The following is a 72,089-nucleotide window of genomic DNA, read 5'->3' on the forward strand; positions in this document are numbered from 1 at the left end:
TATGGTATATATATAAGTTGAAAAGTCATCAGTTTTTAAGCTGTTGATTTTGGTAAAATCTTATGATTTCAAATTGTCCAAAAGTTCTATGGAATTTTTAGTATCCACATCTGAATAACACCACTTGTTGAATATATTGTTGCAAAGTACGTTCCTCCTTCACTACTGTTAATAAATTAGCGAGGAGTAAAGAAAGATGCTTGGTAGAACATTTACTGGAACCCGCTAAGTATCTTTGTTTGTTCTTTGTTTCTTCATTCTTATGAAGTTTCAGAATCCACTATATATATGGTAGTTCAAATTCATTTTGGTTCATTTGGATATTAAAAATATTCAAAACTGACATATGATTTTGAAGAATTTCTTTCTTATAAAGGGAAGTATGGGTGTAAGTTGGATTATCACTTATAGAATTAAATCCAAGTTCTTCTAAAATACAATTTATATAATGAAACTTACAAACGAAGACAATGCATGAAATTAAAAGGATTTCTACAGAAAAAAAAGATCCGAGAAGGTCCAAAGGGCTATATATGCACAGGACAGGCAATATGCAATTTATGAGAAGTTACCTTTGACATTTTGAAATTTTCTCGGAATATTTTTATAGCTGCACATTTTAAAGAACTTCGGATATGTAGTTTTTATTCTGTACGTCCGTTCGTCTGTTACAGTATCTTCATCTTTAGCGTACATTTTGCCTACATTTTAAGCAGTAGTAATGCAAATGAATTTGTCATCTTTTGAAATATGATAGATGGTATCTTTTAGCTGTGTTACGAAGTTTCAAAATTTTAATTATCACTCAATTGAAGATGAAAGACTTTCTTTACATTTTCCCCTAACTCTTCTGGTATATTAAGCAATGGTCAATTCCTCTGTTTGGAATACGATGTATCCTGCAGATGTGCATTAAGGTTTTATAATTTTTATTTTCATTCCTAAGACCAGTTGTATAGATTGCAATTATGTTTTATAATTTTTATTCTCACCTATATGTAGGACCAATTGTGATGTTCTGGAGGTCTGTGTTTGCTCTGCTCTGATGTTCTGGAGGTCTGTGTTTGCTCTGCTCTGATGTTCTGGAGGTCTGTGTCTGCTCTGCTCTGATGTTCTGGAGGTCTGTGTTTGCTCTGCTTCTGTTTTGCACATTTTAAGATGTAGCCTTATGTTTCATCTAGATCTTCTTTTGGAATATTGTTTTTATTGTCTTGTAGATGTGCAATAAATACAAGTAAGATTTGGGATTTTTTTTTTCATCGTGGGAGTCAATTCGGTCAACGACCTTTCCCCAACAGAAATCTGGCTTTAAGTATTCCTCTTACATTTAAGGAGAAGTTAAAAATCTTTTGAAATATGATTGATGGAATCCCGTAGATGCAAAATGTTTCGGTATTTTTATTTTTTTCTTGGAGACCAATAACACCTCCCAAAAACAACGTTTTTTTTCTATTTAGAGAAAAACATGTTCCTAAATTATTCTTATTTATACATAGTAGTCATATCATCTTTTGGAATATGACTGGCGGATTTCTGTACATATTCTTTAAATGTGAAATAAGGTTTTAGAATTTTTATATTCACAGAGGAGCCCAGGTAGGGGCCAAAATACATTATCCTTATATAATGTAACTTTTCTAACATTTTATGCAAGAGCCAAATCAAGTTTAGGAATAAGATTTGTGGTGTTCAAAGGATATGAAATAAGTTAGTGGATTTCTTTCCCTATTTAAAGAGGTTCGGTCCTGAGATTTTGAGCAATTTTTATTCTGGACCATCATTTCTATAATTTTTAAGGCTTAAAATATCAGGATTCAACCTCGTTAAAATGCAAATTAGTGATGATATATTTAAATCTTTCCCACCATACCTTTTTTTCAAAACCAAAATGGAAATAAATTGATAAGCAACTCTTACAGAGTTATCTGCCATTTAAAATGTCTTTCAAATGCTTGATAACTAAAAGAAGTACAATAATTTATAATATTTACAAAGTCCAATGCAGGTAATATATACAATCGATCACAATAAAAATCACAACAATAAGGTATTAAATAATCAAAGAAATGTGCAATGCAAATGACATAAATAAAAGAATGAATTTGTTTGTTGAAAATCTTTATGTACAATATGTCTATATATTGCGTATCAAGAGCCGACGGATGCGGAAATGCTGTTTTGTTTTCCGTTGTACATAGTTAAAAAATACCACAAGAGTCTTCACTTCATCTTCAATAAATACAATTCCTCTACGAACGATTTTAAACCCCAGCTCTCCTGCCATTTCCCGAAGGCATCTCTCTCGTCTATTTTCTTTATATCTGTTTGGGACCCTGACAGAACAAAAGCACAGTTCATAATAATTTAATTCTGGTTGTAACGCTGTATTTGATTGGATAAAAAATTTACTTTATATTGTATAAAATGGGTTGCCTACGTCACAATGACTTACGTCAAAAACGTATCAATCCGCCTGACGTTACATTCAAATTTGTACAAATTGAAGTCATTTTGTTAGAACAATCATCTTTTTTTCTCACATCAAATGAATGAAAATTAAATTATAAGCAATGAATTTAATAGCTACCCATTTTATACGGTATAAACTGGGTTGGAACAGTTTACGCTTTTTTATAAACCGCTTCGCGGTTTATAAAGCGTAATCTGCCCCAACCCAGTTTATACCGTATAAAATGGGTAGCTATTAAATTCATTCCTTAAATAATAAATAAAATACTATATATCTATAAGGAGAATCGTAAAGAAAGTAAAAGTATATATTCCATTATAACTAGCGATACGACTTTAAGATATTCAATATACATGTACTTTTAATTTTAACTCGATGTCAATGATCAGTTGAATTTTCGCAGATTTATATGGTATTGATTTAGTTATTGTTTTACGGCAGTTGGGAGTATTTCGACCATATTTTGGGGGTCCTTTTGAAAGTATGTATTTAAAGTTAAGACTATTTTAAATATATAATTAATTACATAGAAATCCTTTCAAACAGACGATCTAAAACCACGTGAATTTGAAATCGCTTTAAGATCCAAGAGTTTAAACAAAAAAATCTTACCAAAAGCCTTTTTCAGATCATCTTCATTACAATCAAATGGAGGTCCTGAAAAATAAACAATGCGTTAATGAATGGTTTTGAATATATAAACATTTCATTTAAAATCCAGGAACATTACATACCTCCAAATACTGTATTATCGACCAGAAAGGAGTCCATTAAGTAAACTGTGTCGCGGTGCATCATGGGTGTGATAATGTTGCTATACCTAAGTTAAGAAAAATGATAAATTTTAAACAGAAATTTATCATCACGAATAAGAGTCCAAATGAATTAACATTTGGACCGTTAGATGTAAAAACAAGTAAAGAGGTCGTTGATCTTACTGTTTTCTTTGACTGACTGGAATAGCCACGAAACTCCCTCTGTCCCAAATGCAATCAAACTGACCCAGAATTTTACTGCAAACAATTATTTGAATTCATAAGAATATTTCATATTTATTAAAGTTTTTTTTGTTGAGAAAGAGGTAAAAGCTCGTCAACGACACGTGTATCCATATAATAATTATACATGTACATGTATATGTACAAAGAAAATAAATTATTATATGACTGCATAAATGTAACCCTTAAAAGCATAATGTGCATTATTTTAACATTGTAAGATTTTTGTATGTTTTGAGAGAACAAAGACTTTAGCATACATATATGACTAAATATTCGAAATTGAACTTATATTACCTGGAAATTTTGAAGAAATCGCAGCAGTATATGGATATTTTTCTGTTATCTGTGGCCTGAAAAGTAAATAATAGGTTCATTATGTTTGATTAATCATTTTTCCCTTTATTTTCCCAAATAATGTTTAAGTCTTTTAATGAAAATTTTGTCGAAGAAAATTATTTAATTAACCAAAATTGTTTGAATTCTGTATGTTGAAAATATATGTACATTAAAATGCACATTTCCTTTCAGGTTTGCAGGTATAAAATATTCTTTTCTATTTCCCATTGCAATTGACACCTTAATTTTAAATATATTTATATAAGAATCAAACGAGAAAAAATTTCAATAGAGTAAATGATAGGAAAAATTGTATTTAAAGAAAATTAATAGCCTTTTAAAATATACGACTGCAATAAATCTATTGAAATCTTTTTTCTTGTCATCTGTCGGTAAAATATGACAACGGACACCGCACAGAATATCTGTTAATGTATTAAAGGTTAGAAATAATATTAAGGAAGATGATAAATGGGGAATTTCGGAAAAATCGAAATTCGATCAACTCCCCCTTTCTTTCTGTAAATAAGAATTTAAGTACGTAGATATCTAACATTGGAAGAATACTGACATTTATAATTCATCAAGTAACCCAATGTTCGCAATCATTCTCCCGCCTCTATCAGACATTCACGTAGAAACACTTCGTAACGGTGATATAGCAAAAACACACAGAGAGAAAAGTATGTCATGGTTCTAAGAAACTAAGATTTGGAAAGAAATTTATACGGACATTTACAGTGCTTTATGTGATATCACACTCTATGCAAAAGTCTGAAAACACAATTTGTTTCCAAATTTCACTTTGAATTTTACTGCAAACACTTTGAATTTTGTATTTACTAAAATATAATCAAGTGAAGCAATGAGTCGCCTCCTACCACATGGATGAGGAAAACAGAGAAATTCCTAACACATATTTTGATTTAAACAATGTCGTCTTTTTAAAGAGGAACGAACAATTTCAACTATGGGGTATAGAAAATTCATGGGTTTTACCCAATATTTACTTTAAATATCTACTCCATCTCAACAGATACTACAGTAATGAATAAATAATAACATTAATGTTTAATACATGCCTCTTCAATATTGACTCAGGATTTTCAAATGGGAGAACTACTCAATAGTAGGTCTCCTACCGTGACCTTGCTGAACTTCTCAACAGCCAATAAAGCAGAGCAGCCCCCTGTGAACATCTTTAATATATTGAATTATGCCTGGTTGGGGGTCGACCTTCTTCAGGCTTGTAATTCGCAAATGTCACGACATTGTAAAAGCGCATAGGTGTGAGAACACCACTGTAAGATAGCAGTAAGGGGGAATAACAAAATTTAACTATTATTTTCTTTATAAATGTATACCGGTAGTTTGCAGCATATTACTGTATGAAATATATGAGCTGTCGAGATAACGCACAGTATACAAGCTCAAAAGTCCATTAAACAATATGAAATAGGAGCAGAGCAAACACGGACCTCAAAAACATCAGAGGTGAGATCAGGTGCCATGGAGGATTGAGCATCCCCTGCCGACTGGTCACAACCGCCATGTGTTCTTTGTCATGATCGGAAAATAACGGAAAAATCCTTTGACAATTCAGTGCGAAAATAATAACATAACAATTAGTAAAACTATGAACAATGTCAGTCAGCATTTGGCTTGATGATAAATCATATTTGCTGACAAGGTCATTGTTTCGACCATAGAACTTAAAGAAATGATGACTTTAAACGAGACTGCTAGCGCTGATCTTGTTTCATCAACTTATTGGTCAATAATTTATCTAGTTTTAGAAATAGTTATTACATAGAGCTTGCTCTTGCGTATCGAATCAACTGAGGGATATAAACTCCGTGTGCAGGTGATGAAGGTATATTGCTGCATAAGCTTTTGCAAGCTATAGTTGTCACCAACAACTGAAATATAAACCCCGTATGCAGGTAATGAAGGTATATTGAAAGTCATCACGTTTACAGTAGCATAAGGCTTGGCTGTTAGATTACCATTAATGTCTTTTTCAAGTAAATATTGCAAATATGAGAAAATTGGTACCAATGGGAATTTCAATAGATTGTTGGAAGACCTGGTCTCCAAAAATCATAGACATGTACATATAGTCAACCAGAAATGGAGCATCTTTTTTAATGTAAACTTCAGAGTACTTTTGTGTACAGTCAGAATGTTTTTAACAAAATTATTTTGCAAATGACCAATGACAAGGTAAGTTTATTTATGAGTTCCATTTTTATTGAAAAAGCAGCTGTCAATGATATAAAAAAAAGTCTGAACTTTAATCTATCGTGGGGAATGATTGTATATAAAGTTGGAAAGTTGCAAGTTTTTATGCTGTTAATATTGATAAAATTATGTTGTTTCAAATTTTCCAAAAGTTTCTCGGAATTCTTAAGTATCTCCATCTAATTTACATCACTTTTTGAATGTATTGTTGTACAGTACTCCTGATGCTTCCCCTTCACTACTGTTAATATTTTAGTGAGGAGTAAAGAAAGAAGCTTTGTAGAATATTTAATGGAACCCACTATGTATCTTTGTTTGTAAAGATTTTTATATTTTGGAATCCAATATAGATATGGCTATTCAATTTCATGAATAAGATACTGATTTTTCTAACTTTTTATATTACTTCCAACGAAATTGTATTCTATTTGGTATTGTTCCATTTTCCTTATTTTTCTTCTTCAACCAAATTTTATCCTAACACTTTCCAGATTGCTTAAACAGCCTTAAAGTTACTTCACAGTAGTAATAACTACAAAAATCCATTTCTATATATATAAAAAATATTTAATTCAAAATGTCTACTCCTCCACCCTGGTGACAAACAAAAACCTATAATTCTTCATATTTATTTTTTCTACTTTAAAGGATTGGGCCCATTCCTCACATCGCAAACCTAATTTTTGTAAAAATGAAATGGAATTTGTTTGACCAACTGAATCCATTTATCATAAAAACAATATTTACCTACAAATTCCTATTTTTGTCCCCTAGCTCTCTACATTAGATTATTTTTCTCTAGAGGCATTTTTAAACTGTATAAAAGTTTGGTGTATACGAGTCTTCCCAAGTCTTAGTGATAAAATTTTTAAAGATAGTTGCCCATGCCATGGAAATAATTTAAAAAAAAAATGCACAGATAATATTTCAAACATTTAATAAAGACCCTTGGATATCAATTTGGGATTTTAGAAAAATAAAATTTTGCAGCACTTGGGTCTTCAGTATAGATTTGGTTGTAATAGATGAAGTTTTTTCTTTTTCCTTTTTTTTTGTCATTCTTATCTCTTATTAACAGGTCGAATCGATCTATACATAGATGTACATAACTACTGAAAATGGATAAAGGAATTATTAAATATGAAAAACTTAAATTAATAAAAATGTTGTACATTTTTACATTATAAGGAACAGCTCCAGCCTTATAAATTAATTCAACAGTGAAGAATCGAGTTAGTCCGTTTCAATCGGTGCTTTAGTCTATAATGTATTTCATCGGATTTTGAATTAAGATTTATAAATATTGTCTTGATCTTTGCCGCCTTTGGTAACATAAACCCGTCTTTGAACTAAAAAGTGCTCTGTCATTTCAGATTACTAAAATCACACCGCTTGTAAATCAATGCAAATGTTTAGCCAAATGCGCCTTTGGTCCGTTTTATTTGAACTCTAAACCTTAATAGTCAATTTGTTTTCAATAAGACTATTACAGTATATATTTATCGTCTTGAACGAAGAACATCTGATTGGAAAAAGAGGTCAAGTATTACGAAGAAAAATAATAACGCCTGGCTTGATGAATGGGCATCTCTGACTTTTCGCACTTTTGGGTAATTGGGTTTTCCTTGAATTCAAGCAATTTGCGATACAATTCAATGAAAGATAAAAAATGGCAAAACTTAACATTTTTATTGCAGCATATTGGGGTTCTTGGGATTATTTTTCTCAATATATATATTTTAAAGGTCTTTTGTGCATCTGTTTGCGAAAAAGGGGGCATGCGTTTAACCGTTTTTTTTTCGAATAAGTATTGGTTTCGAGGGGTCATTATACGTAACAAACATTTAAAGAGATTACTTACACTTAAGGAACATCAATTATACCTATAAAAGACCTTTTAAAGTATCAATGATAGAATTTTAACTAAAGAATAAGACAAGACCCCCATGAGGAAACAGAAGTTTAATTGAAGCAACGCAGCACGTGTGCATTCTTAATCACTTTTAATTAAAAAAAAAATTGGTCGTGTGCATATTTTTAATCACTTTTAATTTAAAAGAATATGTCTTGTTCATCAAAGAACTCTTTGCATCCTTTCTCTGCACACTCAAAAATTGCAAGCGACACTCTTCGATTCTTTTTTTTATTAGCTCACCTGAGCCGAAGGCTCAAGTGAGCTTTTCTGATCAAATTTTGTCTGTAGTCCGTCTGTCTGTCTGTAAACTTTTCACATTTTCGACTTCTTCTAACTCAAATTTGCCACAAACACATCATATGCCAGCAAAAATTGAATTATTAAAAATTTGGTGGCATGTTTTAAAAATCTTCTTCTCAAGAACCACTGTTTACTTACCTTAGGTAAGACTTTGCCTAGGGCGAGGCCACAATCGACCAAACTTTTACATAGAAATATATAGGAAAATTCTTTAAAAATCAGAACCACTGTGCCAGGAAAGCTAAAACTTACAAGGAAGCATCCTCAGGTAGTGTAGATTCAAGTTTGTTCAAATCATGACCCCCGGGGGTAGGGCGGGGCCACAATGGCTGACCAAAGTTTTACATAGAAATATATAGGAAAATTCTTTGAAAATCTTCTTCTCAATAATAGTAAAGTCATAATTGATCATATTTATGTAAGAGTATCCTCAGGTAGTGTAGATTCAAGTTTGTTCAAATCATGACCCTCAGAAGTAGGGCAGGGCCAAAATCCAAAGTTTTATATAGAAATATATAGGAAAACTCTTTAAAAATCTTCTGAAGAATAGTAAAGCCATAATTGATCATATTTATATTCCCAAAGTGCTGTAGATTCAAGGCCTGAATCCAAGTTTTACATAGAAATATATAAGAACAAAATTTAAAAATCTTCTTCTCAAGAACCACTGGGCCAGAAAAGCTGACACTTATTTTTTTATTAAAATTGTGACCCCCAGGGGTTGGGCAGGGCCACAGTTTTTTTATTAAAATCCTCTTCTCAAAAAAGCTGAAAACTTATGTGGAAGCCTTTTTAGATTCTAGATTGTTGAAATCAATCCCCCCCGGGGGGGGGGGGGGGTCATACTAGGTAACGGCATCACCAATGCTGCTCAGGTGAGCGATGTGGCCCATGGGCCTCTTGTTATTATCATTTTTATTATTTCATAAATAATTATTTTTTGAGTCTAATCCTCAAGATTACGAATCAAATCTACACATCACATTTATTTGCTAAAATGTCATTGTATTTTTCATATACTAGAAATTTATACCATTTTAGATCAACTGCCTTTCCACACAGTGGTAGAAAAATTCGAACGTTGTTCTTTTTTCCTGTCAGCTTATCATAATGTTTTGAGAGCATTCTAAAAAAAAGAATGGTGAATGTCAGACAGCATATTTATTGCAGTATTGTAATATATTTATATTAAGGAATTTTATTTAAAAAGATTTACATTAAATTATTGATTAGAGATTCGAAAAATAAATTTTATTTTTCATAGCTTAAAGAAAATAATCAGAAAACAATTGCTTAAAAACCGGTATATGATTTCAATTTGTAAAATTAAGAAGAACAGCAGTTATTTCTCGCACATTGTTTTAGTCTTGAGATATTTTTAACATAGAACATACGGATGTGTTTTGGGCATGTGAAACTGTGTCTGGGATTTCCCCCATCTGAAGTCCCAGTCTTCTGGCTTCATGTTGCTAGTATCCTCATAATCACCAAACTGGTTGATCCGCCGATCTGTTGTAAAAAAAGAAAGACAATTAAAAAAAAATTAATATGTGAGAGATAAGTTTCATTATGTTATAAAGAGAATATCATTATAGAAAGGTTACAATTTCAAAACAGAAGCCCAGTTGACCAAGAGTTCTTTATTTTTTGGCATTTGTACGAGAAGTAAAGGCAAAGGCACAAAAAGCTTTTGTTAATAATGAATTTTAGTTTTTTATAAGATCTACAAATGCCAAAACTGGTGAATGAACACATTTAAGAGATTGTCAAAATATTTTCCTAAGTTTACCATAATGACCTGGCTCCAATGAAAAGGGTCAAATGGTTTAGAGCTAAAACAGGAAAATATCTTGCGTGTTGTGCGTAATTATAGTTTGTCAAAGTCCTTAAATATCTAATTTGTAACCGTCAAGGTTGTAAGTTTATTTTTCCCAATAGTATTTATAAACTGTGTATAATCTAGGTAATTATATGGTTTGGAAGAAAAAAAATGCATGTTCATCGTGAGTTTGAGAGGTTTCTACCCCATCTGTACCAGCAGTCACTATCCGTCACGCCTTCGTTTTTAAGATTCTGTCCCTCTCAACAACATAAAATGTCTGAAGCTTTTATCCACTATTCAATATATATGAGTTACGAAACTCAATAAAAACTCTTTATTTTGATTGCTTTCCTTTTGTCATTTCTGATCCGTAAAGCTGATAAGATTTTGGATGCACTTTTCAGCCGGAAAATTGATTGATATAGCATGAAATTCATAAATGATTAACAAATCATGCCTGGGTGGGTATAAAAAGCTGTAATGGCATTACATCGTCTATAAAAATTTTATGCATTTTAAGAATATTTTCATCCATATTTCAAGGCTTTTGTATAATTAACTCAAAAGTCATTCTTTCTATACAGTCTATTGGTTATCCTAACCGTCACACTTTATCAGTTGAAGAACTACTAACTGGGCAGTTATATATTAAGAGAAAAGTAAAACAAACAAGGTAAAGTGGAATAAAATGCATTGTATTTACACACTAACATTTCCTTATATATACATTTTCTGACATGAAAAATGCAGATTCCGATCAGGCCCCGGGATCAGGAGACATCTTAAGCTGAAGTCAGATTCTTTATTTTATTCTAAAATGTTGTAGAAAGCAAACAGACCAAAATTAAAATAGTTTTCAATATTGCTTTACAAAAGTAGTTTCCTGTAGAATTAGAAGAAACTTTAATAATCAATTAACATTCAATACGTGATTGAAATTTTAACTTAAAGTATAAGTCTTTTTCCTGATTTTGAGGTCAGTTCTCAGGCCCAAAAGTCCATAGAAGCCAATATTAATTAGGAGCAGAGCAAACATGGACCTTTAAAAGAGCAGGTGCCCTGGAGGAGAGAGCGCCCCCTGTCGACCCGTTACATCCTTCCTCTTGTGATGGGGTAAACGGAAAACCCGCCAAAAACTCATTGTGAAAATAATGGTCTAACAATCTGCCAATAAAAATCAAGGAACATTTAGCAATAAGGCAGATTACGAAATAATGTTATCAAATTGAAAAATTATTGAGGTTTTGGGAAATGAATCGCTGAAAAAAATCGTCCTTCATTACATTTTTGACAATGAATTCGAAGAAGGGAACATGCAATCCTGTCGTTAACCTCGCGCATCATTAGAAGTCGTAAAAGTGCAAAAGCTTGGGAGATTTAAATCTTAAACGTAAACGTTGGTGGACGTTAATTGCCAATGTCTCGACATGTGCAGTTATGAAATTAAATTCCTCTTCTAATTTTCTACATGTATTGTATAACATTCAACTTAACAATTCATCGGCGACCGACTTACTTAATTACCGATATCCCTTTAATACTTTGATCTGTCGAAGTTGAATTTATGCTTCTTTAAGAGCTTGGTTTTTATTAATCTTATTAAATCAATCTCAATTTAAATATCAATGTAATAGAAAATTAAGCAGTGAAAAAGCTTTGTCAGAGAAAGGGTAAAGAAAAAACGTGTCTCTCAACACATTTGTAAAATACACAAATGAAAAATAAGCGCTGATCTGTCACTTAATACGCCGCCACTTAAATTTATGAATTTAAACTCTGTAATCATTCTGTTAAGAACTCCACTGTTTATAAGGAAGATTAACGTTTTAAAATAAAATCAACAGCCTTTTGCTGAGTCACGAACAAAATTTCTTCAGACAGGGTACGAAATTTATTTTGGAACATAAACCCTTTCATAACTGCTGTGTCATGTCGTCGAGCAACGGTTTATCTGAACGGCAGTGTCTTCCTGACTTCTCGCACATTCTTGTGAAGGAAAAGTTATTTGATTTTTACACTCCTTAAATGAAATGCAACAATTTAATTGAACTTCTCTAGCATGATACAGAGTCATTTAAATATGTAGTGCTGGGAACTGCATGCATCTTGGATATTCTATTTCATTTCGTATCGCATTAAAGAGTTTGCCATACATTATGCTCTGTCTGTAAACTGTTACATCCCATATCACATGAAAAAGCATAAATTTCACACAGAATTTAAATTTTCAATTATCTTTAGGGAGTGTTCGTCAGACCATTTGCACCCAACAACACTTGTATTTTGATAACAAATTGATTCCCTGTTCTACGAAAGCCCAGAAGGCTCATTCGAGATTCAAGTTTCGAAATACGAGATTCAAAATTCGAGATTCGAAATTCGAGTTTCAGATTCAAGATCCAATTAACCGATCAAAAGGCTATTCGAGATTCGATTTTTTCGAAATTTTTTACGAGATTCGAAATTCGAGTTTCAAGAGATTCAAAATCCAGATTAACTAATCAAATACGGGTTCAACATTTGATTACTTCCCTTTATTACGTTTTATCTATCAATAAATCGTTTAATATATTTATAACAAATGAGTCTACATTTGAATTAATTACAATGACAAAAAGAGTGTTATATATATTAGAAGGAAAGTTAAATAATCATTTGATTTTTAATCAGCAAGATATACTTCAATTCATATTATGACTTCTTAAATATTAAATAGAATACATATATCAGGAATATATATATTTTTGCATTGTCTACTGTATATAAAGGGTTGCTGACATAATAATCCAGTTATAATTAGTGTCTACAGATTAACAAAATCCCCACCCCTACCGGCAACACCTGCCAATTTTTCCCGACACTGAAAATGTTACTTTAAAACTTTGAAAGGCAATGTAGCCTTGATTAAAAACCGCGCTCGTTTTCCTAATAGAGGGAATACATTAAAATAAAGTTTTCAATTACTTATGTTCATCTAAGGCTTTGATTTCTTGAACTAATTAACAATTATATATACAATACAGATTGCAAATATGAATTAGAATAAATGCAGCATTCATTTTATCTGATATCAAACAGCAGATAGTCTAAATTAGTTGCAGAACTATAAAGTTATGGTTTTATATTTTTCACTGACCATAGCGTTATGGTCAATGACTAAAATATAATCGGTTTTTATTTATCAAGGCTACAAGGATTTTGTTAATCTTTAGTCACTATTTATAACTTTATTTTTATGTCAACAATCCTTTATATATAGTAGACAATGCAAAAATATACATGTATATATTCCTGATTATGTATTCTATTTAATATTTAAGAAGTCATAATATAAATTGAAGTATATCTTGCTGATCAAAAATCAAATGATCATTTAACTTTTTTCTAATATATATAACAGTTCTTTCTTGCATTGTAATTTATTCAAATGACTCATTTGTTATAAATATATTCAAACGATTTATTGATAATTTAACATTAAAAGTAATCAATGTTGAACCCGCATTTGATTGGTTAATCTGGATCTTGAATCTCAAATTGAATTTCGAATCAATTTTGAATCTCGTACCTTTTGAAACTTGCCCTCGAAGAGAGCACTTGTATTTTCGTGATTCCCTGTTCCGTATACTTTTCTTAATTTATTTTTTGACGGAAAAATATCATGGTCTTTATTTCTCTTAATGATCCAAAAAGTGGAAAATTGGATGAATTCATCCATGATAAACAAATAAAGACGTTTACAAGTTTCATCCTGACAGGAAATATATTTTTTTTCTATTAAGTACTTCAAGAATGTTATATTGCTTTACAGTATGGTTATCAGGCTTTGTATAAAACAATTTGTGGAAAGCAATGTTGTGATACATTTGAAAAAAAAAAATTCATTAATAATAAGTAAAAGATTTAAAGTCATTGATATCGTGTGATTCTTAAAGTAACATACCCAGGTACTATATTTCCAAATTATTAACACCGATAATAAAGTATTCTTTGATGAATATTCAAAATAATTTCTATAATAATTAAATAAAAATTATTAAACATTCTTTTACTAAATTCTTGCTTAGTTTAAAAATATTTTACCTAACCTGTCTTCATTTATTCCAAGAATGTCAAAATTGTCCTCAAAAGGACGTGCCCTTCTTTTCGGTATGAAACAAATCCTTATATAATCCAAGTACACGTTTTCTTCAGATAATTCCATTAAAAGATAAAATTTCATTTTGCCAAAACAATAATGGATTAAGCTTAAGAAAATAATCTGACAAGTTGGGTTACGACATTTATCATCCAGGTGTCAAAAGTTGGGTTTGGTTGACCTCTCAGGTAAGGTTATCCTCCAAAACCCTCAAAATAGCTACATCTAAAAACTATCGATAATAAGCACTCACCAATCTCACAAACCCAGTGCAGAATAAGAATCTATATCAGGGCAAAAACAAGAACACCTGGAAACACCAAAGGTGAGAACAGGTACCTAGGAGGAATTAACATCCCCTGCCGTCCGATCCCATCCATATATTGAAAAAAGTAAGGGAAGTAATCCTTGATCAAATTTGACTTCAAAGTGATGGAAGCAATCAAAATATGACATGCAATTGATTGCATTTGCAGATCAGTATATCTAAACGAACATAGAAATAGCAAAATTCTAACTTTCAACAATATTGCGGAAAACCCTGTAACACCAATTACATTGACAGTAACCTGTCTGTTTGAAAATTGATTCAGAGCATGTTCTTGAATATCGAATCAATTGCAGGTGATTGTGGAATATTCTTACATAAAAAGGAAGCTGTTGATGGAAAACTTGAAGTCATATACGTGTAGTTAGGTTGTTATATGGTAGTTAATACACATAAACAGTAAAATATCAAAGTATGTGGTACATTTGACAGACACCGTGGTGTCTTTAATTTCTAGGCTAGTTCATGAAAATATATTGATTTAGCACAATAATAAAGGATATCTATTGTTTATTGATAAAATGCCATCGATATATAGAAGTGTTTGAATTGAAAATATGACAAAAGGGTTTTAAAGGTTTCTGAACAATTTCTGCTTGGAAAACCACGTCTCCAAAGACTTTATAAATATTGTTAATGATTAACCCCAACATCTTTTTCAAACAGTGTGTCAACCTCAGTTTAACTGTGTGCAGGATTTTGTAAATGGCCAAACACAAGACGTATTCAAATTTACAAGTTCATATTATTGAAGAAGCCATTTTATATTGTCAGCAAAGTCTGTTCTTGAATTTTGAATTCGTGGAATTCGCTGGTAGCCTTTATCCGTGATTTTACATCCTCCACGAATTATTAAAGGCATTGTTTCTTTTGAAGAGATACTGTTGTTAAATGTACGAAATTACGCACTCATGAAAATAAGATCCACGAATTTTAATCATTTCACAGAATGTTGCACAGTACGACCAAAGTTGTACATAATAAAAAGTAGTTAATACATGTCATTTGTTGGGGTTTACTGATGGTACACATGTAATTTTGTTAAACATTTAATTTTACCTGCATTATCTTTGTTTGAGAGGGTTTTTAAAAAAATTGGAACACAGCATCATTTTGACATCAATTGCCTATAAAAGATGGCCAAAATGCCTTTTATTTTTGCTTTATTGTTAATCAGTTTGATTGTTTTCTAGTTGTTTTATTCTACTGTTATTTATGTTTTTCTTAAGTTTACTGATATATAAAGCTCTTTATGTTTTTAATTTATCATTTATTTTAGGCTTTAACACTGTGATGAAATTTTTCATATCTATAATTGATTAATGTGATCATTTGCAACTGTTGATTGTTTTGTTGTTTTTTTTATCAAAGGCTGTAATAAATAAATTAAAATTTTGAAACTGGTTATCTTGAGAAAGATATTTTATGGAAAGAAAGCTTTTTTAAATTTGTATTTTAAAAATTTGCAAAATTTATGCTATGACCTTCATCTCGACATTCAGATACATCGACGAAGTGTTATCTATCTGTCTATGTCTACTCGATATATCCCAATTAACTCGACATTTTAGACACGCAAGAGTCTGAAAAAAGGACCAAGTAACAATATTGAATTGTATCACAAAATAGATTTCAGTTTTTCTTAATTAATGCAGTAACATTCCGCTGTCAACTGCCCATTGTGTTAAAGTTTTCAAAATTTTTCGATACTCAAGCGCATGTTCTAAGTACAACAATTTTTTAACTAAGTTGACGCAATAAAGATTTCACTCTCAGAGAGTCAGCATTCCGTTAATTCTATGGTTGTTTTTATCATCGAGTTACATGACATGGAGTTCATGGCGGGTGTGACCGGTCGGCAGGAGATGCTCACTCCTCCATGGAACCGGATCCCACCTCTGATGTTTTTGAGGTCCGTGTTTGCTCCTATTTTGTATTGTTTTATGGACTTTTGATCCTGAATACTGTTCGTTATCTTTATATGTTTCATCATAGGGTCGTATATTTTGACTGAAATATTTCACACCAATTATTATGCTTTTGTTTTTATACTAAATCTGACTCCGGAAAACCTCGCCTAGTTGATCAAAACATTGGCTCAGGCTGGGTGGGTGTTGTAAGTCGACAGATATCCACCTCTGAAATTCATTTTAAGCCCTGTTCAGATATTTGATTTACTTTAGGGTTTTAAAGATCGTCCACTGTATATTGCCTTTACCTTTCTCTGTTTTTCATAACTCTCTTTGCACAAATACTATGCTTAATTTTAATATAAAGAATAATATTTTAATATTTTGATGAATATTGACATACAGAATGACATAATTCTTCCCCACTAACCCTTAGGGAAGCAGTATTTATAGCTTCCTTATCATGTATTTATTTAATTGTAAAGGGTTTTTGTACAGATTTCTTACGAGAAGATCAGCAGTCTCGTTTGAAGTCATCATTTCGTAAGTTCTTTGGTCGATACAATGACCTTGTCAGCAAATACAGTTTATCATTGAGTCAAATGCTGACTGACGTTTTTCATACTAATTATAAGTCCATTATTTATACACTTAATTTACGACAGGTTTTTTCCGTTATTTCCCGATCATGACAAGGAGCACACTCGGCGGGTGTGACCAGTCGGTAGGGGATGCTCACTTCTCCATGGCACCTAATCCCACCTCTGACGTTTTGGAGGTCCGTATTTGCTCTGCTCCCATTTTGTATTGTTTTATGAATTTTTGGATTTTGAATACTGTTCGTTATCTCCATGTTTCATTAGATAAAAAAATAACCTTAACAGGACCGGCTATGACCCAAGGGTTCTTACCTGAAAAGACATCCTCTTTGTATTGAATCTAGTATGGCACCAACTTTGGCATAAATTCGAATTTTGTCACTGATTGTGGTAAACTAATGGAAAAGATCCTAGCTGGGACGTTAAACACCAATGATTATTCAGAATCGAGTAAATAATACAGAAATTGAATATTAGTTTTAATCAACTACATAATTTGTTGCAAAAAATGGTACATTGTATATGTCACGTTCAAATAATTGTGAAATTTCAAAGAATTTCAAATCTCATGAATGATAAATAGCATCACATTTCCTATAAATAACCCTCGATTCAATTTATAAAATAATGTTTACCTCAAATTCTAATATAAATCAAAATTCGAATATTAAGATTATTAGCATATACCTTAAAGAAATTGTGATACCTCTAAGCAGTACATCACATATTATTTTCATACTCTTGTTTTTTAAAACATGAAAGTAATTTGTTGCTTTTATCTTAGCTGTGGAATAAAACACAAAATAAATAAAATTTGAATTTTTAGAATGCATTTAGGCAATATCACATACTTGTATGCTCAAAACAAGCCATAATCAGGAAAATAATTCTGCTTATCTTTGATTGTTCATCGACAGCAATAATAAAATTGTTGTTGAACGCTAGATTTGCATTGATCAGTTGAAGTAGTGATAGGAGAGGCAGGGGGAGTGTAGAACTTAATTGTAATATAAATACTTTTTTGATTTCTTGAACTTAACTTATAATAGTACAGTGAGTGCAAAGCTCATTTGCTTTCATATTGTAATTATTGAACTTACCAAGTGGAACTTGACGAAATGATAGATTTGTTTTATTGTAAATTCAGTACTGTTTGGTGAATAAAAGATTTATAACAAGACAGAAAATAAAAACAAAGGTTTGAATCCTTGTAATGGTCAAAATGTTGAAAGTGCAATTTCGAACACCTCATGGAATGAGACGTCAGGAGTCCCAACGAAATGCAACATATTATCAATTGTTGTAAATGTTTGATACAAATGATTAAAATCTATCAAAGATAAGGTGTTGTCAAATCTGTTTCCTTAACTGCCTTAGTGCTCAATGACTTCAATTGAGTAAAAGAATTCGAGTTCAAGTCCTGAATGAGAAGTAAAATAATTTACTTCAGATATGTCAGCAATATAGAAATGTATTCATTTCAAATACATTACGTTGAATAAGAAAATGTTCATTTGTTTGAAATAAAACTTTATTGACTATATGCATTAGAAATTCATCCGAGACCCATTTCGAATTGTTTAATTGTACTAAAAATAGATATTGTTGATTGTAAAAATGGGTAATATATGAATGCTTCATAAAATATATACAGTATATAACCGACCTACATTTATGCAAAAAAAAGTTCCCAAAGAAAAAAATTAATTAAAAAAAAAGCCCAATCAGAAGAAATATAAGTTATGTATGCCGCTTTCTCATTAAAAATACATGAGGATGAAAATTCAACTGTCAGCATATCGGCTTTGACGACACACACAATAAGAACCTTTGTCAATATTTACTTTTATATGGCCTTTTCTTGATATTAAGGTCCTTACTGGACTGATAGAAACTTATGGTCATAAATAAACAAGGAATAAGGGATTTTCAATTAATCTGCCTTTTTGTCGAGTCACTCCCGTAAACAATATAAACGTCGTCCTAATTACTGACTAGCAATGCAGAAGCAAAATAAATGGGGAAGATTTGAAAACTCACTTACCTTGCTTCTGCCCATTCATGTTTATTTCGTCAATGTATCTCGTCCCTCGTTATCCGCCTAATGACAGAGCAAACAATACGCTACCGTTGAATGACCTTTCACTTCAGAGCTATTCAATGTTGTATCTTCCTTGTGTCCCCTCCTTATTTACTTGTCGTATCCTTTTTGTGTCTGAGCTATCTGTGAATATACTCCATACATATATGCATTTGTATACAGGAAAAACGTGCATAGTACATCGTGGTGATGTGTTTACATTTGTTTAAAGCGAGATGAAAGATTTTCTTCTCGAATGAATATTGCGGTTAAGTTATTCGATTGCCATTTAATATAAGATTCAATACGGAAGAAAACTGAAGTCTTGATTTTTTAAGATTAAAATAAGAATTATACTGTGTGAAGATAATATTATGCAAAACTCGATGAAGAAAAATATAAGAAAAACTGTGAACATTAACATAAAATAAAACACTGCACCTACCTTACGGACATGCAGCTTAAAATGAAACCCATTGCTCTGTCGAATTTAATATTAATACCGTTATAAGTAATTCATTGTAAACACCGAGTGGGATGGATTGCGATTGGTCGACTGACCATTTGCTTTATAGTCTAAATATGCTTGTCATTCAAATAGGCATTTCCTTCTCCTGCCTTTTCTAAATGGCTGTGCAGGAGATATCAATTTTACAGAAGAGAATTTTTTAAAACGAAATGTTTGTAGATCGATCACGTTTGTCACGTACATCTTGCAAAGACATTTCACAGCGGAGATTATATGACCTATTATCACCCCCAGTAATATAACATTAGAATCTAAATCTTGCTGAGTCATTCATCAATATTTTTGTATATTATCTGTCTTCATATCTTTCCACCTTCTTCCAGATACATCAATATTCCACACTGTCATCGTAGTTCTGAATTTTCATGCTTTCTTAAAATTTCCTTGATTCCTCTTAATTTCCTTTTGCTAAATTTTAACCCTCAGTTGAAAAGTTTTATCTATCTTTTTCATTTCCATTATCGAGAAATATAATTGTAAAATTATGTTAGCTATAATCATACCTTCTTATGTCTTTGTTCCCAGCTTTTTCTATCTGAAGGTGCTTTGTTTTCTATAATCAAACTACAGAATAAAAATATGTATACTTTGAAACATATATAATAATCTTTGTCCGAAGGCTTCCTTGAACTAATTCCCCTTTCCTTAGTTTTTAAAAATAAATTTATTAATCAAACCATACAAAAATTACTTTTTGTTATTCAATTTGTTTCAATTATTTTTATTAGAAAAGGAACTTCCTTTTAAAAACAATTAAATAACGATTACGTTAGAACTTCCATTCAAAAGGTTTTCATAATTTAATAAAAGACGTTTGGGATACTAATCCGTACAAGTCTGTTTAAGGCTAACCTCTACATTTATCATTTTAAGTCATTTAATGTAGAATTTACAAAAAGAATCAAGGAGAAAATAAGCGTCCTCATACCCTGAATAATTGGAGTATTTAGTTTAGAAATATCAATCAGAATTTTCTTAAATGTATTCAAGAAGTACATAATACTCATCATCAGCATTGGTACAGATCAGTAAGTTTGTTAAGCTTTATTATGTACATGTATTTATCATAATAACAAACTTGCAAAGAAATCATTCTAAAAAGGTTTATACTTTTTAATAACGGCTTGATGTTACAAAAAATGATCACCATTTAATTGTTTTGCCCTCTTTATATATGCCTCATGATTTTAAATTTTGCACACTAAAAATAAAATCATTCTACATTAATTAAAGCGCGTATATAACAGATATAAAATTCATACCCTCTTACTTATAATTCTCCAAAGAAAAATAAATTTGAAATGTAAAAAAAAGTATCTTCCTTTTTTTTTTAAAAGAAGTGTCCGATCCAGTGCATTTTTCAAACATTAAGGGATTTCTCTTTACATCAAGTCAAAATAATTTCTGCAAAAATAGCAAAAATGTTCGACTTTTACTACATGTTGTCGTGGAAATAAAAAGGAAGATTTTTTTTTTCAATTGAATTTTTCTTCTATCGGCATTTTAATTGTATAATTTACTTAACATTGATGTGTAAAGTGTTTCATTGTGTTGAAAAAATAAGTGCAATTCTGAAATATAAAGAAAAATAACAAGTAGTTGTTTACAGGGCGTTCACTTCCAAATTTGCATCTTTGGGATAGTACTCCATATATTTTTTTTCTCTGTGTTTGTTTTTTGTTTGTACTTTGAGGTTTTATGTTTACTTTATCAAAGAAATACATGCAGCAACATTAACCATGCATGAATTTAACCGGTTAATGTACATGATCATTTAAAAAACAACATCAGGATAGATAAAAAGCGTTGAAAATGTACGTTTATTTATGTGTTGTCTTTTGTTTGTGTTTTGATGTTTTGTACTTTATTATACATGCAGCATACCAATGTATTATTTTATATTTATTTTACTACTTTATATTTATTTTATTACTTTATATTTATTTTATTATTTTATATTTATTTTATTACTTTATATTTATTTTATTACTTTTATTTTATATTTATTTTTCCAAAAACATTCTTTTATTGATACGATATATCCCGGTGAGCTTGAAATTAAGGATACCAAAGAGTAGTCTGACACATGTGTTTAATATTTGGTTATTTTACTTAAAAACGTTATTGATTATCTTACAACCATCTTTATGATAAACACCTAAACCCACTAAATGTTTTTGACTTTTCAATCGTCAATTTCTGTTATGTATGCTTATATATTATCTCCTGCATACGGGTTGATATCTATAAGTTGATTCGATACACAAGAGCAAGCTCTGCTTATGCACAATTTCTGAAACGAGGTAAATTATTAACAAACAAGTTGATGAAACAAGTCTCATTTAAAGTCATCATTTCGTAAGCTCTATGGTCGATACATTGACCTTGTCAACATAAACAATTTATAATTTAGTCAAATGCCGATTGACTTTGTTCATACTAGTTGTTAGACAATTATTTAAATGAATTGTCGACCTTTTTTTTTTTTTTTTTGTTATTTCCCGATCTTGGCGAGGAGCACACGGCGGGTGTGACCGGTCGGCAAGGGATGCTCACTCCTCCATGGTACCTGATCCCACCTCTTATGTTTACGATGTAAGTATTTGCACTGCTCCGAAAACTGTATTGTCAATGGACTTTTAAGCTTGATAATTTTCGTTTTCTCCATATATTTCACTTTGATCTCCGAAATGAAAATCAATCTAATACGACAAACGCAATTTTGATTTTCTTTATATTTATTAAGAAAATAATGAACATTACTTGAAGGTACGAACAAATGGGTTTATTTATCAAAGGACATGTACATTTTACAGAACTTTGATTAAAATTCAGGCATTTGTTAAAAAAACCAACATTGAAATATTTAAAACTATACAAAATTTTTATAGCATTCTTTGGAAAATGAGTTTGAATAATGTCAACCTATATAGTTTTCTAAAATTATAACCACTAAGCACGTTTTTATAAGAATAGTTTCATATCGGGTGCTTTCATTTTTTCGAACGTCTAAAAGACAATGGAATATTTCGCTGAGTCACGACTAGATATAAAATGATAACAATAAAATATGCGTCGCTGAATTGTTCATCATAAAAATGATCTGCAATAAACACATCAAAACTCGACGTGATTTTAATCATAGTTATTAAGGTGACTGTCAGCGGGGTTTCGCTCCAATTATACACTATCAAGTCGTTGAAATTTCATTCATTTCACTGTCACTTAAAGGGAAAGCGCTTACTACATTCTGACAAGTTTTTAAACAATGTTTTAAAGTATACAACTTCAGTCAGACAATCCACTCAACTTTTGAGGGTTTAGACTCTTGTCGAGTTTTACACGTATCTCTCTTTATTGTAAAATTTAAGGTGGCGAATTAGGTTTTCTGAACACGATATCTTTAGGTCGAATATACTTGTTGCTATCATTAATTCATGTATTAAATATGAAATATTCTTCATGTCAAACTGAAAAGACGCTTACCTCTTAAAACTATATCTTCCTAACGATAAAACAAATGACCGAAATACAACTAAAGTTTCACCTTATCACAAAAAATTACATTGTTAATTTAAAGGAAATTTAAAACAATTGCTGTTTTAAAACTTAAAAATTATGCAGAAGTATTTCTTACAATAAAAGCTTATCTTCAGTAGCTTATTACATATTGCATCAAATAGATTAATTGTTTTAATTCCAAATGAATTTTTGTCAACGCCAAAGATTTTAAAATGTAATGTAATTCAGTCGTTTAAAGTTTTCTTAATGGAATTAGCAATATTTTCTTATTCATTTCATCTTTAATTTATAAAAGTGTATTTATATTTGCATTAATCTAAAAAAAAAAATTAAGTTAACATTTTTAGCATTCTTTATGTCATTTCATCTTCTTCAAACGTTTTATATGTTATCCAAATGAATAATTAACTTCTTATTATCATTTCAACTTTTTAATGAACTCTGAAAATGCAGTTCCGTACTCTTTTAAAACATTAAGAACAATGACCTGCACGTCTCAAGTTCTTCTTGACAGTAGGTGGTATCCGACACCATTTTGTACAACATTGTAATTCCAAGAGCGATATGGATCTTTACTGCTATAAAATTTACCTTGCTTAATTATTCTCAAGAGTAAAAAGAGGAAAATGTTAGACTTTAAAAATAATAAGACAGTCAGCGTACCTGATAACTCTCCTATCAAGCTATCATGTGTGTCTTTATAAAGGATGCTTGTAAAAATTTCAAATATTTCATATAAAATATCAACCTTCAAAGGACAAGGGGGGACTTGAAAGAGACTTAAATTTTAAGATAAATCTAATTATAGAAACTGCATGATCATGGCGCGGGTAAAAATATCACAAATATGCCAAATATACAGCAAACTATGTTTGCTGCATGATTGAAATACAATAGCAGAAAAAAGTAATTGCAAGCTCCTACAGCTACGCTGTAAAATATTTAAAGATAGATATTTAGTATGTGTATTAACACTGAAGCATCTTTAAATGATAGTAAAACTGCAGAAAAAGGATAATTGATATTTGTTTTTAAGAATAATATGAACAGTATTTTATGCATTGCTTTATCTAACATTAAGAACAAACGATGCTTGAATTTCTCTATGACATTATCTGTGCGGTTTGGAGACCAAGACTTACTATTCCCTAGCACCCGATCTTACTCTACCATGACAAAGAGCACACAGTGGGTTTGATCGTTCAGCAGGGAAAGCTTACTACTCCCTAGCACCCGATCTTACTCTACCATGACAAAGAGCACACAGTGGGTTTGATCGTTCAGCAGGGAATGCTTACTACTCCCTAGCACCCGATCTTACTCTACCATGACAAAGAGCACACAGTGGGTTTGATCGTTCAGCAGGGAATGCTTACTACTCCCTAGCACCCATCTTACTCTACCATGACAAAGAGCACACGGTGGGTTTGATCGTTCAGCAGGGAATGCTTACTACTCCCTAGCACCCGATCTTACTCTACCATGACAAAGAGCACACAGTAGGTTTGATCGTTCAGCAGGGAATGCTTACTACTACTTCCTAGCACCCGATCTTACTCTACCATGACAAAGAGCACACAGTGGGTTTGATCGTTCAGCAGGGAATGCTTACTGCTCCCTAGCACCCAATCTTACTCTACCATGACAAAGAGCACACGGTGGGTTTGATCGTTCAGCAGGGAATGCTTACTACTCCCTAGCACCCGATCTTTTAAATAGACTTTTGTTTGTAGAATTTAATTACGTTACCAACTTCATGTCATATCCCAACACAGGTTAACAACATTGTCTTTGTTTGTAAGGCTCATTATATAAATTGTATTTTAGAAGAACTTGGATTTAATTCTACAAGTGGTAATCCAACTTATACTCATAGTTCCCTTTCTAAGGAAGAAATTCTTCAAATTCATATGTCAGCTTTGAATATTTTTAATATCCCGAAAAACAAAAATGAATTTGAACTATCATATGTAAATTGGATTCCGAAACTTCATAAGATACCTTACAAACAAAGGTACATTGCGGGTTCCAGTAAATGTTCAACCAAGCCTCTTTCTTTACCCCTCACTAAGCTATTGACAGTAGTGAAGGAAAATCTTCAAGAGTACTGGGCAACACTATACTCAAGAAGTGGTGTGAATCAGATGGATACTCAAAAATTCCAAAGAACTTTCGGACAATTTGAAAATCAAAAGATTTTATCAAAATCAACAGCTTAAAAACTTACACAACTATTCCCAACGATAAAATAAAGTCCAGGCTTTTTTTTATATCACTGACAGCTGCTTTTTCAATAAAAATGGAAGTCGTAAATTTACTTACCTCGTCACTGGTCATTCGCAAAATTATTTTGTTAATTTAACACATTCTGATTGCACACACAAGTACTCTGAAGTTAACATAAAAAAGTTGCTTGAGTTTCTGATTGACAATATCTATGTAGTTTTTGGAGACCAGGTCTTCAAACAATCTATTTGAATTCCCATGGGTACCAATTGCACTCCGTTATTAGCAGACTTGTTTTTGTATTCATATGAAGCAGAATTTATGCAAAAAATTATGCGTGAAAAGAAGAAAACACTTGCTGCGGCTTTCAACTCGACATTTAGATATATCGACGACATATTGTCAATTAACAATGGTAATTTTCATTCCTATATCAAGAGAAAAGATATATCCTGGTGAGATTGAAACAGATATGACAATCATATCGCCCACAGAGGCTGACACATCTGTTTCATACTTGGATATTTTCCTTGAAAAAGACACTAATGGTAATCTAACAACCAAAATGACCTGTTTATATGATACACACGCGAGTTTTTTGACTTTAACTTTTCTATCGTCAACTTCGCTTAAATATGCAGCAATATATATAAATATACAACTGCCATACAGAGTTTACATATCTCAGTTGATTAGTATTAAGCCTCTAAAAAGGTGGGCGTACTCATTATCCTATGGAAATTTCACAATTTCTATAAAAAAACGAAGGTAAACTTTTAATTAACGTAATTACACAAGTTGCATGAAACAAGCCATTTCTACCATTAAAAGAAAAATGCCCATTTTTAAAATTAATTATCAATTTCTAAGTTTCCTTAAGTGCAGTCATCCTTTATTTACCGTCACTGGTCAGCAAATTTAACACATTTATGCACACACAAGTTCTTGAAGTTGACATAAAAAAGTTCCTTGAGTTTCTGATTGACAATACGTTTTTCATATTATCTATTTGTTAGTCCATTATTATATAAACTTATTTTTGTATTCATATGAAGCAGAATTTTGCAAAAAATTATCATGACAAGGAAAACATTGCTGTGGCCTTCAACTCGACATTTAGATATATCGACGACATATTGTCAATTAACAATGGTAATTTTCATTCCTATATCGATACGATATATCCTGGTGAGCTTGAGATAAAAGATACCACAGAGGCTAACACATCTGTTTCATACTTGGATATTTTCCTTGAAAAAGACACTAATGGTAATCTAACAACCAAGCTATATGATAAACGCGATGACTTTAACTTTTCTATCGTTAACTTCGCTTACCTATGCAGCAATATACCTTCATCACCTGCATACGGAGTTTACATATCTCAGTTGATTCTATACACTAGAGCATGCTCTATGTATGAACAATTTCTAAAACGAGGTAAATTATTGACAAACAAGCTGATGAAACAAGACTATCAGCAGTCTCGTTTAAGGTCATCATTTCGTAAGTCCTATGGTCGATACCATGACCTTGTCAGCAAATACAATTTATCATTGAGTCAAATGCTGGCTGACGTTTTTCATATTAATTTGTTAGTCCATTATTTATAAACTGAATTGACGACGGATTTTTCCTTTATTTCCCGATAATGACAAGGAGCACACAGCGGATGAGATCGGTCGGCAGGGGATGCTGACTCCTCCATGGCACCTGATCCAACCTTTGATGTTTTGGAGGTCCATGTTTGCTCTGCTCTTATTTTGTATTGTTTTATGGACTTTGACATTGAATACTGTTCGTTATCTCCATATCCTTCATCCCAAGAACTCAAAAATTGATATCGTATTTTCTTACTAAACTGATAAGTAGAGGATATTTAACATTTTGTACTTTGATATTGATTTCTTTTATTTCAGGACTTTTTTTTCTATTTTTTCTCAAGTGCTAATCACAAGTGATGTACATATTTTCTTTAAAAAATATCTGTCTCAGGAGCAAAATAAATTTCCAATCAAGCTACAATATATTGGATTTTTGAGTATCATTTTTCCCTTTGCCTTTGTTTTTTTCCTGACAAAAAATCTTTGTTGAGAGGTTCAGAAGACATGAATTTCAGAATCATTTTGAAGTATAATGATTTATACTTAATGTACTTTCTCTGTATAATGTCAGAACCAGGGTTTTTTTTCAACACTCTTTATGAAGGAATGGAAAACCGAGAGCTTTGTCGAAATTTTGATACATTTATTCCACAGTGAAAAAATATTACATTGATATTCCTTCACACCCTGTAAAATTAAAATTTTGACAACATTTCATTGTTGAATATGTTATAATGAACTCGTACACCATTATATTTTTAGAACCTGATACCTTACCTTGAGTCAGCATTTAAACTTGATCAAAGAAATATAACCAAGTTTCGCACGAAGAAAGCAAGAGTTATTGTATCATTAGATGTATAAATTTAATTTTTATCATTTTCGGGAGCGTTCCCAATGTTTGTAGAATTCTTCATAATCAGTGGAACTGGTTCCAGTGTGAAAGGATGTGTCGCTTGATCTCCTGAAAGAGTGCTTATGGAGTGGTGAGCACAACTACACAGACTTCCATACTGTGGTCGAAATCCAGAGAATATATGCATAGCTCTACTATTAAGCAGAAACGTAATTATTATACTATCCAAACAGATACTGTGAATCAAATTTGAAAAAAAAAAAATCAAATCTTTCTTCTCTTACTTTTGCTGGCTGGATTGTTGTTCTTGTTGAAAAAGTGCTTGTGCCTGATGAGGGGCAAGTCCAGTGAACTTGTTTGGAGACATAAACTGGTAATTAAATAGCGTGCTAGTTATCTGGGGTACTCCTCTTTTAAGCGGGGGTTGGTACGAATGTACTTGGTTTTGAATTTGTTGCACCATGTTGCGGAGACGGAGAGGAGAGTCAAGTCCAGCTGATCGCACTTCTTTTCGCCATTTAGCTCTGCGATTTTGGAACCACACCTAGAAATTGACAACAAATTTTTAAAATTATTTTTCCTACAATTTTCAAAAATAATTTTTTTTCTGAAAAAAATCAGCATTTTTAATTTTATTTTGTTATTAACATTTTCAAAAGTAAGGTTTTCAATCTTCAGTCATTGCAATTAAATTACCTTTGAATAACTATTGCAATATCATATCAATTCACCTTTTTGACTCTGATCATTGTAAAATAATTGCAAGGACAGGAAATCTTAGAACTAAAAAAGAGGAATTATATTTAAAGAACTAAAAGTAATCAAACTAAAATCTGATTAAGACAAAGATATTTTAAGCGCTTGAAGTGGGAAAACGAATAGTTTTCTAAACGAAAAAACGACGTCAAAGTTTTCTCTGGAAACTTGGCATGGTTTTATTTGTAAGAGTCAGAAAGGATAAATTTTTCAAAATTAAAAATATAGATAGTAAACCCTCCCAAATTGATTTCTTAAAAACTTTTTAACAATATAAAGGCGCTAGAGTTTTATGTTTACCTGTATTCTGGCTTCACACAGATTAATTTGAAGAGCCAGCTCCTCTCTAACGAAGATGTCAGGGTAATGAGTCCTGGAAAACAAGTCCTCTAAAGCTGTGATCTGGAAAGGGGTAAAGGTCGTTCTTTGTCTTCTCTGAATCAAAAACCAAATCATTGAAGATACGAATTATACTCTGGATACCATGAAAAATAGCAATATTAATCCTTAAAATTACGATTTTATTTCATACAATAAAATATCCTTGCTTGTTTTTATTGTTTTGGTTTGAAAGTAATGAAACCCTCTTTTTGACCAAATGAGTTGATTTTAAATAAAATGATAATTTTTACGTTGAAATTGTACCTATGTTCTATTTTTTTAATGCATAAATATTTTGTATTTCCATGGTAAAATGTGTTTTAATTTACTTGCAATTTAAACAAATTTCATATTAGCAGAAGTCATTGGAATTCTTTGGATAAAAAAATCAAGAGGCACAAAATCGTAATACAATGTTTAAAATTTCCTTACTCTTGTTTCAGGCCACTACAATCATGATATTCAGATAAGAGTCTTGTATGTTTCCAGATTTTTTTCTATTTAAGTACAAATAATTTAATATATCTATATTTTGTAAGGTATAGTATTCAACTGAATTTTAGGGAGGCTTTGTGAACATTTTACCTGAAATTGGTTCTATGGGTCTGGAGAAAATACGAGATGAATAACCATTGAAAGAAAGGATATCAAGAGGTATGCGAGATTTTGTATGTAAATACAAGTTAATTCTAGCACAGTAAAATTTTAATATATAAAAATGATAATATACTTACCTGTCTGCTTCTACCGATAAGAAAATGTTCGAGTGCAACTGCCTCTTCGCTAATCTCCTCGGATTTTTCTTGGGTCTCTCGACAATGCTCGGTTTCACTGGAGAAAGATGCGCTCTCTGTCTCCATTTTAGGAGATATGACAGTGGTAATTGTTGAAATAAAGTCAAAATTAAGATTTGTTCAGCAGAATCTGATTTTAATTGAATGTTGATTTATACGCACAACAAAATAAATACTTTTGCCAATTTCTACTAGACATTAGCTATTGGATCTTATGATATGATGCTGTCTCCCAAAACACGCCCTTTATACAAAAGTAATATAGTAGAAATTTACAGGTTATTAGGAAACTAATGACAAACTACTCATTCATCTTTATTAGAAATAAAACCATTTTCTCCAATGAAAAATAATAAGAATGCTGCCAAAATTTGTCTCAAAATGCAATATGTGTATTTTATTGTCTGTCCAATATTAATAAACTTCTGTTGATTAAAAGTATTATGTACCTTGTATTAAGAACTGACTACGTATTATTTTCTTGAACACCTGATTTTACAAAATTTCATCCTCTTTTAATGCTGCTGTCAAAGCTAATATTGAAGCCTATTCATTCTTAATTAAAGGTTACATTTCAAATTAGGGTGTTTGTTTTGTAATTAAATGGAAAATATTCAGACACAGAAGAAATACATTCAGGATTTAAAAAAATATCTTTAATGCGAAAAAAGAAAATGAAACACACCTCCATCAAAATGCATTGGACATAGTTATTTGCAATGTTTTCAATACACTGGTAACTTGCTTTTTTTTTCCATTTTTGAATTCAAGGATAGAACCATACATGTATATTATATCATTATTTTATAAGAAATATTTATGCAATTCAAAACAATTAAACTCCCGAAAGGCATATAACATTTTACATATTTTTTTAAAGCAGTGCTCTCTCTCTCTCTCTTCCATTGATAAATGAGGTCCAAAGAGCACAACACATCCTGTATTCTTTCTAAATAAAAAGCTTATTTTTACTTCTGGTAATGAAATGAAAGATACGGAGATAACGAGCAGTATTCAAGATCAAAAGTTTTTAAAACAATACAAAATAGGAGCAGAGCAAACACGGACCTCCAAAACATCAGAGGTGGGATCAGGTGCCATGGAGGAGTGAACATTCCCTGCCGACCGGTCACACCCGGCGTGTGCTCCTTGTCATGATCGGGAAATAACGGAAAAATCCGTCGTCAATTTGGTGTATAAAAATTAGACTAACAATTAGTATGAAAACGTCAGTCAGCATTTGACTCAATGATAAATTGTATTTGTTGACAAGGTCATTGTATCGACTAAAGAACTTACGAAATGATGAATTAGACGAGACTGCTGATGTACTTGTTTCATCAACTTGGTTGTCAATAATTTACCTCGCTTTAGAAATTGTTCATACGTAGAGCATGCTCTTGCGTATCTAATCAGTTGAGATATGTATGTTATATAGATAACTCCGTATGCAGGTGATGAAGGTATATTTCTGCATAAGTAAAGGAAGTTGACGTTAGAAAAGTTAGTCATCACGTTTATCATAGAGCTTGGTTGTTAGATTACCATTAATGTCTTTTTCAAGTAAAATATATGTGTTCTCTCTGTGGCATCTTGTATCTCAAGCTCACCAGGATATATCGTATCGACATAAGAATGGAAATTACCATTGTTAATTGACAACACGTCGTCGATATATCTAAATATCGAGTTTAAGGCCACAGCAAGTGTTTCCTTCTTTTCACACATAAGATTTTGCACAAATTCTGCTTCATATGAATACAAAAATGGTATGCTAATAACGGGGCGCAATGGGTTCCCATGGGAATTCCAATAGATTGTTGAAAGACCTGGTCTCCAAAAACGACATAGATATTGTTACTCAGAAACTAAAGCATCTTTTTGATGTCGACTTCAGAGTACTTGTGTGTACAGTCAGAATGTTTTTGACAAAATAATTTTGCAAATGACCAATGATAAGGTAAGTAAATTTTCGAGTTCCATTTTTATTGAAAAAGCAGCTGTAAATGATATCGAAAATTCCTGAACATTAATTTATCGTGGGGAATGGTTGTGTATAAAGTTGAAAAGTCGTAAGTTTTTAAGCTGTTGATTTTGGTAAAATCTTGCGATTTCAAATTGTCCCAAAGTTCCTTAGAAATTTTAAGTATCCACATCTGATTTACACCTCTTCTTGAATATATTGCTGCACATCACTTTTAAGTTTCTCATTCACTACTGTTAATATCTTAGTGAGAAGTAAAGAAAGATGCTTGGTTGAACATTGACTCTTTTTTACATCTCACTTTGTTTGGTGGTACAAAACACAATCTAAGAAAATCGAACGGGAGCAAAAATAGTCATAATTCTTATAAAACTTCATTAAGGAGAACCATATTTAATGTTTATTGTGTTTGATTTCTGAGAACACAGGGAATACAATGTGATATTCTATGTGAAAAAGTGCAAGACGTCACTTACACCTTAATTAACCTTCCAGTCAGGTTAGATTAATGAAAAATGAAATGAAATATTAACTTTCATTAACTGAATATTTCAACAAATGATACTACTTTGGAGAGGAAGTTCACAAAATTTATACATTCTATAAGATTGAGCTTTTATTTTTGTTAATAAATTGTTGTTTACTATCTATAAAAAGATTCATCTGTCCGATCAAAGAAAATTGTGAAATTTATTCTCTTTGTTATACAAAATAAAATAAATTTTAAATAAAAATACAGCATAATTCTTATTCTTTATCATTTTGTCTCTATTAAAATTACTAGATGCTGCCACAAATCTGTAAATGGTTGACCGAATGTTAACAATTGCCTAGAGTTATTCTTATGATAAAAAATGACAAAAAAACGTATAAATAACAAAGATAAAGAAACATCTTTGCAACCTCAAACGAAAAACAGATTTTAAAACATTGTGTCTATGACTGCCAATAAGAACTTAAATACACTGTACATTTTATGCATGCATATGAAAATATAAAAAATAAATAAAGGTTCTAAATTTTTACGTGGACTGTTAATTCAAAGTCGACTTTTACATCACAAGGAAAATGGACACGTATTTACAAATGTGTGAGAATTCTGTATAATACCTCTAATCTGATCATTAATAGTTGATAACATCTAATGAATTAACATGTAATTTTAAATATTCTTTTATTTCTTTCTTCCTCTTTCTTAGTTATTATTATATTTATATTTTGAATTTTAAGGTAGTCCGATCCACAGCTATATAAAATTAGCAGTTAAGTAATCAAAAATACTCATAAAAGTATCTCTGAATCCATAAATTTAAGTAAATTTATCCACAATATTTCTTTAAAGTTATAGATTACATTTAATCATATTATATAGTGAAAATTGTCAGATCTCCAATATTTTTTCAGAAAAAGCGAATTGGAATATCAGCAATGCATTTTCTAATTGCACACTGATCAGCAAATATATTTCAGGTTAAAAAACGATAGGTATCCAGGCATTCAGGGAAATTGTCATGATTTTCATACTTATTTGGTATTTTTTGTCTTCTATTTCCGTCAGGTATTCTTTAATACATAGTGTAAAAGGCTTTTGTTATCATTGCAAGACATCACAGATCACTTCTCATTTCATAAAATGTTAATAATCATTGGTTTTTAAGGCTGGATTCAAGAAAATCTTATTTTTCTAAAACTGTATTAATTTTTTCTTCTTTTATAGGGTACAAATATAAACTTTTATAAGACCTTTTCTAAGACTTCCAAAGACCTTGAATCTTATAAAGATGAATAAAATGAAAATTGTTGCATGAAAAAATTTCATTTTCAAGCTTCATTTTGATGCATTTCAAATTAAATATTAATTTTTGGAGTTATCCTTCCTGGCTGAGGATCGGATATCCTTAAAGACATGCAAATCACTCCCACTCCGGTAAAATAGTTTTGGTTGTCTATCTTTTTGTTTACAGCAGTTCTTGATAATTTAAAATGTTTTAATAATTAATATTCTAATGAATAAACATGTTATCTAATATAGTCTTCTATTTCTATCTTCCTCTTTCTTATTTATTATTATCTTTATATTTTTCTTATTTATTATTATCTTAACACGCATTCTCTGTAAGCACCAAAAAATCTTTGGAAACGACATATCTCGGATTTTGATGAAATTTTTACCATAGGTGTATCTTGGTACAAAACTAGTAAATATATCCACACGTGCACTTGGTTGCCAAAATATCCATTGAACATTTTTTTTTGACCAAATGAAAACATGAAAATTGAGGAAATGTAAAAATACTAATTAACAAAAATCATTAGATCATATGATAACATGACATTTTAAGGTACACAGAGCATATAATCGTTTATTCTAGAAATATTCTTCCTGTAAGAAAAAGGTCATGCAAACTGACATGGTTTCTAAAAAATTGAAAAATGGGGAAATTGGAATTTTTTGAGATCTTTGAGGCTAAATAAGAAAAATTGTCGGCGGAAATTTCCCAAATCTTACATGGGTTATTATTCTTGGGAATAAGTAGTGTCATTTCCTGAAAAAACATAAGTGGGCTTTTGCTCCTATTTTTAGTAACATGTATCTATAAATAGATATATTTTAGAAAAATGTGAAAAATCAAATTTTGGCAAAGTTTTAATTGTCATTACTGCATAATTAGAACGTATGTTGTAAAAATTGAGATTCTAATGACAAGAGCTGGACACCAGTAGCTGGTATGGACAATGGTTGAGGGGAATTTTCCATTTCTATTTTTAGTATCAGGTGCCTAAATATAGATATGTCTCTGAATATAAAGAAAAATGGCATTTTTGTTCTAATTGGAAGCTTCATATAAAAAGTCCTAACAAATATAAAGCTTTCTACAATATGCTTTCAGAATGAACATGTGTTTGTTCAAAAATTGCTTCAATATTAAGGATGGACTCTTGTTTCATTTAATGGCAACAACGATCTAAAAATAGATTACTCGATTAATTAAGAAAATATATATTATTGCACCTTTTCAGGCAATTTTTAGATGAAGTTGCTGCATAATTAGGGAATATTTTGTAAAATTTTAGATGTAAATGACAGGATATGGATACCACTAGCAGGTATGGATAGTTGATGAGGGGAATTCCCATTTTTATTTTTAGTATCAGGTGCCTAAATATAGAGATGTCTCTGAATATTAGGAAAAATTGAATTTTTGTTCTGATTAGAAGCTTCATATAAAAAGTCCTAACAAATATAAAGCTTTCTACAATATGCTTTCACATGTGTTTGGACTAAAATTGCTACAATATATATTTCATTTTATGGCAACAATGGGCTAAAAATAGATTACTCGAATAATTTGAAAAAATGGAGAATATTACACCCTTTCAGGCACTTATAGATGTAGTTGCTGCATAATTAGGAATTATTTTGTAAAATTTTAGATGTTAATGACAAGATCTGGATACCACTAGCTGCTTTGGATAATTGATGAGGGGAATTCCTCTTTTTCTATTTTTAGTATCAGGTGGCTAAATATAGATATGTCTCTGAATATTAGGAAAAATGGCATTTTTGTTCTAATTGGAGGCTTCATATAAAAAGTTTTAACAAATATAAAGCTTTCTACAATATGCTTTCAGAATGTACAAGTGTTTGTACAATAATTTCCACAATATTGAGGATGAACTCGTGTTTCATTCTATATCAACAATGGTCTAAAAATAGATTATTCGAATAATGGAGAAAATGTAGATTACTACACCTTTTTAAGCACTTTATAGATGTCATTGCTGATTACTTAGGAAGTATATTGTAAAATTTTAGATGTTAATGATAACATTTAGCAGGTGTGGACAATGGTTGAGGGGTTTCCCATTTCTATTTTTAGTATCGCGTGGCGTAATATAGATATGAAATACTCTAAATATTAGGGAAACTTGCAGTTTTATATTAATTTGAATCTTCGTACAAAATGTCATTATAAATATAATGCTTTCTACAATATGCCAACAGAATGAACACTTGTTTGTACAATAATTGCTACAATATTGAGGATGAACTCTTGTTTCTTTTTAAAGCAACAATGGTCAAAAATAGACTCCTGGAATAATCTAGAAAATATACATTATTGCACTTTTCTGGCACTTTTTAGATGTCATAGCTGCATAATTAGGAAGTATATTGTAAAATTTGAGATGCTAATGACAGTAGCTGGCCACAACTAGCTAGTGTGGACAAAGGTTGAGGGGGGTTCCTATTTCTATTTTTAGTATCACGTGGCGAAATATAGATATCTAGGCGATTTTTATAGGAAAACTTTAAGAATCTTTTCAATTGTTCTGTAAAATAATTCCTGATTGTCCTAAATCTACTCTTTGACAATGTACCTGTATTTTCATCTACAATTTTATTTTGTCCCAAGACTAATTTTTTTAGACGAAGACTCAAAGAGCGTATTCTTTATTGCAGTTTCTGTGGTCTGCATTTTTTTTTTTTTTTTTTTTTTGATAGTCAACATATTTCAAGAACCTTTTGTCATTTTTTGTCAAAATTGTCAGAGAGTATCTATGGATTTTTGTTTTAATATATGTAGTAAACATAGGGATTTTCTCTTTAAACAAGAAAAAAAAAACTAGGGAATCTAATCTCTAATAACAAGACCTTTTTAAAATGCCATTTCACTGATCTGTTACAGGGTTACTCTCATGACTGTTGATGCCCTCTGGTCTGTTTATAAGAAGGTATGGTTTGAGCTTTATTGTGCCCTAAAAATTTAATGTTCTAAAAAAGTTGTGAAATTGGCTTTAACAATCATTGAGTAGATGAATATGATAGATCATTAAAGAATATGACACGAAAGGGTGTCGTTCAGGATATATGACGTCATTAATTTGGTACACTCTTTCTGAATCATAAGAATTCCCTGCAGTAAAAATACACAAATCGTTTTTCTTATACGACCTCCTAAATGCTAATTGTGAGGTCATTAACTTATGTATTTTCCCGTTTTTTCTTAAAAAGTTGCAGAAGACATCAATTTTCTGTGGAATATTTTCTTTCAGAAGACATACTTGCCAAAGAGAGATTTTTAGATAACCGATATGTAATTTTTCATAGCAGTTTACATAATCCAAAAATTAAAGAGGGCGACGGTGGCTAAAGGAAAATCAGTACAGAAATGAGTCATTTTGAGGCTTTTCTGCATTAAACTTAAAAGTGTACCAAATTAATGACGTCATATATCCTGAACGACACCCTTTCGTGTCATATTCTTGAATTAAAAGTCTTTGGACAAAATAGACTTGTAGATGAAAATACAGGTACATTGTTAAAGATTAGAATTAGGACAATCAGGAATTATTTTACAGAACAATTGAAAAGATTTTTAAAGTTTTCCTATAAAAATCGCCTAGAAATCTATATTTCGCCACGTGATACTAAAAATAGTAACAGGAACCCCCCTCAACCTTTGACCACACTAGCTAGTTGTGGCCAGCTACTGTCATTAGCATCTCAAATCTTTACAATATACTTCCTAATTATGCAGCTATGACATCTAAAAAGTGCCAGAAAAGTGCAATAATGTATATTTTCTAGATTATTTTGCTTTAAAAAGAAACAAGAGTTCATCCTCAATATTGTAGCAATTATTGTACAAACAAGTGTTCATTCTGTTGGCATATTGTAAAAAGCATTATATTTATAAAGACATTTTGTACGAAGATTCAAATTAACATAAAACTGCAATTTTCCCTAATATTAAGAGTACTTCATATCTATATTACGCCACGTGATACTAAAAATAGAAATGGGAAGCCCCTCAACCATTGTCCACACCTGCTAAATGTTATCATTAACATCTAAAATTTTACAATATACTTCCTAAGTAATCAGCAATGACATCTATAAAGTGCTTAAAAAGGTGTAGTAATCTACATTTTCTCCATTATTCGAATAATCTATTTTTAGACCATTGTTGATATAGAATGAAACAAGAGTTCATCCTCAATATTGTGGAAATTATTGTACATACACTTGTACATTCTGAAAGCATATTGTAGAAAGCTTTATATTTGTTAAAACTTTTTATATGAAGCTTCCAATTAGAACAAAAATGCCATTTTTATTAATATTCAGAGACATATCTATATATAGCCACCTGATACTAAAAATAGAAAAAGAGGAATTCCCCTCAACAATTATCCAAAGCAGCTAGTGGTATCCAGATCTTGTCATTAACATCTAAAATTTTACAAAATAATTTCTAATTATGCAGCAACTACATCTATAAGTGCCTGAAAGGGTGCAATAATCTACATTTTTTTTTAAATTATTCGAGTAATCTATTTTTAGCCCATTGTTGCCATAAAATGAAACAAGAGTCCATCCTCGATATTGTAGCAATTTTAGTGCAAACACATGTACATTCTGAAAGCATATTGTAGAAAGCTTTATATTTGTTAGGACTTTTTATATGAAGCTTCTAATTAGAACAAAAATTCAATTTTTCCTAATATTCAGAGACATCTCTATATTTAGGTACCTGATACTAAAAATAGAAATGGGAATTCCCCTCATCAATTATCCATACCTGCTAGTGGTATCTAGATCCTGTCAGTTACATCTAAAATTTTACAAAATATTCCCTAATTATGCAGCAACTTCATCTAAAATGTGCCTAAAAAGGTGCAATAATCTATATTTTCTTAATTAATCGAGTAATCTATTTTTAGACCGTTGTTGCCATTAAATGAAACAAGAGTCCATCCTCAATATTGAAGCAATTTTTGAACAAACACATGTTCATTCTGAAAGCATATTGTAGAAAGCTTTATATTTGTTAGGACTTTTTATATGAAGCTTCCAATTAGAACAAAAATGCCATTTTTCTTTATATTCAGAGACGTATCTATATTTAGCCACATGTTACTAAAAATAGAAATGGAAAATTCCCCTCAACCGTTGTCCATACCAGCTACTGGTGTCCAGCTCTTGTCATTAGAATCTCAATTTTTACAACATACGTTCTAATTATGCAGTAATGACAATTAAAACTTTGCCAAAATTTGATTTTTCACATTTTTCTAAAATATATCTATTTATAGATACATGTTACTAAAAATAGGAGCAAAAGCCCACTTATGTTTTTTCAGGAAATGACACTACTTATTCCCAAGAATAATAACCCATGTAAGATTTGGGAAAGATTTAGCCTCAAAGATCTCAAAAAATTCCAATTTCCCCATTTTTCATTTTTTTAGAAACCATGTCAGTTTGCATGACCTTTTTCTTACAGGAAGAATATTTCTAGAATAAACGATTATATGCTCTGTGTACCATAAAAGGTCATGTTATCATATGATCTAATGATTTTTGTTAGAGTGTATTAGATACCGACAAATATCCATTTACATTTCCTCAATTTTCATGTTTTCATTTAGTCAAAATTTTGATCCGTCTCCATGGCAACCAAGTGCACGTGTGGAACTTCCGACACCATATTTACTAGTTTTGTACCAAGATACACCTATGGGAAAAATTTCATCAAAATCCGAGACATGTCGTTTCCAAGCCCTATAGTAAATTCGTTGGTGCTTACAGAGAATGCGTGTTAATATTTTAAAGACACGCAAATCACCCCTTCTTCGGTAAAATTCTTTTGGTTGTCTATCTTTGTTGATAGCAGTTCTTGATAATTTAAAATCTTGTAATAATCGCAATTAACAATTTCACCTTGCTTTTCCCTTCCTTCTATACTTGCAGTTTCTTAAGGGGGAAAGCAACACCATACTTTTATTTATTAATACATGTATTTAAAACATCACTTTTGAAATGCAATTTCAGCATGGAAAAATTGATACAAGCTCCTATATATTTTTTTTATGATTTCGACCTCCAAAACACCAGAGGTGGTAGCAGGCTCCGGTGCCATAAAACTTCGATGATCTCACTTTTAATCTCACTCTCCATTTTACCAAAGGAATTAATAGTGGAAAAGTAAAACTGAGACCAAAAGCGGGTTCGCCTATGTTTTGTGGCCCCGGGGCCTGTGCCATGGAGTAATGAGCATCTCCTGTCGACCCGTAACACCTGCCGTGTGCTCATTGTCATGATCGGGAAAGAACGGGAAAATCCGTCGACAATTCAGTGTATATATAATGGTCTTACAATTATTATGAAAAACGTCAGTTAGCATTCGACTTAATGATGAAATTTAATTGTATTTGTTGACAAGGTCATTGTATCGGCCATAGAACTAACGAAATGATGAATTTAAACGAGACTGCTGATATTCTTGTTTCAGCAACGGTCAATAATTTACCCCGTTTTAGAAATGTGGATACATACTTGTGCTTGCGTATCGAATCCACTGATAGAATGAAATATATGGAGATAACGAACAGTATTCAAGATCAAAAGCCCATAAAACAATACAAATAGGAGCAGAGCAAACACAGACCTCAAAAACATCGGATGTGGGATCAGGTGCCATGGAGAAGTGAGCATCCCCTGCCGTCCGATCACACCCGCCGTGTGCTCCTTGTCATGATCGGTAAAAAATAAACCCCTTGCGCAGGTGATGAAGGTATATTGCTGTATCAGTAAGGGAAGTTGACATTTGAAAAGTTAAAGTCATCAAGTTTTTCATACAGCTTGTTTGTTAGATTACCATTAAAGTCTTTTTCAAGTAAAATATCTAAATATGAAACAGATGTTTAGACTCTATTATTTCAAGCTCACCGGGATATAATATTATACTATATTATCGCATTAACGCAAGAATGGAAATTACCATTGTTAATTGACAATACGGCGTCGATATATCTAAATGTCGAGGTGTAGGCAAAAAGTGTTTTCTTCCTTTCATGTATAAGACTTTGGACAAATTCTGCTTCGTATTGAATACAAAAATTGATCTGCTAATAATGGGGCGTAATTAGTACCAATGGGAATTCCAATAGATTGTTGGAAGACTCCAAAAACCACATGATATTGTGAATCAGAAACTCAAGCATATTTTAATATCAATTTCAGAGTACTTGTGTGTACAATCAGAATTTTTGTTACCAAATTAATTTTGAAAATGACAAGGTAAGAAAATTTACGAGTTCCATTTTTATTGAAAAAGCCGCTGCCAATGATATCTAATAGCCTGAAATCTAATTTATCATGGGGAATAGTTGTATATAGAGTTGAAAAGTCGTAAATTTTAATGCTATTGATTTCGGTAAAATTTTTGACTTCAAAAAGTTCTTTGGATTTTTTAAGTATCCACATCTGATTTAATCCACTACTTGAATATATTGTTGTACAGTACTCCTGAAGTTTCTTCTTCACTACTGTTAATATTTTAGTGAGCAGTAAAGAATGAGTATTGGTAGAACATTTACTTTAACCTGCTAAGAACCTTTGTTTGTAAGGAACATTTAACGTTTTAGTCTTAGGATATAAGGTACGGTTAATTTTAAAAGCTAATATATAAAGTCTGAATATGTTTTTGTATTTGATGTATTGGAAAATGCAATATTGAAAACGGATTGACTGGTATAAATGCATCAATGTTTAGAATTGATCTAGTATCTTGTTTGGTTATTGCTTTTTTATATAATGTACAAGAAAAGTGAGCTGAGATGTTCTAAAATATATATGCAGAATGAGAAGATGCCTTCATAATTTGTATGAATCTCAATTACTTAATATTCAAAACTTCTCAAATCACCTTCACTGTATCTCACACCTTTGTCAGAACTAGGTTTTAATTGAAAAAAGGAGTCCTAAGAGTACCTCTCTATGGTCAGATCACGTCATTCTACAGAAGAGCGTCCTATTGATGTGCAAATGAAGTGCACCTATTTTAAATTGAATTGCAAATTTATATGTACAGTTTGCATTATATACATAAGCGTTGAAATGATTTTCCATAAATCTTCACTTTTGTCACTGATCTTATCTATCTGACGAGGCTGGTGTTTGTTTTTCTCCACATAGACGAATATAAAGCAATCAATTTGCTATCCTTGCATAAATTGTTCCAAAACATCAATTTTTTTTAAAATTCACTCTTCTCAACAAAAAATATAGGAATACTGGGCTCTAAGATGTATTTTTTGTTGTCATGTAATAGACCTCTACAAACACCAGTGGTGAGATCAGATGCCAAGGAGAGATAAAAACCCCTACTGACAGGTCACATTCGCTATGCACTCTATAGTTTGATCAGGTATACTAAGATCTATAACGATAACATTTAGTATAAAAGCAATGACTTAACAAACATGTTCAAAGATGTCAGACTGTATTAACACACAAGTTCATTATAACGACCGTAAAACGAGAATGATGAAATCCTTGTAACACCAATTTATTTGCAAGTAGCCTATTTTAGGCTGATAAATTATTGTATTCAGACCATGTTCTTGTGTATAGAATCAGGGGACATAAGACCATGTGCAGGTGATGTTGGAATATTTATGCATGTTTAAGGGAAGTTCACGATAGAAATGCTGAAACCACCCCATTTAGGGAATTCTGCTTGATGAGATTACAAAAAAGGGGCACTGTTTTTTTTTTACATTTTGTTGGAAGATTTGGTCCCAAAAGACAACAAAGATTTTGGCAAAGGGGAACTTAGGCATCTTTTTAAAATCAATTTTAATATCAATCTCGGAAGTGTCTGAACTACCTAAACGCTATGTGAATTTGTATAATATTTTACCATCACTTATATTTTATAAAAAGACAAGTCAGTATTTTGAATAAAAATAAAATTACGAAACCACATGAGAAATATTTTTTTGGTATGTTGATGCTGGCAGAAAGTCAGAAACCCAAATGCGAGTATGGAATAGCCGATAAAATTTTAACATGTGAGCTGGAACTCATGATAAGTAATACCGTTACTCATTTGTATTTCATTTCTTACAATAAGGATATTGTATATTAATTATAAAGTACGAATATTTATATAAATCAAGAAAAAAAAACTAGTATCGGGGGCTGAAGTGTTAAAAGGAAATTTGATGCCTTAAGTGTTGGGGCAAAATTTGGTTACGTCTACAATTTTACTAAGAGCTCATATATGATGTTTAAAATGTTGACACAGAATGTGTTAAAGTAAATAATGTTAAGGAAAATGATGGCATAAATATTTGTAAATCTTGAGGTTAAATGTATGCAAACAGATATTCACGTCAATGTTTAATGGTCTTCCATGTCCCCGACATAAGATATCACTTCATTGAATTACAAGTTCATAATGAGGTAAATAAAAAGTTTTTAGGATAAAAAAAATATAAAATAAATATAGAAATTAAATGTATTATTTTCAAAAAGTACGAAATTAGTTCAAAATTCTCGTATCGTAATGATAGCTGTTTTTTTATTCTACTCCTTGTAACGGCAGGGCTGGGGGTCACTTTAACAGGTACTATAGAATACCAAGTGCATACAATTTGAAAAAAAATGGCTAACAACCTTATGGGATTTCTTAGATTATGGGTTTTCTAAATTTTTTTTTTGCACTATTTTTTTTCAGTTTATTTGTTTAAACAATAAAATGTTTTCTTTTGTTTTCCGTACGGGAATTACCGTTGCAGTTGTTGCGGAAAGATCATAACCTTTGTAAGCGGGTTGTATTATTTTTTTTTCACTGCAAAAGCAGTAAATACCCGTACTCACAAAGAAAGAACTCATTTTATTGTTTATATTTATATCTCTTCTGATTTATTTAGGTTATATAAGTACTTTATTGTATGTATCATTGTCAGATGAAACAGCCATAGCGCAAGAAATCTGTAGAGGTGATATGCTAAAGCGGCGTTCAAGTGATAAATGGCAATGGTTTTCTTAAAAAAAATACTTACTTACTTATCCTCTCCGTGCCCCTGAGGACGCATTGTCTGTTATGGAAGGAGGTGATAGGCCTCAAGCCCAACCCCAAGGTTTATGTCTGGGGGGGCCAACATAGTAGTTGCTAACGGTCTCCTACTAAATCCGGATTGTAATCAGAGTTTTCTCTCCTAGATGAGTTGCCGACCAAGGCTTTCAAGCCTCATCATCCCGTGCACCCTTGCGTAGTTAGCCTGGGGCCGAAAGGTGCCCAGTATCCGTCTGCTTCTACATGGAGGCATCGCATAGGACTTGTTGTGTAGAGGCTATGTACTGGCAGGGGAAGACTTACAAATTGCTTCCCTTTTCGCAATGCTGCAAGCCAGTGGTGAGGGCTGAAAGCGAGAGGTGACAAGCACACAGACACTAACACCAACACACTAGACGCATCACACAACATTTAGCAGACTTCTTAAAAAATAAAGGAGATATTATTCAGAGAATGTAAATAATTCATTATGAATCGTATCTCATGATCCCAGATCTTCTGGAAAACAGCGTAATTATGAAATAATAATAATAACAATAAAATTGTAACTTTCTCCAAGAGACTATGACAATCACTCGGCACACCTCAACCGATTAATCGGTTTGATGAAGTTGACGGAAACATCCGAGATTTGCCGAGTATGGAATCAGTATGTTAAACGATCAATTTCCGATTGTTTTGTAGCCAGTTTGATAAATAGATTTAATATGTTGTTACTGAAGCAATTTAAAACAAGTCACGGTTATTTTGAGTTTTCCAGACAATTTTCTCCTTAATTACAATGTGATTATTTCGATTACACAATAAATTGTGCGTTAATCAGAAGCATAAATCGGTCAAAAAACGAGACAATTACCACCCACAAATGTAGGAGAAATTTAACTTTGATATACATTATAAAAGAATTTTATTGGAGGGAATAAAGTCAATAAATTTTGTACTATTTGGTACCACTTTACGGAGATATATACATAATGTATGCATGTTTGTTTTGTGAAGAATATCGACGCTCAATAAATCCATATCATGCATAATGAAATTCTGGATTGTAAATGTGTTTGTTCGCAATATCTACGTTGTCAGTTTCACAATTTGTCGGAAAGGTCGATAATGGCCCAATAGGCGAAATTACACACCTCAGAGTAAGTTCGTGTGAAAAAGGCAATTTCTATCTTCAAAAAACATTTCACAATGATTATGTTATCACAAACATTGAAGTTAAAGTATCTTTTTATCTGTGGTTTGATAAATAAATGAATTTTCTCACGATCAAACGTCATAAAGCCATAATAATTAATGAGTGCCACTATCATGACAATAGAAAAAAAAATCGATGGTTTTTATCAACGAAAGCTGAAGATCGGATCGAACGCATCTTTACAGTAGCGGAAAGTTTGTTATTTCCTTTAGAGTCTTAACAGCATGAAATCCCATATACATGCATGTTCAAATATTGACTTTAGTGTGGTACTTTTAAACTGTATCTTGTATACTTGTTTGTTTCATCGGGTCAGCTCAAGTTAGACCCCACAGAATTTTAAAAAGACATTATCTTGCGTACGTTAAATGGATTGCAATGCCTGTACAGCGCGCCGTTAGATCTCTGTTAGAGAAAGACAGGGTGCATTAAAGGACAAATTATATACACGGCGTCCTTAGTTACAATAGGAAGAAACGTACATCTGTAGATTGCAACCGGTTCTTAACAAGTGGTTATCTTTTTGCTTGAGTGAAAAACAAACATTTGTTACATATTTAGAGTCTACCTTTTATCACAGTGTTCAATACTTCACGGTACCTGGTTATTATTTGGATTTACGACCGAACAGAATGAACTAAGCTTTTGGCTGACATAGAATTTCTTTTTCAGATTATGGAGTAACCATTTGATTAATTCCTTTAAATCACATAAAAAGGGATCTGTGCGCGCGTACGATGACTGTTTCTAGTTAAATAGATCTCCTCTCTGCGTGTTATTTGAAAGGTTGCACCCGATAAGCGACAATGATTTCCGTCGGAGGAAGATATTTTGTTTGACATTTCCGTGAATGACGGGATTTATATTCGACGATAAAAAGAGAACAAATCATGGAATCGGATTCATTACGCTGGGCTGTTCTCACCAATAACGCTGCTCACGGACCATCTAATCTCAGGGACCTCAGGATCACCACGATGAAGTTACAACAGAGGGCGTTGACTGGGAAGGCCCAAGAAAAGAGGAAACCGAACTCTGATACTCCGTTACAAAAGAGAACTCTGAATAATTATCCAATGCAGCATACCAAAGAAGACTCGGTGAAAATGGCTCAATCCCAACAATATATCAGGAAACATTTGGAACGAAGGGTCAAACAAGCTAGAATAGACAGCGGGAATTTGAGAGATTACAGCCATAAAATGTTCGATACTGTTATCCAAGCTAAGAAACAGAATAGTGCGATTCGCCCTAGCACCGCTGTTGTTCCAGACAATGTCCCTAAATATCAGAACGGCACTACAGGTCCTTCTAGAAGTGGAAGCATTGTGTATAATGCTCGAAGTAAGATTTTGAATTCTATCAGACTGCGTCCAAATTCGGAACCTCCTCTCAAATTCAAGCACGAACGTTCTACCGAAATTCGATCAGAAATTCGCCGAACTCTGTCACAGAGCAACAGCGATTTCAGAGTAATAACACCAATGGCGTCATCAGCAAGATCAACGGCATCGTCAACCAGCGACTATTATCTGGTGCCATTGAACGGAAATTTGTCTGAATTCTCCTCTATCCCCGATCTTGACGATAGCACCACCCAGGAAAGTGTGTTTAGTGACTGCGACTCCAAAAGCAGCACCATCAAATCAGGATACACGTATACCAGACCTCATTGTGATCAGTCGAAAATCAGGTTCTATTCTCTAGAAGAAGAATCATCCATTAGTTCTGTAGACAGTAAAAAAGAGGACCCAGTCCCTCCTCCCCCTGTAGAGGAACCAAAACCAGAACCCCCTCCTCCAGAACCAGAAAAAAAGCCAAAGAGCGGAAAACGACCCAAAAGTAGCGGATCCCGTGGGAAAAGCCCAAAAGCGAGAGGGAAAAGTCCGAAGAAGTAAGCTTTTTTTTGTATTTTGATACACTGTCTACAACATTTTTTTGGTATGCTGTTTTACATTTTAATCGTAGGGAAATTGATCAATAGTTCAGAGAGGAAATGTTCTCAAAAAATGCAGTCTATTTGTTTTCTTTCTTTTCAGTAGTTCACTGACGTTTATATGTACATAACTTAAATTGTAACGGGGGGCTATTTAATATTGCTTCATTAAATATTTTCATTTCTTTTCGTCTGAAAGATTTCAATCAATTTTTCAAATAAGGATTTCTAATAGACAGCTTTTCACACTTAGATCTTATTTAAACATAAGGGTTTTTTTATATTCTAACCTGATTATTCATAAGCTGTTCCGAACATGACCGGATTGTTTTGGCGAAGATTTTTATTTTCATGCAGACATGTGCGGATGTTTACAGAACACCACTGCCAGTTCTTCTATTCTGCTAGACAGTCTTTAATGGATTAATTCAAAGATCACAAAATACCTTACACGATATCGCATTAAAACGAAATTGAATAAACTCGCATTAGCAGGATAATAAAAAGACTTATTAAAGTCCAAACATTGAAAAAGTTTCTCTATAATTGACAGGGGAGACTTTTTACATATAAATATTCTGAAGATGTAATTTTACTGTGAAAATTAAATACTGAATAAGTCCTACGTAAACTCTGTGTTTCTCTTTTGTTAGGTCAAAACCTTGCTCTCAGTGCTTATTTTTAACAGAAGAATACCCCACACAAAGAATACTGAAATCCTGAAAACCCGATTATTACATCTTTAAAATTTTCAATTCATCCACAAAAAAGCAAGCATTGGTGGTTTCTGACATTCATGTTTAAGACTGAGGGGTGCGCAAGACTTTTTGTATACGATTGGTAAATTCAACAAAGGTTGTATACCAATTTTAAGAACCATCTATTCTTCGCACCTAGTAGCTCTTGATACTTAAAAATTATTTGATCACTGCTTCGAGATATCTCACCAGAAGACCTTATAACCCGTGTACAGCTTTTCTTTGATAGATGGAAATATCAATTGTGATTTGATGGAAAGCGCTAAGATCTCAGCCAATATTTTAATATCTTTATAAACAATAAATCCATTAAGATTTCAATATTAAATCCCATATATTTAAAGAAGACTTTTCTTTTCATTACTTGTTGTTTTGCAGTCCTCGACTTGTTCAATTTCAAATGATGTGTCAAAATTGTTCCTTTAGCTACTGGGGAATGTAGCGGCCTTAAGATGAGAAAAATAATATTCAACTTGGTGATTTATATCAAAAGATCAAAGAGTCCAGACATTTGCCACAAATTTAATAATTTAACCTTTTATTTGTTATTTCTATTGACAAGTAAATATCTGATTGAGATGGTTTAATGAGTACAGATTTAAGATTTGATTATCATTTAATTTACTATTAAAACGTGGGACCTATCAAGACCCGTAAACGGGGTCTTTGAACGAGGATCAAAAATAACTTTGTTACCTATAATACAATGAAATATCATAAAAATTTTTTGTTATAAAATGCCATAGCTAATTTTTTGTATGGTTGCCTTTTTCTTCGACTTGATAAATATGTTTCTGTCAATGCTCCTAGCTATTTATAATGTAGAAGGAATCTTGAAACTCCCGCCCCATGACTTTATATTAACCCAATGTTTCATTTTCCATCAAATTTCTTATTAAGGTTTTGATTCCCAGTCTGCTTTCTTGTTTAGAAATATTGCCTCCATTTCTTTCTGTAAATGTCTTAATTTCTACTGATAACAACGTACGAGTTAACCAAATGAGCATGCTAGATCTTCATTGTGTATAAACCCTTTTTCATTAAACAGATACCAATGAAGCTTGTCATGATAGTATTAGGCTAAAAATTTTAAAACTTTTCGCATAATGATCTTGCAATTTAAAAGAAAATTATATGAAGGAATTTTAACTTACGGGTAAAAAATTGGTTGAAAGCGTCTTATAATAGGTAACATTGCGTAAAAATTGTATCACATTTTAATGGAACCCTGATCGGGGTTATAAATGAACGCGATACTGGGGACAAAGTTTGTGAGCATTTAAAAAGTCTTTATTATCCAGAATAAGAAAATTACTCAAGCCGCTTCCTTAGAATTTTTCTGAAAAGATCGATCAATTTTAAACTCAGCTGATGTTGATTATATTATTTTTTTATACAATTTAAAGCCTTTTGCGACAACCTGTCGTAAAAAGATCCAGATCTTTGTCGAACAATTTTTAGCAGCAATAAATCTAAATTGCAAAGTTGCACAAAAAATCCCTTCAAACCAAATGAATGCTTTTTTGTCTTTTCTACAGAACTGAACATATTTTATTGCTTTTACAAAAATTTTACTAGTGGGATAGTGCAAAGTTTTTTTAAACCAAACTTTATATGTCCTTTCTCTACAAGAAAGCTATTCAAAACATTTTTACTTTTTCCCCACAATTTTATTCACAAAAATAGAAGACAAGAGATTCCCTAGTTACCTTCATGAAAAAAATTCTTATCTTCTGATACTGTCTGTAAGATATCTTCACTTTTTTAACCTGGGAGTGATTTCATAGGATCATTTGTTAGAACATAGCAGTACTGTAGAACCAAATGTCAACGTTTTTCATAAAACCGAATAAAAAAATCAACGACAAAGATGAACATAAATACATTGTACAAAGAGACACAGAAATATTATAGTAGAGAAAATATTTTTTTAAAAAATCATTCATTATCCCTTTTGAATATTTCTTATCTCATTTACATCACAGCTTATCCCCACGAAAGCGTTAATATGTTACATTATTTGTTTATCAAAAATGAAAAAAAAAATCAATTGTTTGGCTTATTAAATTAGAAGGTTATTGTTAATTTGAAACTTTAGCACGCTAGACAATTACGATTTAGAGATTGACTGAGTACGTTACAACATAAAATCTTCTTAAAATATAAATCTATAATCTTCAGTATTAAGGGAGGTTTCACAGTTTAAGACTGTTTTACACGGAGTCACTTAGTCACCGTATAAATTGCTCATTAGTCCGCGCGGTGCACTTTTGTATGGACACAATGGTCATCATCGAAAGCTAGTTTTTTTAAATTAAAATTTCATTAAAAGAGCACCAAAGTCAAGAAATCTCAAATGCAAAGAAACTTCTAAGTATTTCAAGACTCATTGTAAAAGCATGTTACTTCAAAGAGAAGTTTGAATGTTATATCTTACTGACATTGGATTTGGTTTCATGTAATCAACGTGTACTTAAAAAATTTCAACATTAAAATACTCGACCCGTCACCTGTACAAAACGCAGACGTACCTCAATAACTAAAATGTCAATTAAAATAACTAAAATACCTAATTTAAAAAGAATTAAATTAAAGAAACAATACTGGAACAATTTGTTATAATTCTCTTTTTTAAAATGAATCTTTCATTACAGTATTTTATCAATTACCATGTTGATTGTTGTATTTTTTTTTTTGGTATAGAAGTGCAAAAGGCAAGAAAGAAAAGGAACCCGAACCTCCCCCGCCACCGCCTCCCGAGCCCGAGAAAATAGTAAAAGAGCCCGAGGTCAAAAAACCTCTAAAAGGCCCTCATTGCTGGGTGGACGATATGACTATAACCAGTGAGCCTGTGCAGGAGCTAGCAGAGGAAAACCAGCAGAACACAGGGGAAGGAACCCAATCCCGTCTTTGTAGCGCAAAATCAAATGAGATAAAGAACATCGGGCAAGTGGGCAAAGAAAACGTGCCTTTGACAAGCAATGGCGATGAAACCCCTGCAGAGGATCATATAGAATTGCCAAAATTTCTTTGCCCAAGTTCAGAACTGAAATCAAAACAAGCTGCAATAAAAGACTGGTTGGCTAGGACTAATTTTGCCTATTCTGGTAGATGTGTGCCATTAATATAGCCTGAAATTGTTAAATAGTTGTCCCTACTTAAGCAATATGTTCTTTTTGCATGATATTACCCCTTCTTTATCATTATAAAGATTTTACATATAATATTTCATCATGTTTTATACAGCCATTGGCGAATTAAATGGACTGGAGCTTCGAATAAATATATCTGTCTAAAAAAAAGTTAGCGTCTCCATTTTTGTCAATGCTATACATCATATGATGAGTTTCTAAATAAAGTACCGTGACATACGGTATTTTTACGCCAAGTACAAGATTAATTATTTCAACACGCAAGTCAAGTATGTCAACATGCAAAGATAATTATGAATGGCTGACTTATTTTATATCACATCTAAGGCTTTTGTTTTACAATAAAATTCACTTGGAAATGTTTTATCAACTTGATCAAAACATAGGGATCACGGCGGAGGAGGCCGGTCATCACTCAACAGGGGATGCTCTTTCTCCCTAAGGCACATGATCCCACATTCGGAAGACCCGTGTTCATCCCCCCTTTTTTAAAGATTTGTATTATTTGTAGATTGTTCGAGATCGATTATCGTTCGTTTTCTTCACCTTTTTCATTAATTCATTAATTTCATTTGGAGATATACACATCTGATTTTAGATATGTTCAAATATTTGAAAACGGGTTGGAGTTATGAATTGAAAATAGGTATTATAATTACTATAGTTGATTTTAAGATAGGTGCAGTTTAATTGAACCTAGTAATAACTGATTTATACCTCTTTTAAAATTCCATGTGATGTAATATATCTTTAAATCAGTTATATAAATTGTACTTATCTTCAATTAAATAAATGGTAGATATAATTCAGTTGATCCTTTATGTCATTCTGTTTAATTCTTTTAACCAAGGTTAAATTATTTTAAGATTATCTTTAATTCATCTAAATTATTCTAAGATATGTACGAATAACATTTTGAAAACAGTTACTTCAATTTGGCATTCCTAAAAAAACAGTACACATCTGTGAAATGGGCCTCAAACACTTAATTCCAGAGGTTGGATCAGTTGCCTAGAAAGAGAAAACATCCCCTGTCAACCGGTCCCACCCTCTGTAGACAGGATAACTCGTATTTTAAAACCAAAGGCCTAAAATAAGTATGAAATATGTTAGTCAAAATATGAATCAGTGATAGATTGTATTTGCTAATAAAGGTTTATAGATAATTCATCAATTAAAATTTTTAAAGAAAAAAATTAAAGAACAAGCATTTTAAAATGCTGGAAGTACAGAATGTAAATGTTGGAAATAACGAACAGTGATTGATCTCAAATAGTCTATAAAGAGTACAAATATCTGAAAAGGGCATAAAACCCGGAAATTACAGAGGTGGGTTCAGTTGGCTGGGAGGACTAAGCGTCCCCCGTTGACGGACACCCGCTGTAAGTCTAATGGATTGGTCAAGGATACATTATGTTGTCAGATCTAAAATAAAAACAAATGCCTAACAATTAGTATGAAGCAAGTCAGCACAAATACAACCCATGGTAGGATATATTTGTTAACAAGGTCATTATAGCTACCATATCAAATTTACGAAATGTTAAAAGCCATGTAATATCAATTTATCAGTGAGCAGCATCCCGTTATTAGCAGACCTATTTTTGTATTCATATGAAGCAGAATTTATGCAAAATATAAAAAAAACACTTGCTGTGGTCTTTAACTCGACATTTAGATATATCGACGACGTATTGTCAATTAACAATTTTAATTTCCATTCTTATGTCGATGCGATATATCCTGGTGAGCTTGAGGTAAAAAATACCACAGAGTCCGAAACATCTGTTTCATATTTGGATATTTTACTTGAAAAAGACGTTAATGTTGATCTAACAACCAAGCTCTATGATAAACGTGATGACTTTAACTTTTCTATCGTCAACTTCCCTTACTTATGCAGCAATATACCATCATCACCTGCACACGGAGTTTATGAATCTTAGTTGATTCGATATGCAAGAGCATGATACGTATGAACACTTTTTAAAGGGAGGTAAATTATTGACAAACAAGTTGATGAAACAAGAATATCCGCAGTCTCGTTTAAAGTTTCTATGGTCGATACAATGACCTTGTCAGCAAATACAATTTATCATGGAGTCAAATGCCGACTGACGTTTGTCATACTAATTGTTAGTCCATTATTTATACACTGAATTGATTTTTACGTTATTTCCCGATCATGACAAGGAGCACATTCCGGGTGTGCACATTCTGGGTGTGATCGGTCGGCAGGGGATGCTCACTCCTCCATGGCACCTGATCCCACCTCTGATGTTTTGGAGGTCTGTGTTTGCTCTGCTCCAATTTTGTATAGTTTACTAGACTTTTGAGTTTGAATACTGTTCGTTATCTCCGTATATTTCATACTTTGCTTTAAAGCCAGCTTCAGTAGCGAATACGTTCGGATATAAATTAGTTATAAATATCCTTTTAATACATATTCCTAGTCTTTTGAACAAATCTAGAAATCACAACATTTACTCAATTCAAATCATGGAAATCTATTAGATTAAAGAGGCATAACTCAAGTTAGTTGAATGGCATTCGTTACAGAAAAAAAGCTGCAATGTTATTGACGTAAGCAAGACCCTATACTAATATGTTTTTATGATTTCATTCTACTACTTTTTTTGTTTTTAGAGTACATTAGAGCTCTGCAAAAATAAAAATGATATACAAATGAAAGGCTAAAACATAAGTCACGTTCTTATTCAATCTCCCAGGCAGAGTTGTCGTTCGTTCCTCTCTCAGACACATCTGCAATGGGCTCTCGTCAAGATTTTTGACATAACATATAAAAAGTGATTTTAGCAGGATTGTTTCAAATCAAATTAATAGTTCTGGATTGATTAAGTAAATATCTATCTCAAAACTCAGACATAAGCATAGAAATTGATCATAATCAATTAAAACAAACGCACTGTTTCTCGTGTTTATAACTGTGATATACGCGAGCCAACGACAGAGGTGAATGTATGAGTCGATGGTATGTTTCTTATTAATAGCAAATACGTATATAACAAACTAATACTGCAGTTCATTTACAGGAAATGGCTCCATTATTTGTAAGATAAAAGTTGTTATTTTCTATATTAGTTCCAGAAAACAATAACTTCAGATCTTATCCTGCAGGACAAATGCCAAAACCAACAAGGTCAAAATAAACACACCTATAACATGTATGAGACAATGTATCTACGGTCACTGACTGCCAGTAGTCTCTCGTGAACAGTTAGTATTCACCAAATCTGAACGTATACTTTTAGTTCAATATGAAGTAAATCAACTGGAAAAAAGGAAAGAGCTAACCGATTAAGCAGGAATTCTACCACTTCGAAGCACATTTGAGGGTACAATGACACCTACAAACTGTTAGATAAAAGTAACAATAAGCACAGAAGTTACGTTAACATATCAATTATTCTCGATGATCGTTCTTTTTTTGTAAACAGTATTCATAGTCGTTAGTTTATTTTTACTGTCAGGTAACAAATATAAAGGAAAACTACGTATACATGTTAGTATAAAAATCGAAACTGTTTTCATTCTTTTTGCAATCTGATATAATGAAAAGGGTCCACTAACGTATATTTTCAAACTGAATTAGCATATATAAATATCGCAATAAAATGATTACTTTTTAAATAAATATCACGCTAAATGTTAAACTAAAGTTACTTTTTACTGTAAAAAAGTTGAATTTTTTCAAAGAAACCGTTTCTTTTTTTCACTGTTATAATTGCAATCGTTATCAGATGGTATAGTCCACGGAATAACGCATTTTACACTATATATATGATGTCCTAAATTCTGAACATACATGATTATGACATACCTTATGGTTCTCACGCTCTCTTTACTACGATGCTGCTGAAAATTTTATCTTTTTTCAAAAATGTCTAATTAAGAACACGTGACACACTGAAAATAGAAATAATACAGTTTTTAAACTATTTTGACCATCTTATTGCAAAATTCTATAATTTATTGCATAACCACAGGTAACAAAACTTGTCAGTAGGATAAATATTATCTACGAATTTTGATTATGATTTCATCCAAGTTTTGGGGTTGTATGCCAGAATCAGTCAAGGTTGATTCTACTAGGTCACATTTAATCAGACGACTTATGTGTACGGGTTTTAAGACGTTTGTCCTGGAATAAGCTAAAATGATCCTTTTACTAGTCATTCAGCTTTGTATAAGTGACTTGGTGATAGCAAGTAAGTACATTATCAAAAGAAAGTGTTTTTAACGTTCCTCTCGATAATTTATCACTTATATGGAAACGCCACTACTTGCCGGTGGATGGCTGCAAATTTAGACCTATACTTTTTCGTGCCAGTACCTACTGCGACAAATGTTCCTCGGTGTATACACTGACTCTTATCCGAAGCGCCGGTGTCCACGTCCTACAGTGGGATTCGAACCGCACGACGTAAGGATACAACTCCTTGCTCCGCGACTCAGAGAGCAAATGCTCTGATAACCACTGCTCCACACAAGACCAAAAAAGTTCTGTTTTCGGAAAATTATTAAGTCATATGCGCTATTTAACATATGTCACTAATGGAAGGCCATATAACCCTTAAAATTGAAACTTATTTAAGGAATGAATTTATAGCTACCAATATTATATTAGCTGGGTTTGAACAGCGTCCGTTTTTTATAAATTACTTTTTGATTCATTCTAGCGTAAGATGCATCAATACAGCTTATATGGTACATCTATAGAAGTAAAAATAATCACTTCTTAATAAACAAAATATTCACTTAAAAATTTTGAAATTCAGAAATTTCACCATTTCTATTATTATTTATTAGCAATACCCATTGTATTTGAAGTCTGTTGATCGCCACTCTTAAAAACAACGCAGAAAGTATTAAACCTTTTCTGACTCCTTGTTAAATATTGCATGTTTACAATAGTTATCCATCACAGAGAATTACAAGATTCAAACACATTTGAAGTATCAATCTCTCTCTGTCACTTCATTGTAAAATCTCCCTGTCACTTCATTGTATTGTGTTAATACACAGAAGTGCAATGTTATGTGTCATCCATGAGGAGGCAGTCATCAGACGCTTCCTTCTAAAGCTACAAAGTAAGGAGTTGATCCTTACATTCCAGGTTCGAATCCCATTGAAGGATGTGGAGACCGGTTTTTCGGTTGAGAGGTCGTATAAATTGAGGTCCCCTCTTTGTTAAATTGTTATGTTAAGAAGAACTGAGTGCAGGTCTAAATTTACCTCCCACTACCGGAAAGTGGTACCATTTGAACATGAATTAAAAAGGATGTAAAGCAAACATAGAACCTTTCAACCAACTAGGGCTGTGTATTGAGCAAAAAATTTCGATACGATACGATACAATATTTTTTAAAGCGATATGCGATATATTGGATTCTAAAACAAGTCCATCAAAAAAGGCTTATTAATCATTTAATGTATGAATTTCATAAAAAAATTTGTGTTTTATTACCCATTTCAAAGTTCTTATCCCATAGTCAGTAAATAAAACACTTCCAATCAAAACTTTTAATGACTGTAAAATCAACATGTTAAAATAAAATTATTATGCAGTTTATAATAACTATAAAAACTGTGTTATTTCTTTAATAAGTCTATCATTATTGATCAGTTTTAATTCAAAAAAGTTAAATATATTCTTTGCTGATTAAAATTCCCATCTTTTTAGCAGAATTAGAAGAAAAACTGCTTATCCGATACGTATTGGAAGTAATTTTTCGATACGATATTTTTCTTGAATATCGATACGTATCGATATATTGATACAGCCCTACAACCAACGTCATTTAATGTCTGGGGTTTTTTCTCTCTCCAATTTCTGGCGTGTCTTTTGAACAGGAATTCAAATTTCTACATACAAAAAATAAAAAGAATGCTAGTAATAAGTCTTAATTCAATTTAGATTCAGGACATTCTGGATGTGGAGGTCCATCATTTTTAAATCGTCATACAGGAGAAATCACATCACATGCACACTTCAACAATCATAATCATTATGGTCGAAACAGTAACTGCCATTGGAGAATTCGAGCTACCGCTGGTCACGTGATCCGGTTGTCTTCCATCCATTTTGATCTTGAGCCAGATGCAAAGTAATGCTGTTTTGGCTTATGTTTGATTTTCATTTGGATAGAAAAAATCAATAAAATCTTTAATGAGTTGTAAGTTTTTATTGCTGGTTTACTTACATACTTCGATAGATTATCATTTGGTGCCATAGTTTTTTCAACATTCGAAATTTTTTCCAGCATACAATTAGTCTCTTAGTCTATTAAGTTGACACTTTTTTCCTATTACAGTTGTGATTATGACTATCTGAATATTTACGACGGGAACTCAAAATCCGCCAAACTAATAGGAAAATTTTGTGGAGGAAGTGACGTAGAAGTTGTGTCGTCATCTCGGTATCTTTATATGGAGTTCCACTCAGATGACAGCAATCAGTTCACTGGTTTTAGATTCAAATATACATTTCAACAAGCTTCAGGTAAAGATTTTGAATGATAAGTCTGCAAAAAACTATATTCATGTATGTTTCAAATTCCATACAATTTTTTCCTCAAAAAATAAATCCTTCATGTTCTAAGTAATAAATTTGCATAAATTAAATTCAAATTTCAAATTTTAATGGTTTTATTTAAAAAAAAAAATCCTTTATGTTGTTTCACTATTTTTAGATCAGGTAAAGATTTTGAATGATAAGTCTTCAAAAAACTATATTCATGTATGTTTCAAATTCCATACAATTTTTTCCTCAAAAAATAAATCCTTCATGTTCTAAGTAATAAATTTGCATAAATTAAATTCAAATTTCAAATTTTAATGGTTTTATTTTCAAAAAAAAAAATCCTTACAGTTGTTTCACTATTATTTTTTTTTAAAAAGATATCATTAGACGAGTTCTGTTTATTTGATTTAAAGGCAGATTTTAATGTCTGCTCTTTTATTTATATAGCCGGATGTGGACATTCCTTTTTTATGTGTCAGAACCACAGGTGCATTCAGAAGAGTTTAATATGTGACCAAGAAAATGACTGTGGAGATAATTCAGACGAAACCAATAACTGCAAAATCGCTACAAGTAGGGAAATCTTGTCATATTGCTAAAGCCACATTAACCCCACTAAATATCTAAGAATACTTTTATTTCAAAAATTAAAAATTTTGAATTTTCTTTACATCTTAATGACAACCTTCAAAATAAAATATTTTTGTGTAGAACACAAATCTTTCTAATTTTATATTATATGGTCCTCATCTTCATGAAATAATCTTCAGTAATGAAATATGCCTGTAATAATATATCAAAATTTTCAAATTCTTTGAGATAAAAGACTATGGTCAACGTTAAAATAAAGTCAATATACAGGACTTGCCTTTGGAAACGAATGCTTCGTTAATTGAGCAGGTAACTTAAAATGTGGGAAATTGTTGTTCTTTATTGTATTAGTTGAAGACCAATAATTAAGGAAATTTCATCCAAGAATTCAAATTTTTAAGTCAAAAGACAAAAAAATGGATTGAAATAATTGTCTTTTTTTTTTGGAAGAAGAGACTTGAAAATTGTGCTGAAATTTATTCATAATAATAAAATAAAATAAAAAAAAGAAAAACAAATATGTCCATAGGACATGAATGTCCTGCCGAGGGTATATAAGTAATGCAACATGAAAATTTGTATTAGTGTATGAAATTTGATAGAATATCTTGAATAGTGATGCAGTTGAATTGCTTACATCAGTATGTATCAGCATATGAAGTTTGACACTTATTTCTTTAAAGTGAGGTCAAGGTCAAAGGAAATGCCAAGATCACAAAATGTTAATGCTGTTGAAAAGCTCTCATCAGTATGTATCAGCAACTGACTTAAACAAAATTTGATAAAAATGAGGTCAAGGTCAAATGAAAGGTCAAGGTCAAAAATGTTGAAGCAGTTGAATTGCTTACATCAATATGTAACAACATATGAAGTTTGACACTAATTTAGGAAAAGTGAGGTCAAGGTAAAAAATGTTGATGCAGTTGAATATCTCTCATCAAAGTGTATCTACATATTAAGTTTAATAAAAATATCTTGAATGATTTCTTTAAAATGAAATAAACACAATTTGATAAAAGTGAGGTCAATGTCAAATGAAAGGTCAAGGTCAAAAATGTTGAAGCAGTTGAATTGCTTACATCAGTATGTATCACCATTTGAAGTTTGACACTGATTAGGAAAAGTGAGGTCAAGGTAAAATGAAAGGTCAAGGCCAAAAATGGTGATGCAGTTCATAGCTCTCATCAGTATGTATCTACATGTGATGTTTGATAACACCATCTTGAATGGTATGTTTAAAACTGAGCCAAACACTAATTTAAGAAAAGTGAGATCAAGGTCAAAGGAAAGGTCAAGGTCAAAAAATGTTGATGCAGTTGCATAGGTCCTATCAATTTCTATCAGCATATGAAGTTTGATGAAAATATCTTGGATAGTTTCTTTGAAACTGAGCTTTGAAATGAGCTAAACGCAAAGTGTCACGGAAGGACAGACAAAATGACGGAAGGACGGAAGACGGACAATGACAAACAATATATGCCCCGGCCATATACATGGCAGGGCATAAAAAGAATTTCAAAGTACAGGTAGGTTAGTAACATACCACTGGTAGTATGCTGACACTGACTAAACATATCTCTTTATCAAGACAATTGTGAGGAACATCAGTACGCCTGCCTGGCGGATCAAAAATGTATTTCCAAGACGTGGTTATGTGACGGTGAGCCTGATTGTACCGGGGGAGATGACGAGGCGGGCTGTGGACTGCAGACAGGTAGGAGGAGTGTGTCTTATCAAATAGATACAGATATCTCAACATCAGACAGAGAGACGTTTTTGTCAAAGATATCTAAACAGCATATATAATTATTGGAAAACATATTTCAGCAGCACACAAATAGAGATGCCTTAATATATTGGTAGAAAGATCTAAACAGTAAACCGGTAAGAGATTCTCTTACGCCCTGTAGGTTGGTAGAGAATCTCAACAGCAGACTCAAAAGATTTCATAAAATTAAAATAAATACCGGTATAATCTCGATATGAGATATAAAGAGATGTCTTAACATATTGTGAGAGATATCCCAACAGAATACACGTAGAGATGTTAAAGATATCATAGCGGCACAGAGATAGAAATGTTTTAAGATATTGGTAAATACCGAAACAACAAACAGGCAGAGATTTCTTACTATTATGGTAAATATATCTCAAAAGCAATTACATAAAGATGCCATAAAATATTGAGAGACATTTCAAATCATACAGTATGATGTTGAAATGTCTCTCAATATTTTATGGCATCTTTATGTAACTGCTTTTGAGATATATTTACCATAATATTGGTAGAAATATCTAACAGGCAAATAGGCAGAGATTTCTTTCTATAATGGTAGCTACATAAGCAGACATATTAGGAAGTAAAAAATATTGGTTGAGATATTTCAACATTATACAGAAAGAGATGTCTAAACAGCAGACAGGTAGAATTGTTTTAATTGTGAGGGATATCTCAGTAGCATAAAGATTGATATGTTAAATCATGTTGTTCAAGATATCTCAGCACCATACTGGTAGAAATGTTTTAAAATAATTGTAGTGATATTTCAACAGCAGATAGACAGAGATGTCTGAATATATTATTGGAGATATCTCAACAGCAAACAGGATGTGATATCTTTTAAAACGTATTAAATGAGGTATCTCAACATCAGGGAGATAGAGATGTTTAATATATTATGAGAGATACCTCAAAAGCATACAGTTAGAGATGTTTTTATATATTGGAAGAGATATTTTAGCAGGAGACAAGTAGGGATGTTTTATTTATTGGAAGAGATAGTGGAAGCGATGTAAGCAACAAACAGGTAAAAGTTATATTAACAACAGGCAACAAGATACATGTAATATTAGACACACAGATACGTAGAGTTCTCAGATGCAAAAAGAAAGAGATACCTTATAACATCAAGCAGATTGTTATACCTAAATATATGAAGTAAACAGATTACAGCATAGGAGGCATGAAGGAAACAGAAATAAATGTATTTGTAAACACTGATTATGTTTTTAAGCTTGCCGAAAAAATTGTCAGTTTATCAGAACGATACATGTTTTAGGAATATCGGGCTGTGGGAGTAGTTCTATACAAAACGGTACATCAGGCGTCATCAGCTCAATGAATTATCCCATCGAATACAAGAACGAATCTAAATGTCACTGGGACATCAACGTTCCTCCAGGAAAGGTTAGATCTGAGAATTCTCAATGTATATAGAATTAAAAAGCAATATCATAAGCATTTCTATTATAAACTTTTCTTACCTTTCTCTGTAGTATATTCGACTTGAATTCAGCAAAACATTTGAGGTGGAACCCGGTGAGACGCCTGTAATTTGTGAATACGATCGTGTCACAGTGTACAGCGGAAGTGGTGGACGCCATTTTGTTGGTAAAGTTTAATTTTTTCAGTCAAAACTTAGGTAATGTCTTGACAAATAATAAACAAACCTACTAACATCTTTAATCTCTATCAGGTGAGTACTGTGGTTCTCAGGCCCCTCCTCCAGTCATTATCCCAGGATCACATGGAATCGTCAGGTTTTTCGCGGATGAAGGAGAATCACTGGCTGGCTTCCAAATAAAGTGGACTGCTGTGGATGGTAAGTCTGCATGATATTTGTCATAAAAAATAAAACTTTAGTGGTTTGATGAACGACAAATGCAAGATTCTGATGCTACTGCTTTTAAGATGTTTATAATGTATTTGTACGAATAGTAAAGATACATCATCAATAGAAAACTTTTCTTTTTAACTTAAATAATGGTCACATACAATAATGTGAAAAAGACAACTAAAACTTACTTTCTCTTTTACCAAGCTGACCCAACGTATGTTAATCCTACGGTAGACCCCGGTCCTTTTGGCTGCGATAAGGACATCTATTACACAGGACCTGGTACAATAGAAACTCCAGGGTTTGATCCCAGTGGCCACTACAAAGACAACACAACATGTGTTTGGAGAATTTTTGGTCCAGAGGGTTACATTATTAAGCTCCACTTTAATGACTTTGGAACGGAGATGTCGCATGAGTGCAAATACGACAGCTTGAAAGTGTTCGATGGTCCCAGCTTTTCTGACGGTCTGATCGCCACAATCTGCGGGAACAGGCTGCCCAACGAGGAATGGTCAAAGACGAACAATATGATGGTTGTCTTCACCAGTGACAAAGTCTATCACGATATTGGGTTCAGGGCAGTTTTCACAGCAGTGAGACCTAATGGTAAAGCTTCATTGTTGGATATATAAAAGAACCATCATTTTTCTTACTCTGAATCAACGAGGACATTACAAGAAGCTTTTTTTATATTTACAGATCACAAAATCACGGACATAGCTGCTTGTAGTGGCACCCCAACAGTGTACACAGCACAGACTGGGACAATTATCTCAGATCTGTATGATGGCGTTACTGAGTACCCTAATAACTTAAACTGTCAATGGAAGATTAACGCACCTGCTGGAAAAGTCATCACCTTGTGGTTTAATGTATGTGTCGGTTTACTTTCTAATTACAATTTTGTCATTTTCTTCCTTTTTTTGTTTCCGTGCAATTTTTTTTTTATTTACGATTTTTTTGGAAAACTTCTGTTTTGTTCTCTCACTTGTCTGCAATATTCAATTTAGCTTAAATAGTAAAGAGAGATTCTTTTTTTAAATTACCAATTCCCACAATTCCCTACTACAGACATTCGAGGCAGAGAGTACAGAGAATTGTGACTATGACTACCTAGCGGTGTATGATGGAAAAAATTCTTACGGTAAACTGATTGACAAAGTCTGTGGCATGGTGTACCCCGAAAAGATGACGTCGGAGTCAAACCACATGTACCTACAGTTCATCACTGACGAGTCTGGTGGCGGCTTCGGGTTCAACCTGACCTACAAGATCGATGACCCATTACGTCAGTAGTTCAGCAATCCACTCAGTCATATTTTTATTGCAGTTGCCATCTTGATTTTACTTTTGACCTATTTTTTGATGTGTTTTAGCGTACTGTGATGACGATGAGTTCAGATGCCGAGACACTCACTGTATCGCCTACACCAAGGTCTGTAACGGACATGATGATTGCGGGGACGGATCGGATGAGTTAGTCTGTGGTGAGCAGCATACCTCGACATTAATTACAGTGTTCATGTAGCTTTTCGTGTAGATACAACAACTAATTTCTATTCTTGTTGAGAAATATCCCCCAATTTCATGACCTAGTTTTACTCGCGAGTTTTTTTTTTATGAATGAACTATTGTGGAATTTTTAGATTTCATTGAATCGTGGTTACCTCTCATCCAAGAACTTACGTCCTCCAAAAATTGATGGATTATGGTTATAAAGTCATACCCCCGGTATTTCCGCTGGTAGTTATAAGAAAATACAAGAAATTATGTCCAAACGAACCTGTTAAATTAAAGCACTCCACGAAAACTGTCCCTCACGAATTTCAATGATTCCACAGAATGCAGTAGTGTATCTTTTTACAACGTTCCAATTATAAATTGTAGATGCATTCTAGACCTACGAATTGCGAATAAAACTGCTTTCTAGCTAGGACGAATAATAGTTACAGTCTCTTAAATTAATTAGGTAATGATGGTGTCTGTGGACGACCAGCGATTAAACCAGTAGAGGGTAATACTAGAATCGTGGGAGGAAGGGAGGCCATCCCCAACAGCTGGCCCTGGCAGATCTCCATGAAACATTACGGAAGTCACAACTGCGGGGGGAGTATCATCCACCCCCAGTGGGTCATCACCGCCTCACATTGTGTGGAGGAGTAAGTACAAGGAATAAGAATCAGGCGTCTTCTGGGTACAACATATTAGGAGCATTTAGCCGCACATTTAAATCAGATTCTCGGAAAATTTGTGCAAAGACATAGGTTTTTAATCGTTTTTACTTTTAAGCAATCGCAACACGGACCATCTGACCATAGAGGCTGGAAAACACCATGAGAAAAAGACAGATCCTCATGAACAAATAAGAAGGGTGGACAAGATTCTGATGCACGAGAGCTATGACTCGGACCTGGTAGATAACGACATTACACTGTTTAAACTGGACAAACCTTTCACCATCAATGACTACGTCAGCACTGTCTGTCTTCCCAGTTTGTTAGTGAGAGATGGTGCAAACTGTATGGTAACTGGATGGGGAGATACTAAAAGTAAGATATTAAACTGACATATAGTTTTAAAAGACCGTTTTCATGTATCTGATATTAAACGTATTTACATTTAATACTATGTCGAATGCTCGGATTTTTCGAAGTTTTCCGTCAGTCCAACCGAGTTTTAGATAATGCCGTTTGACTGGATTTATAGACTTAATGTAATAACAATATTCGGTAAATGTCTCCATATATTACTTTGGTATTTTATTTGCAAAATATCATATTGAATTCACCACTTCCTTTCCAAAAAGAAATTATAATATTAATCGTATTGTTTAAGGAATGAATTTTTAATAAGGTAAAAACTGGTTTGGGGCAGTTTATGCTTTATAAACTGTGTTACGAGAAGAATTAAATAAATTTTTATGGCCGGGATCGAAAGATCCGAGGCGTATATTGTTTTTGTCCTGTCCGTCTGTCTGTCTAGCTGTCTGTTTATCTGTTTGTCTATTTGTCTGCAAACTTTAACCTTCGCCATAACTTTTGAACCATAAAAGATAGAGACTTCATATTTAGTATGCATACTCCACTAATTAAGCTCTTTTAAATGACACCAAGGTCTATGACCTTCTGACCTATATGTTAAAAATAGTTTTTAGCTCACCTGAGCCGAAGGCTCAAGTGAGCTTTTCTGATCACATTTTGTCCGGCGTCTGTCTGTCTGTAAACTTTTCACATTTTCGACTTCTTCTCAAGAACCACTGGGCCAATTTCAACCAAACTTGCCACAAAGTATCCTTGGGTGAAGGGGATTCAAGTTTGTTCAAATGAAGGGCCACGCCCTCATTCAAGGGGAGATATTGGGAATTAATGAAAATTTGGTGGCATGTTTTAAAAATCTTCTTCTCAAGAACCACTGTGCCAGGAAAGATGAAACTTATGGGGTAACATCCTCAGGTAGTGTAGATTCAAGTTTGTTCAAATCATGACCCCCGGGGGTAGGGCGGGGCCAAAATGGCCGACCAAAGTTTTACATAGAAATATATTGGAAAATTCTTTAAAAATCTTCTTCTCAAGAACCACTGTGCCAGGAAAGATGAAACTTATGGGGTAACATCCTCAGGTAGTGTAGATTGAAGTTTGTTCAAATCATGACCCCTAGGGGCAGGGCGGGGCCAAAATGGCCGACCAAACTTTTACATAGAAATATATAGGAAAATTCTTTAAAAATCTTCTTCTCAAGAATGACAGAGCCATAATTCATCAAATTTATATGGAAGCATCCTCAGGTAGTGAAGATTCAAGTTTGTTCAAATCATGACCCCCGGGGGTAGGGCGGGGCCAAAATGGCCGACCAAAGTTTTACAGACAGAGCCATAATTCATCAAATTTATATGAAAGCATCCTTAGGTAGTGAATATTCAAGTTTGTTCAAATCATGACCCCCGGGGGTAGGGCGGGGTCAAAATGGCCGACCAAAGTTTTACATAAAAATATATAGGAAAATTCTTTAAAAATCTTCTTCTCAAGAATGACAGAGCCATAATTCATCAAATTTATATGGAAGCATCCTCAGGTAGTGAAGATTCAAATTTGTTCAAATCATGACCCCAGGGGGTAGGGCGGGGCCAAAATGGCCGACCAAAGTTTTACATAGAAATATATAGGAAAATTCTTTAAAAATCTTCTTCTCAAGAATGACAGAGCCATAATTCATCAAATTTATATGGAAGCATCCTCAGGTAGTGAAGATTCAAATTTGTTCAAATCATGACCCCAGGGGGTAGGGCGGGGCCAAAATGGCCGACCAAAGTTTTACATAGAAATATATGGGAAAATTCTTTGAAGAAGAGCAAATCCATGATTGATCATGGGATTACTTTTGGATTTTAACTTTTCAATAATAAACCAATTTCTACTTTTTCTAAGCTACAGTACTCAGGTGAGCGATGTGGCCCATGGGCCTCTTGTTTCTGCAAACTTTAACCTTCGCCATAACTTTTGAACAATAAAAGATAGAGACTTCATATTTGGTATGCATACACCACTGATTAAGCTCTTTTAAATGACACCATGGTCAATGACCTTGGCCTTGACTGTGACCTATACGCTAAACATAGCTTTTTGTCGGCAAACTTCAACCTTCACCATAACTTTTGAACGAAAAAAGATAGAGACTTCATATTTAGCATGCATACTCCACTAATTAAGCCCTTTCATATGACACCAAGGTCAATGACATTGTGACCTTGACTGTGTCCTACATGCTAAAAATAGCTTTTTTGAACCTTTAACATAACTTTTGAACCATGAGAGATAGAGACTTCATATTTTGTATGCATACTTCACTGATCAAGTTTTTTCAAATGACACCAAGATCAATGCCTTGTGACCTTGACTGTGGCCTATAAGCTACAAATATGTGTTTTCAACTTTGTTGCCGCCGGGCGCATAGTATTTCACAAACACATCTTGTTTTATCAATATAACACTTTGATCTTGAAAATGAATATAACGCAAAAAAAAAAAAATCTTTCTATATTGCTCTTCCTAGATACCAGCAGCGGCGGGCTGTTGAAGCAAGCGTTGTTACCAGTAGTGAACCTTGACAAATGTAACAGTACCGACTACTTAGACGGAGAAGCCACAGACAATATGATCTGTGCTGGGTACGATAAAGGCGGTATCGACTCCTGTCAGGTAAAGCATAGAATATACTAAGTATAAAATGATTGGACATACAACAAAAAACTTTATAAATAGTATTAAAAGGCCTTCCCTTGCCATCCTCCTACAAAAATGTCACTGAATTTACAAAGTAATGTGTACAATGCCCAAGTAGTTTCTTTATTGCTTGTCATTTTAGTTGATCATAAAAATCATATAGGGAGAATATCAAATATCAGACAGATTTTCTGCAGCCCCTTAACATTTAAGACCACCTGAGGCTCATTATGTTCCCCAAACGAAGTTGGGGAACATATTGTTTTTACTCTGTTTCTTATTAAGGTCTTCCGTCTCCAACGGAAGACCTTCTTGTTATTCTTCGGTTTCTTTTTCCCTATTATTATTATTGTTTTTTTTTCCAACCGATTTTTGTGCACGCGATTTCTCAAAAACGGCTCGGCCGATTTACATAAAATTTTCATACGTAATAGACAATTAATCGATCTTGATAGGTTTTTAAGCGTTTTTATGACGTCACTTCCGGTCGTGAGATATGGACAATTTTCTGATTTTAAATTGCAATTTTGTCTGAACTTAGTAGCGAAAACTGCTTAAGATATGAACTGAAGACTAATTGGAGATGATAGCTCATGATTTATAGCGTTGCAGAATCACCTTTTCGTGCGTCGTCAATACTTCCGGTCGCTACCGGAAGCGAATTTAAAAAACGCAATTTTTCAAATTTTGTTTTTTAATATTTTTGTTTTTGATTTGAATAGAGACGCTTTTGCAGAAGCGAAATATGTAATTTGTTTGAAAATCGAAAAAGCCGATCTCGAGATATTTGCATTTGAAAACGCGAAGCGGCGATTCCAATGGCTAAATGGTTAGCGTGTTGGACTGTCACGCGGGCGACCCGGGTTCGATCTCTAGTGTGACCAAAAAATTTTATCATTTTTTCTGTTCAATTTTTTGATATTTTTTAATTTTAGACCATTTGGAACAATATATTATAAACTTTTAAGCATATCTTGCGTAATTAGGGGTCACAAGGGGCCAGAATATCAAATCTTTGACGCTTTATATCTCGAAAAGGGGGAATATTTTGATAAGCAATATTGAACAAAAGATGGTCAGATTAATGTTGTACACAATATGCATACTTTAAATTTTTGTAAAACGGCCCTATTGAGGACTTGTAGGAGTGACCCTTAAATATTTTTATTTAATATATCTCCACAACGAATAGAAATCTCTGAATAAGTGTTGAACAAAAAATCTTCAAAATCACAAGACCTTTCATTTGATATCAAGAAAAAGGGGCTGACCCCTCAAATTAGGGGCTCAGAGGGGGCAAAAGTCTTTTATCTATAACTCTCTATTGATCAATATTTTGTTATACATTACTGAAGCAAAAGTATTTATCTTAACGATTTGCAACAATATATGATACAATTTTGATCATATGTTACGTAATTAGGGGTCACAAGGGGCCAGAATGTCAAATCTTTGACGCTTTATATCTCGAAAAGGGAGAATATTTTGATAAGCAATATTGAACAAAAGATGGTCAGAATAATATTCTAAACAATATGCATACTTTGAATTTTTGTAAAACGGCCCCATTAAGGACTTGTAGGAGTGGCCCCTAAATATTTCTATTTAGCATATCTCCACAACGAATAGAAATCTCTGAATAAATGGTGAACAAAAAATCTTCCAAATCACAAGACCTTTCATTTGATATCAAGAAAATTGGGCTGACCCCTCAAATTAGGGGCTCAGAGGGGCCAAAAGTATTTTATCTATAACTCTTTAATGATCATTATTTTGTTATACATTACTGAAGCAAAAGTATTTATCTTAACGATTTGCAACAATATATGATACAATTTTGATCATATGTTACGTAATTAGGGGTCACAAGGGGCCAGAATGTCAAATCTTTGACGCTTTATATCTCGAAGAGGGAGAATATTTTGATAAGCAATATTGAACAAAAGATGGTCAGAATAATATTCTAAACAATATGTATACTTTGTATTTTTGTAAAACGGCCCCATTAAGGACTTGTAGGAGTGGCCCCTAAATATTTCTATTTAGCATACCTCCAATACGAATAGAAATCTCTGAATAAGTGTTCAACAAGAAAGCTTCAAAATCACAAGACCTTTCATTTGATATCAAGAAAATTGGGCTGACCACTCAAATGAGGGGCTCAGAGGGGCCAAAAGTCTTTTATCTATAACCCTCTTTTGATCAATATTTTGTTATACATTACTGAAGCAAAAGTATTTATCCTAACGATTTGCAACAATATATGATACAATTTTGATCATATGTTACGTAATTAGGGGTCACAAGGGGCCAGAATGTCAAATCTTTGACGCTTTATATCTCGAAAAGGGAGAATATTTTGATATATTGAACAAAAGATGGTCAGAATAATGTTCTACACAATATGCATACTTTGAATTTTTGTAAAACGGTCCCATTAAGGACTTGTAGGAGTGGCCCCTAAATATTTTCATTTAGCATATCTCCACAACGAATAGAAATCTCTGAATAAGTGTTGAACAAAAAATCTTCAAAATCACAAGACCTTTCATTTGATATCAAGAAAATGGGGCTGACCCCTCAAATTAGGGGCTCAGAGGGGCCAAAAGTATTTTATCTATAACTCTCTAATAATCAATATTTTGTTATATATTACTGAAGCAAAAGTATTTATCTTAACGATTTGCAACAATTATGATACAATTTGATCATATGTTACGTAATTAGGGGTCACAAGGGGCCAGAATGTCAAATCTTTGACGCTTTATATCTCGAAAAGGGGGAATATTTTGATAAGCAATATTGAACAAAAGATGGTCAGAATAAAGTTCTAAACAATATGCATACTTTAAATTTTTGTAAAACGGCCCCATTAAGGACTTGTAGGAGTGGCCCCTAAATATTTCTATTTAGCATATCTCCACAACGAATAGAAATCTCTGAATAACTGTTGAACAAAAGATCTTCAAAATCACAAGACCTTTCATTTGATATCAAGAAAAAAGGGGCTGACCTTTCAAATTAGGGGCTCAGAGGGGCCAAAAGTCTTTTATCTATATCTCTCTAATGATCAATATTTTACTGTACATTACTGAAGCAAAAGAGTTTATGTTAACGATTTGCAACAATATATGATGATATTTTAATAATATATTACGTAATTATGGGTCACAAGGGGCCAGAGTATCACATCTTTGACGCTTTTTATCTCAAAAAGGGGGAATATTTTGATAAGCAATATTGAACAAAAGATGGTCAGAATAATGTTCTAAACAATATGCATACTTTGAATTTTTGTAAAACGGCCCCATTAAGGACTTGTAGGAGTGACCCCTAAATATTTTCACTTAACATATCTCCACAATGAAAAGAAATCTCTGAATAAGTGTTGAGCAAAAAATCTTCAAAATCACAAGACTTTTCATTTAATATCAAGAAAAAGGGGCTGACCCCTCAAATTAGGGGCTCAGAGGGGCCAAAAGTCTTTTATCTATAACTCTCTAATGATCAATATTTTGTTATACATTACTGAGGCCAAAGTATTCATCTTAACGATTTGCAACAATATATAATAATATATTTTTATCATATGTTACGTAATTAGGGGTCGCAAGAGACCAAAATACTATAATTTTTATGCTTTATGTCTCGAAAATGGGGAGTATTTTCATATGCCTTATTAAACAAAAGATTTTCAGAATATCGTGATAAAAATGAGAAACTTTAACTTTAACTAGGGAAAACTCAATGTCATTCTCTTTAAACAAATATCTCAGTCAAAATCACATCTCATCTTATCTAGAAATTCAACCGAAGACCTACTCGTTGCTCGCAACGAGATCTCATCGATACATTATAGAAGCAAAGGTATTCATCTTAACGATTTGCAACAAGATATGATGCAATACGCAAGTTTCGAGATTATCTCCCTTGGTGCGCTCTTTCGTTGAGGAGGGGAGTTTGGTTGCCGCGTAAACAAACAGGTGGGACAGATATTTATTATTGGATATATCGCATCATCGATATACTGGTTTATCGTAACTATATAGTTGTAAGGATGCACTGTTCAACTCAAGAACAACCGAATTAAAGTAAAGATGTCATTTTTTTAAAGCAAAAAATTCGGAACAAAAAAGAAAATTCAGTGGATGTGAGACTTTTCAGACGAGGGAAGAGATATATGGACCTCTAATAAATACGGTAAACATGAATCTGATCATTACATATCGGCAATCTAAATGACGCATTGATTTTTTACCTTATTTAAACTTCAAAAAACCCACTAACCTTTTAGAGAATGTTTGTACAATCAAGAAAATATTTTACTTTTATAAAGACCACGACGTTTATTTCGTTTTTAAGTACCTATAATTGAAAGTAGATTTATAAATATATACACAGCTGAGCTTAATAAAATCATAAAATGCATCACTGATTAACATCTTTATCTTTCTATAACATTAAATAAATTTTAAAAGCCATAGACATCGTTCATTTATTTATGCATGTTTGTATACATAATCAAACTGTCCCACCTCCATGCTGAAATGGATACTTTTTGCGCCTTTATTGCAGGAGAGTTACAATCTCGAAACTTGCGTATTAGGACCATATATTACGTAATAAGGGGTCACAAGGGGCCAGAATTTCAAATCTTTGACACTTTATATCTCAAAAATGGGGAATATTTTGATAAGCAATATTACAAAAGATGGTCAGAATAATATTCTTAACAATATGCATACTTTGAATTTTTGTAAAATGGCCCCATTAAGGACTTGTAGGAGTGGCCCCTAAATATTTTCATTGAGCATATCTCCACAACGAACAGAAATCTCTGAATAAGCGTTGAACAAAAAGTCTTTGAAATCACAAGTCCTCTCATTTGATATCAAGAAAAAGGGGCTGACTCCTCACATTAGGGGCTCAGAGGGGCCAAAAGTGTTTCATCTATAACTCTATAATGATCAATATTTTGTTATATATTACTGAAGCAAAGGTATTCATCTTGACGATTTGCATCAATATATGATACAATTTGAATCATATGTTACGTAATTTGGGGTCAAAAGGGCCAAAATACTAAATATTTGATGCTTGATATCTCAAAAAAGGGGAATATTTAGTTAAGCAATATTAAACAAAAGATAATCAGAGTTCTGTTCTTAACAATTTGTATACTTTGAATTTTTGTAAAGCGGCCCCATTAAGAATTTGTACGGGTGGCCCCTAAATATTTCCATTTACATTTTTCCACAACGGAAAGAAATCTCTGAATACATGTAAGTGTTGAACAAACAATCTTCAAAAGCACAAGACCTTTCATTTGGTATCAAGAAAAAGGGACTGACCCCTCAAATTAGGGGCTCAGAGGGGCTAAAAGTCTTTCATCTATAACTCTATACTGAT

The 72,089-nt window shown here is 32.4% G+C and overlaps 3 protein-coding genes and 1 pseudogene across 4 annotated transcripts in view; 2 read left to right on the plus strand and 2 right to left on the minus strand.

Moving 5' to 3' along the window:
- Positions 1-1,964: 1,964 nt before the first annotated feature.
- Positions 1,965-19,360, minus strand: LOC134283721 (probable thiopurine S-methyltransferase; annotated as a pseudogene).
- Positions 19,361-27,887: 8,527 nt separating this feature from the next.
- Positions 27,888-29,952, minus strand: LOC134283724 (ALX homeobox protein 1-like). Its single transcript, XM_062766198.1, has 4 exons — positions 29,749-29,952; positions 28,934-29,068; positions 28,162-28,421; positions 27,888-28,068 (listed from the first exon to the last, which is right to left on the minus strand). Exons 1-4 carry the CDS (start codon positions 29,872-29,874, stop codon positions 27,888-27,890), a joined length of 702 nt encoding a protein of 233 aa, XP_062622182.1. The 5' UTR covers positions 29,875-29,952.
- Positions 29,953-45,224: 15,272 nt separating this feature from the next.
- Positions 45,225-50,865, plus strand: LOC134283722 (serine/arginine repetitive matrix protein 1-like). The gene is made up of 2 exons (XM_062766197.1): positions 45,225-46,754; positions 50,258-50,865. Exons 1-2 carry the CDS (start codon positions 45,751-45,753, stop codon positions 50,682-50,684), a joined length of 1,431 nt encoding a protein of 476 aa, XP_062622181.1. The 5' UTR covers positions 45,225-45,750; the 3' UTR covers positions 50,685-50,865.
- Positions 50,866-54,781: 3,916 nt separating this feature from the next.
- Positions 54,782-72,089, plus strand: part of LOC134283735 (suppressor of tumorigenicity 14 protein homolog) — a 27,414-nt gene continuing 10,106 nt past the window's right edge. Inside the window, exons 1-15 of one of the 2 annotated variants that reach the window (XM_062766213.1) lie at positions 54,782-54,935; positions 56,645-56,834; positions 57,042-57,229; positions 57,698-57,823; positions 59,430-59,555; positions 60,901-61,028; positions 61,118-61,232; positions 61,318-61,443; positions 61,663-62,067; positions 62,161-62,333; positions 62,533-62,749; positions 62,838-62,948; positions 63,431-63,620; positions 63,751-64,010; positions 66,511-66,656. In XM_062766213.1, the coding sequence (XP_062622197.1) occupies positions 54,884-54,935; positions 56,645-56,834; positions 57,042-57,229; positions 57,698-57,823; positions 59,430-59,555; positions 60,901-61,028; positions 61,118-61,232; positions 61,318-61,443; positions 61,663-62,067; positions 62,161-62,333; positions 62,533-62,749; positions 62,838-62,948; positions 63,431-63,620; positions 63,751-64,010; positions 66,511-66,656 (2,553 nt within the window). In that variant the 5' untranslated portion in view covers positions 54,782-54,883. Of the gene's footprint in view, positions 54,936-56,644; positions 56,904-57,041; positions 57,230-57,697; positions 57,824-59,429; positions 59,556-60,900; positions 61,029-61,117; positions 61,233-61,317; positions 61,444-61,662; positions 62,068-62,160; positions 62,334-62,532; positions 62,750-62,837; positions 62,949-63,430; positions 63,621-63,750; positions 64,011-66,510; positions 66,657-72,089 lie in introns of those variants that run through there. The other variant, XM_062766214.1, reaches the window with a different exon arrangement.

Source organism: Saccostrea cucullata, unplaced genomic scaffold (assembly GCF_032062105.1).
Source record: "Saccostrea cucullata isolate Sc308-1 unplaced genomic scaffold, CSIRO_AGI_Scuc_v1 ctg451, whole genome shotgun sequence".
In the NCBI taxonomy this organism is placed as follows: domain Eukaryota; kingdom Metazoa; phylum Mollusca; class Bivalvia; order Ostreida; family Ostreidae; genus Saccostrea; species Saccostrea cuccullata.

Coding starts and splice junctions, on each gene's coding strand:
- LOC134283724 (XM_062766198.1), bottom strand. CDS start 29,874: ATGGAGACAGAGAGCGCATCTTTCTCCAGTGAAACCGAGCATTGTCGA. Junction 29,069..29,748: donor TTATCGGTAGAAGCAGACAG/GTAAGTATATTA, acceptor TTTTTGATTCAG/AGAAGACAAAGAACGACCTT. Junction 28,422..28,933: donor TGTGTGAAGCCAGAATACAG/GTAAACATAAAA, acceptor GTCAATTTCTAG/GTGTGGTTCCAAAATCGCAG.
- LOC134283722 (XM_062766197.1), top strand. CDS start 45,751: ATGGAATCGGATTCATTACGCTGGGCTGTTCTCACCAATAACGCTGCT. Junction 46,755..50,257: donor AGAGGGAAAAGTCCGAAGAA/GTAAGCTTTTTT, acceptor TTTTTGGTATAG/AAGTGCAAAAGGCAAGAAAG.